Source organism: Myotis daubentonii, chromosome 15, assembly GCF_963259705.1.
Source record: "Myotis daubentonii chromosome 15, mMyoDau2.1, whole genome shotgun sequence".
Classification (NCBI taxonomy): Eukaryota; Metazoa; Chordata; class Mammalia; order Chiroptera; family Vespertilionidae; genus Myotis; species Myotis daubentonii.
This window is the reverse complement of record NC_081854.1, coordinates 6,696,947-6,766,563: the sequence shown is the minus strand read 5'-3', so window position 1 is coordinate 6,766,563 and position 69,617 is coordinate 6,696,947. Positions and strand designations below refer to the sequence as shown.

The window sequence follows — 69,617 nt, the reverse complement described above, 5'->3', positions numbered from 1 at the left end:
GAGAGGGAGAGAGCGATAGAAATATCAATGATGACAGGGAATCATTGATTGGCTCTCCCCTGCATGCACCCCATTGGGGATGGACCCCGCAACCTGGGCATGTGCCCTGGCTGGGAATTGAACTTTGACCTCCTGGTTCATAGGTTGAGGATCAACCACTGATTCCTGCCAGCTGGGTTATTTATTAAGTTTTTTTAGAGAAAGAGGAAGAGAGGGAGAGAGAGAGAGAGAGAGAGAGAGAGAGAGAGAGAGAGAGAGAGAGACATCAATTTCTTGTTCCACTTATTTACGCATTCTTTGGTTGCTTCCTGTCTGTGTCCTGACTGGGGATCGAACCCACAACCTTGGTGTATCAGGAAGACGCTCTCACCTACTGAGCTACCGGCCAGGGCTTACATTTTCTTACGACAAACAAACAAAACTCCCTAAAACACGAGACACAGGGAAACACTGAGAAGTGATAGATGTATTTCTTACCTTGATTATGGTCATGGTTTCAACGGGTATATGCATATGTCCAAACACATCAAATTGCATGCATTACATAGGTGCCATTTTTTTGGTCTATCAACTGTACCTCAATAAATCTATTTTAAAAAATAGAGACACATCTGGGAACCTCATTATCGCTCCTCCAGTGGAAAACAGATCATTACTCTGGACCTCAGTGGGTGGTCCTAAAGCTCAAAGGGGCTTTTGTAGATAAAGTACTTAGAAGAGTAATTAATCGATGCTAAATATTCACACTAACTGGCTTCAAGCAATTAGCTGGACCTGCTCCAGCTGATGACAGAAGTCTCGGCTGACCTTTCCCCTGATTCCAAGGGCTGGTTGAAGAGGACCAGAGCTGGAAGGGCCATTGCTGCCACCTGGAGGCAGAAACCTGAATTTCTGCCTCTGCAGGTTCTCTTGGCTGAGCTGAGGTTTCCCAGGAGGTTCTAATGTGGTTTGCTGGGCATTGGATGGGAGGTGGTCGCAAAGTAGGGTGTCAGGAACCTCTGGGGAGGGAGGGGGGCGGGAAGGGAGGGAGAGAGAAAAGAAGAGAGAGGAGGGGAGAGAGGGAGAGAGAGGGTGAGGGGGAAAGAGAGAGAGGAAAGAGGGAAAGAGAGGGTGAGGGGGAAAGAGAGGGAGAGAGATGGGAAGAGGAAAAGAGAGAAGGGGAAGAGAGGAGGGGCGAAAGGGAGAGAGAAGGGGAGGGAGGAGAGAGAGAAGGGAAGAGAGGGGGAGGGGGAGAGAGAGAAGAAGTGGGGAGAGGGAGAGAGGGGGCGTTTTCCCTGGTGCTACTGGGAAGCTGTAACTAAGCTTACTGCACACAGATACCAGCTCATTTCCTGCGCATTTGTACCAGACACAACATGACCTCTGGGTGACCCCAGGCGGCTCAGAGGAACAGTTGCAGGCTTCTGGGGCATGTGAAAGCTAGAGAAACCGCCACAGAGACCAGCCTGGACCAGAGGAGGTGCTGCCCGAAGCAAAGGCAGGAGGCCAGGTGCAGAGGAAAACCCGCACTGTGTCTTAGAAGGGGCGTTCCCAGCAGCCTTCAGCCCCCCACCCAGCCCCACCCTCATGTGCTGGTGGAGAGAGGCTGGCCAGGGGCCCAGGTGATGAGCGCATCTTGTGTAATGGCATGGCTTGTGGCTTCATCCTCTTTCTCCACTTTGTCTCTCTCTCCCTTGATTTCAGAGAGGAAGGGAGAGGGAGAGAGAAATAGAAACATCGATGATGAGAAAGAATCATTGATCGGCTGCCTCCTGCATGCCCCCCCTATCGGGGATTCAGCCTGCAGCCCGGGCATGTGCCCTGACCGGGATCAAACCCAGGACCCTTCATGCCACAGGCGGACACTCTATCCACTGAGCCAAGCCAATCCTCTTTCTCCGCTTCTTAGCAGGATTCAGATGCCTCGGTCGCTGGTACAGAGAGCAGGTGGCAAAGGACAGGCTACGGGAAGGAGCCAGGAGAGAGACGGGGCAGGTGCTGCCCTCCCAGGCTCTGGTGACCTGTCTGTGGCCCTCTCTGAACTGCAGGCTGAGTCTCTGAGAAATGAGGAAGCGAGCAAGTCTCCCAGGGCAGCCCAGGCGGTTGTGATGGAGAGCGGGCCCGAGGTTCCTCTCCTGTGTGCACCGAGACCTCCTCACCTTATTGTTGGGGCTTCCTCTGGGCTCTGCAGCTCTTCGTTCCTTGAAAGAGGAAACTTCCACATCAGACTAAACCAGGAAGGGGCGTGGCAGGCCCCGCTCCAGAGGGGCTGCTGCCCCTGGCGTCTGGGGTGAGTTGGAAGGGCAGGGGGTGAGGCCGAGCCGCCCACGCCAGGGTCCCAGGCCCAGCACCTGGATTTCAAGCTGGAAGTGATGATACAGGAGGGCTTGTGCGTCCCTGCACCCTGCACCATCTCCTGCCCTCGGGCGGGTGGCTGGAGCAAACCCGCACCTGCCTGTGGCTACTGGTTCCAGAGCTCAGAGGAGCCTGGGGAGGGTGCCCTCAGGGCCGCAGCCCCCCTCAATCAAGTCCCTGGAAATATAACTGTGCTTTGAATATCCCCTTGATGATGGAGATGGACGTACTTCTTTCAACGGGGAAGAAGGAATGATGCAATTACTTACATGCTTGCTTTCTCTGCAAGTACCAGGTGTGGTACCGCCTGTAATAAGGACAAGGATGGCCCTAATCTGTTTGGCTCAGTGGATAGAGCCTCGGCCTGCAGACTGAAGGTTTCCAGGTTCAATTCCTGGTCAGGGCACATGCCCGGGTTGCAGGCTCGATCCCCAGTAGGGGGTGTGCAGGAGGCAGCTGATCAATCATTGTCTGTCATCATTGATGTTTCTATCTCTCTCTCCCTCTCCCTTCCTCTCTGAAATCAATAAAAATACATAACATAAAATAATAAAGACATGTATGGATGGAAGGTGGGGACCCCAGGAACCTGGATGCTATGGACAGAATTGGGTCCCCTCCCCCCACATTCATCTGTTGAAGCCTTAACCCCCAACGGGATTGTTCTTTCAGAAAGAGTGACATTAAAGGAGCCCATGAGGGTGGCCTCCTAAAACTGAGGGCCTGATAAGAAAGGGAGGAGAGGACACAGACACTGGGGGTGGTGGGTGCTTGCCCGGGGTGGGAATGGCTGAGAGCAGGGGGTCAATCGGGGGAAAAGGAGACCTATATAAAACTTTAGACAATTAAAAAAAAACAAACAAACAAGAAAGCTCAGAGCCAAATCTGACGAGAAAACAAAAGAAAAGAAAGCAAAGGAAGAGAAAGTGAGAAAGTGATCTTCCATTTCTCTCCCCACATGAAATAATCTATAATAATAAAAGGCTCATATGCTAATTAAACCGGACAGCCAAAAGACCTTCTGCAAGAAGCCATGGTGGCAGGATTAGGCAGAGGCAGTTAGGGGCGATCAGGCATCAGGCAGGCAGGCAAGCAGTTAGGAGCCAGCAGTCCCGGATTGCGAGAGGGATGTCCGACTGCCAGTTGAGGCCCGATCGGCAGTCTGACATCCCCAGAGGGGTCCTGGATTGTGAGAGGGTGCAGGCCGGGCTGAGGGAACTTCCTTCCCCCACCCCCACCCCCGTATGAATTTTGTGCACTGGGCCTCTAGTAATAATAACAAAACATAGGCCACGTGAGGCCTGGAGGCGGGCTCACACCAGGAACCCAATCTGCAGGCATTTGACACTGGGCCTCCCAGCCTCCAAAGCCGTGAGAAGCACAGCTCCATCCTCTGAGCTGCGGGTCCTAGGATGCTGTCACGGAGCCTGGAGCCTGCGCTGGCCGAGTTCCCAGTCCACCCGAGGAGTCACATCGACAAGCCCGTGCAATCCTGCCCTGGGAGCCAGGCTCGCTCCCTCCTGTCACTGCGGAGCCTCCTGCACAGCGGGTCGTGTTCACGCTGCCCCTGCCTCCTCCGGGGCAGCCCGCCGGGCCTGCATGGTGGGGGGTCCTACCCCCTAAACTCATATACTGCTCTGCACTTAGTCTGTTCCATGTGAACTGCCAGAAGCGCAGCCTTTCCCGGGACCCGGGGAGGGGGTGTCCTCGCTCCAGGTTGGGGGACTAGGAGATGATGCGAATGTCAGAGGCCACGCCCTGAGCCCCGCCAGTCCTCCGTGCCCAGGGGTGGAGCTGTCCCGCGCAGCAAGGCTGGAGACCTGGGGAGCTCACCCGCTGGCATGGCACCTGTGGGCGCCCAGGTCTCCTTGCATGGGGGGTTTGGGGGGGCGGGGGGCGGAGCGAGAGAAAGCTGGGGTCTGAGCTGCTCCTGCTCGGGAGATATAAGTGAGGATGGGGAAGGGGGGCAGAGGAGGGCTACTCCAGGCCAATGGGGACCCCAGTTCAGCCGGGATGAGGTCCAACAACTCTACCTTATTCTTAGGTTCAGCATCAGGGATGCCGGGGACACACAGGGGTGTGTGTGTGTGGTGGTGGGGCGGGGCGCTTGTCTTGGGGGGCCTGGGCCTGGGTGAAGGGCCTGGGGCCTGTCAGGTGTGTGGCTGCGGCACTGGGGTTCTGGGGAGAGAGACACGGGAAGGGGGATGTGAGCAAGCCCAGGGCTGGGCAACAGCAGCTGAGCTTCCCTGGTATAGCTGCTGAGAGCTCCCTGCACTCGCCCCCGCAGTAGCCTGGCCAGGGGTCAGGGTGTGTCTGTCTGTCCACCCCCAGCTCCAGCACAGGGAATGCCGGGAGAATGGATAGGCCGGTCACCACGTGGAGGTCAGAGAGTTGATGACAAAGAGGGAGGGATGGCTTCAGAAGACGTGGGCAGCTGCACTGCCCAGAGCTAGCGCCCCTGGTGCCAGGGATGGCTTCCAGCAGAGGTGACAGGGCAGGAGGAAGGGAAGTGAGAAAGGAGGCCAGACCTGGGGGGCGATGTCATGTGAGCAGGGAGAAAGCAGAGCGCTTCCTACCCACTCCTCTCAGCGACTTCACCCCCTCACTGTCCCTGGGCCCACAGCAGGTCCCACAGCTGGGAATGTTCCTCCTTGTCCCCTCAAGGTCCGGGCCACATTCAGTCCACCCTGTTGTGCCCAAGAGCTACCAGCCAGCAGGGCCTCCAGTCATGGCCCCAGCCTTGTATCACCATCATGGCCTCTACCAGGCAGGTTCTGAGGTCATCTGCCTCCCTCCCAACCCCCGCCATGGGGAGCATCACTGGGCGTGGACAGAGGGCATCTTCCCGGCTTCTCTCCTCCAGCGCCCACACAGGGCACAGGCTCAGTCTGTTTGTTGAGTGAATGAATGGATGAGTGAATGATTGAATGGGTGAATAAATGAATGGGTGAATGAAGGCGTGAGTGAATAGGTAAATGAATGAATGAATGGCTGAATGAATGAGTGAATGAATGGGTAAATGCATGAATGGATGAATGAATGAATGAATGAGTGAGTGAATGAATGGGTGAATGGGTGAATGAAAGAGTGAGTGAATGGCTGAATGAGTGAATGGGTGAATGAATGGGTAAATGCATGACCACTCCCCAGTGCCCACTGAGGCCACCAACAGCACCTCCGCCTGGGCAGGACTCAGACACCCGCCCATGGTCTGTCAATCCTCGGATCTGCAGAGGCCCCCGCTGGCCCCCTCGTGGGTCAGGGTGGGCCTCACCCAGGTCCAGAACACGAAGGATGGACCTGCGCCTGAGAGGTCTCTGGGCTGTGGGGTGTCCTCCCTTTCTGTGCAGAATGAATGAATGAATGCCTGAAATAATGGCTGCCCCTGACACTTTACCTAATACCCTTCTGTGTATTTTACACGCCTGGTGTAGACACCAGAGCTCAGAAAAGCCCCCAACGGGAGGACCTTAGGAGACTCCCGTGTCCCCTCCTCAGATGTCCTCAGCGGTCCTGCTTCAGCTCTGGAGCTGCAGGGAAGACCCGAGATTGGAAAGGACAGCTTTCGGTCTGTCCTTCTCCGGGAAGGTGTCCTGGGTCTCTGTGCAGAGAGGGGAAGCACTTGGGCTCTGAGGTTCCTCTTTTGTGAACAGCCAAGTTCTCATGCCCCTCCCCAGCTTCCGTGGTCACACCATGCTCCTTCCTACCAGTCTTCACTCTTTTTCCACACACAGGAGCCCAGAAACCCTCCAGGTCAGAGATGCTGTGGCTGCTGCCCCTGCTGTGGGCAGGTGAGTGTCTGAGGGGAGAGGGGGGCGTAGGGCGAGGGCTGGGGCTGACACTCCTTTTCCTGCAGGGTCCCTGGCTGAGGATGGAGGATACACACTGACAGTGCAGACTCCCGTGACAGTGCAGGAGGGCCTGTGTGTTTCTGTGTCCTGCACCTTCACTGCCCCGGGGATCTCTGGGACTTCTATCCCTGCATATGGCTCCTGGTTCCCAGACGGAGCTAAGGCAGACACAGATGCTGCTGTGGTCACAAGCAACCAGAGTCGTAACGTGCAGGAGGAGACCCAGGGCCGATTCCACCTCCTCGGGGATCCCCGGACCAACAACTGCTCCCTGGACATCAGAGACGCCAGGAGGACAGATGGCGGATTATATTTTTTTCAGGTGGAGCCACCAAGTAACACAAAGGAGAAATATTCTTATATAAAAGACACGCTCACCGTGCGAGTGACGGGTAAGGAACGGGCTCCAAGAGAGGCCTTGGGAGAAGGTCACGGTGGCCCCAGGCAGGGCTGGGATGGAACCCCATCCTGGGAGGGGGTCGGGGTACAGTGTGTTGGGCTCAGAGGGAGGAGCTGAACCAAAGCCCTAGGCTTCTCTCAGGGCCGCACCTGGGGCCCTCCCTGCTGATTCCCTGTCTCCCCCTCCTCACCAGCCCTCAACCACACACCCCACATGCTCAACCCGGGGCCCCTGGAGAGCGGCCTACCCAGGAACCTGACCTGCTCTGTGCCCTGGGCCTGTGAGCGGGGTACGCCCCCCATCTTCTCCTGGTCGTCAACTGCCCACAGCTCCCTGGGCCCCAGGACCCAACTCTCCTCCGTGCTCACCCTCACCCCACGGCCCCAGGACCATGGCACCAACCTCACCTGTCAGGTGCATTTTCCTGCCGTTGGTGTGACCGTGGAGACAACCATCCAGCTCAGCGTCACCTGTGAGTGCTGGGTCAGAACACCAGGTCCCTGAGGGTGTCCAGAGCAGGAGGGCCAGGCAGCTGTGCTGGGTGCTTTGTCCTGGAGGCCTGGATGTGTAGGGGACCTCAAGGACACAATACCTGCCCCTCTTGCATTTCTGTGTTCTCTGTGGGTGGATGTGCAATGCCTAAACAATCCTCACCCCATCTCAGCTCACTGACGAGCAAACTCCTCTCTTCCTGTCCCAGGTGCCCCGCAGAACCCAACAACAGGTGGTTGCCTAGGAGATGGCACAGGTAAGAAAGAGCCCATTATGGGCTGTAGGGAGCAAGGCCTCTTCCAGATCAGGACAGGGCTAGACCCTGCCTCATCCTGGACTCACCCGATGACCAGACACCCCCTGTGGATGGACCCAGTGGTTCCTCTTCTTCCTCAGCCCCATGGCCGCTGTGAACAGCTGTCCCCATTGGCCCCTTGCTCTCTGAGGACTTCTCCCAGCACCTGTCAGCTGCACCAGGACAACTAGGCACCCTGCACATGGCTGAGCTGCCTCTCAAGGCCCTTTTCCTCCATCTCCTGACGAATCCTCCAGGCTCACGTTTGCATTTTCCTCCAATAGTTTAATTTATGTATTTTTGAACAAGCAATATAGTCACATGGCCAATAATGAAGGAAGCACTGAAGTTGACCCTGGCCAGGTAACTCAGTTGGTTATAGTGCTGCCCCAGTGCACCAAGGTTGTGAATTTGATCCCCCGGTCAGGGCACATACAAGAGTCAACCAATGAATGCATAAATTATTGGAACAGCACACCAATGTTTCTCTCTCTCTCTCTCTCTCTCTCTCTCTCTCTCTCTCTCTCTCCTTCTCTCTTTCCTTTCCTCTCTCCCTCTAAACATCAATTATTAAAAACAAAAGACTTTTCCCTTAGAGGCACTGAAGTCTGCCCTCAGAAGCTCAGTCTTCCCCTGCAAGTGAGCAGTGTCCATACACTGCTGTGAGCATTGGTTGTTCACCTGAAGGACCTAACAGGTTCTTTGCCATCAGAAAGATAGACGTTACCCCCGCCCCCCCACCCGCCATCTCTGTGACTGTGGAATTGTCCATGGTGTGGAGGCATCTGGCTGTGTGCACATCTTCTCTAATGGAGAACAAGGGCGTTAAGGAGTTGTCTGAATAGTAGTGCATTGTATGGATGTCCCACATTGAGTTCTTCTCTTCATCAGTTGATGAATATTAGGGTGTTCCCAGTTTTTGGCGGTTATAAGACTGCTGTGAACTTGATGTACATTTTTTTTTCCAGACATGTTTTCTGTTTTTTACGGCATGTACCTGGGAGTGGAATTGCTGAGTCAAATGGTACTTTCTATGTATAACTTTCTGAGGAAATTCCGAACTGTATTCCACAGTGGCAGCATCAGTTTACACTCCCACCACAAAGTATAAGACTTCCAATTTCTGCACACAATTGCCAACATGACTATTTTCCTTTAAAAAAAATCATAGGCTACTAGTGGGTGTGAAAGGCTACTTCAACATGGCTTTGATTAGCATTTCTGTGATAATTATGACACCGCTTATTTTATCGCGGAATTATTGTTCATTTGTATGTCACCTTTAAAGAACATTTTATATCAAGTCTCTGCCCATTGTTTAATCTGGTTCTTTGACTTTTTGTTGTTTAGTTATAAGAGTTTGGTATATGGGCGGGTTATTAATCCTTATCCAATCTATAGCTATCAAAAGGTTCTCTCTCATTAAATGGGTTGGCTTTTCATTTTCTCCATCGTGTCCATTGATCAACAGAATGTTTCAATTTGATGAATTCCAACTTCCACATTTCCATTTCTGTCCAACTGCTGGGGATCAGGGCAGGGTCTAGGGCAGCTGTGGGCAAACTACGGCCCGTGGGCTGGATCCGGCCCGTTTGAAATGAATAAAACTAAAAAAAAAAAAAGACCATAGCCTTTTATGTAATGATGTTAACTTTGAATTTATATTAGTTCACACAAACACTCCATCCATGCTTTTGTTCCGGCCCTCTGGTCTAGTTTAAGAACCCATTGTGGCCCTCGAGTCAAAAAGTTTGCCCACCCCTGGTCTAGGGTGAGAGCCCAAATGGTCCCGAATCCGGTGATGCAGGAACGCCTGGGGAACGACGTCCAGGGTCCTACTGGGAGCAGAAGGACACGGGATTGCGGCGGAACAGATGACTCCATCCTCTTCCCTCTTTCCTGCAGGATTATCGGGATCCAGGACTGAGGTGGTGCTGGTGGCCATCGGGGAAGCTGCTGTCAAAACGCTGCTCCTCCTCGTCTGTCTCATCCTCTACATGTGAGCTCAGCCCAGAGGGAGGGAAGGTGTGGGGAGGGCAGGGGGCATGGGGCAGAGTTCTGAACCAAGGCCTGGGATCTTGATGGGTAAGGAGCAGGGCTGGCAGGAAGTGAAGGGGTGGTCCGTGAGGACAGACCTCTTGAATCGCCCATCAGCCAGGTCTCCATGGTGGGAGGTACCTGCAGTGCTCAGGACGGTCTGTTAGGCCAGACAAAACCTTTCCCACTTCAGTCGCCTCTCCAGGCCTTGAACAGGGAGCAGGGGGTTGGGTCTGCTGCCCACTGGACCTGATGCGATCAGACGGAAAGATCCGGTGTCTTCCCTCAGAGTCAGGTGCCACAGGAGGAAGGCCCAGAGGCCCCAAAGGAGCACACAGGATGCAAACAGAGTCTCAGGTTAACCCCTCAGGTGAGTGACGCAGGTGTGTCACCACCCAGCACCCACTGACACCTCCCGCCGGTCTGCCCATCAGCATTGCTGAAATGGAGCTGTCACCTTCTGCCCCAAACCCACTTCTCTGCTGGGCTTCCCATCACAGTGATGACATGGTGGCCCCTTCTCTAAGACCATCCCGTTCTCCCCAACCCACTAAGACTTGTCCATCCTTCTTCCCAATCACAGCCTATATTGATGGCCATCTCCTGCTCATCGTGCTGGGATTGTTCCCGTGGCCTCATCTCTTCCCTGGGTCCCTGAACGCACCAGCTACCTGTCTCCAGATTGTGTATCCAGAGACATATGGTCCACTTCCTGCACAGTGTGAACAATGATGCTTCCTCTCCATGACCAGAGATGAGGTGCAACCAGCACAGGCTGGACTTGAGGGCTCAGCGTGGTCTGTCTCCTGCTGGACTCTCCACTGGATGCTATGATCTCCCTGCATCTCACGTCATCTCCACATCTGGCTGGGCCACGGCCTTTGTTGCTCTGAGACTTTGCATGTGCAGTTCCTTTGGATGAAATACCCTTCCCCCCATCCCTACATCTCCAATGGATGATCATACTTCGAACTTAGTTAACAGTCATCCAAGTGAACATGTGTGTGTATGTATGTGTGTTATTCTTGTATGGATTTGAATGAAATCATATTTAGTCATTTATATACAGACACTTTAGAAAATATAATTGGACACCTACTATGTGCCAGCAGTGTTGTAGGTAATGGGGATGCAACCATGAACCTGGCATGAAAAATCTCTGTCATCCAGAAGCTGTCATTCTGGAGACAAGAGGATAAATTAAACGTAAATTTAAAAATTATTACAGCCTGTTGGATGGTGATACGTGTTGGGGGAGGAATCATACAAGGAAAAGATCAGGTGACATGGAGGGACAATTCCAACATCTGAGAGTATGAACTGTGATTCTGAGCCTAGACTTGATGCTGGTGACAGAGCAGACTGTGTGTTGCCCTCAAGGAGATTAGCCAGGAAGATGGGGAGCAGTGTCCCAGCTCTGAGGCAGAAGCAGCCTGGTGTGTGATGGAGACAAGACTCTGGCATAACAGTCCAGGGGCGCCTGGATGGGGAGACCCCTGGAGGGAGGTGCAGACCCCATGGTGTGCAGCCTAGTGAAAGACTGCAGCAAATGCAAGAACCGGGGAGCCATTGAGGAAATCAGAGATATGGTTGTAACCAATTCTCATGGCTGCTCTTTTCAGAATAGACTAGCATGTCCATAGCAGCCAAACAGAGAATGGGAAGGACACAGAAGGCTAGAAGGGATGGTGGCTGAACCAGGGAAGTGAGGTGGAGAGTGAGGTTTACTTTCTGGATATATGTTGAAGTTCAAGTTGACTTGGGGACTGAAAGTCTAGCGAGGGGAGAGGAAAGAGAGAAGGGGAGAGAGGGGGAGGGGGAAGATAGAAGGGGAGAGAGGGAGAGAGAGAGAGAGAGAGAGAGAGAGAGAGAGAGAACACTTTCCCTGGTGCTACCGGGAAGCTGTAAGTAAGCTTACTGCACACCACATCGTACCAGACACAACATGACCTCTGGATGACCCCGGGTGGCTCAGGACGAACAGTTGCAGGCTGCTGGGGCTTGTGAAAAGCTAGACAAACAGCCATAGAGACCAGCCTGGACCAGAGGAAGTGCTGCCCGAATCAAAGGCGGGAGGCCAGGTGCAGAGGAAAACTGCACTGTGCCTTAGAAGGGGCGTTCCCAGCAGCCTTCAAGCCCTCACCCAGCCTCGCCCTCATGTGCTGGTGGAGAGAGGCTGGCCAGGGGCCCAGGCGATGAGTGCATTCTGTGTAATTAGGGGCACGGTTTGTGGCTTCATGGAAACCCATATTTCCATCCTCTTTCTCCACTTTGTCTCTCTCTCCCTTGATTTCAGAGAGGAAGGGAGAGGGAGAGAGAAATAGAAACATCGACGATGAGAAAGAATCATTGATCGGCTGCCTCCTGCACACGGCCCCTATTGGGGATTCAGCCCGCAACCCGGGCATGTGCCCTGACCGGGATCAAACCCAGGACCCTTCATGCCGCAGGCCGACACTCTATCCACTGAGCCAAGCCAATCCTCTTCCTCCACTTCTTAGCAGGATTCAGATGCCTCGGTCGCTGGTACAGAGAGCAGGTGGCAAAGGACAGGCTAAGGGCAGGAGCCAGGAGAGAGACACGGGCAGGTGCTGCCCTCCCAGGCTCTGGTGACCTGTCTGTGGCCCTCTCTGAACCACAGGCTGAGTCTCTGAGAAATGAGGAAGCGAGCAAGTCTCCCAGGGCAGCCCAGGCGGTTGTGATGGAGAGCGGGCCCGAGGTTCCTCTCCTGTGTGCACCGAGACCTGCTCACCTTATTGTTGGGGCTTCCTCTGGGCTCTGCAGCTCTTCATTCTTTGAAAGAGGAAACTTCGACATCAGACTAAACCAGGAAGGGGCGTGGCAGGTCCCGCTCCAGAGGGGCCGCTGTCCCTGGCATCTGGGCTAAGCCGGAAGGGCAGGGGGTGAGGCCCAGTTGCCCACCCCGGGGTCCCAGGCCCAGCACCCAGATTTCAAGCTGGAAGTGATGATACAGGAGGGCTTATGGGTCCCCGCACCCTGCACCAACTCCTGCCCTCGGGCGGGTGGCTGGAGCAAACCCGCACCTGCCTGTGGCTACTGGTTCCAGAGCTCAGAGGAGCCTGGGGTGGGTGCCCTCAGGGCCGCAGCCCCCCTCAATCAAGTCCCTGGAAATATAACCGTGCTTTGAATATCCCCTGGATGATGGAGATGGACGTATTTCTTTCAAATGGGAAGAAGGAACCATGCAATTACTTACATGCTTGCTTTCTCTGCAAGTACCAGGTGTGGTACCGCCTGTAATAAGGACAAGGTTGGCCCTAATCTGTTTGGCTCAGTGGATAGAGCCTCGGCCTGCAGACTGAAGGTTCCCAGGTTCAATTCCTGGTCAGGGCACATGCCCGGGTTGCAGGCTCTATCCCCAGTAGGGGGTGTGCAGGAGGCAGCTGATCAATGATTCTCTGTCATCATTGATGTTTCTATCTCTCTCTCCCTCTCCCTTCCTCTCTGAAATCAATAAAAATACATAACATAAAATAATAAAGACAAGGACGGATGGGATGTGGGGGCCCCAGGAACCTGGATGCTATGGACAGAATTGGGTCCCCTCCCCCCACATTCATCTGTTGAAGCCTTAACCCCCAACGGGATTGTTCTTTCAGAAAGAGTGACATTAAAGGAGCCCATGAGGGTGGCCTCCTAAAACTGAGGGCCTGATAAGGAAAGGAAGAGAGGACACAGACACTGGGGAGGTGGGGGCTTGCCTGGGGTGGGAATGGCTGGGGGTGGGGGTCAATCGGGGGAAAAGGAGACCTATGTAAAACTTTTGACAATTTAAAAAAAAAAACACACAAAAAACAAAAAAACCAAAAAAACCTCAGAGCCAAATCTGACAAGAAAAAAAAAGAAAAGAAAGCAAAGGAAGAGAAAGTGAGAAAGTGATCTTCCATTTCTCTCCCCACATGTAATAATCCATAATAATAAAAGGCTCATATGCTAATTAGACTTGACAGCCAAACGACCTTCTGCATGAAGCCGCGGTGGCAGGATGAGGCAGAGGCAGTTAGGGGCGATCAGGCATCAGGCAGGCAGGCAAGCAGTTAGGAGCCAGCAGTCCCGGAGAGGGATGTCCGACTGCCAGTTTAGGCCCGATCGGCAGTCTGACATCCCCAGAGGGATCCTGGATGGTGAGAGGGTGCAGGCCGGGCTGAGGGAACTTCCTTCCCCCACCCCCACCCCCGTATGAATTTTGTGCCCTGGGCCTCTAGTAATAATAACAAAACATAGGCCACGTGAGGCCTGGAGGCGGGCTCACACCAGGAACCCAATCTGCAGGCATTTGACACTGGGCCTCCCAGCCTCCACAGCCGTGAGAAGCACAGCTCCATCCTCTGAGCTGCGGGTCCTAGGATGCTGTCACGGAGCCTGGAGCCTGCGCTGGCCGAGTTCCCAGTCCACCCGAGGAGTCACATCGACAAGCCCGTGCAATCCTGCCCTGGGAGCCAGGCTCGCTCCCTCCTGTCACTGCGGAGCCTCCTGCACAGCGGGTCGTGTTCACGCTGCCCCTGCCTCCTCCGGGGCAGCCCGCCGGGCCTGCATGGTGGGGCGTCCTACCCCCTAAACTCATATACTGCTCTGCACTTAGTCTGTTCCATGTGAACTGCCAGGAGCGCAGCCTTTCCCGGGACCCGGTTAGGGGGTGTCCTCGCTCCAGGTTGGGGGACTAGGAGATGATGCGAATGTCAGAGGCCACGCCCTGAGCCCCGCCAGTCCTCCGTGCCCAGGGGTGGAGCTGTCCCGCGCAGCAAGGCTGGAGACCTGGGGAGCTCACCCGCTGGCATGGCACCTGTGGGCGCCCAGGTCTCCTTGCATGGGGGGTTTGGGGGGGCGGGGGGCGGAGCGAGAGAAAGCTGGGGTCTGAGCTGCTCCTGCTCGGGAGATATAAGTGAGGATGGGGAAGGGGGCAGAGGAGGGCTACTCCAGGCCAATGGGGACCCCAGTTCAGCCGGGATGAGGTCCAACAACTCTACCTTATTCTAAGGTTCAGCTTCAGGGATGCCGGGGACACACAGGGGTGTGTGTGTGGTGGTGGTGCGGGGCGCTTGTCTTGGGGGGCCTGGGCCTGGGTGAAGGGCCTGGGGCCTGTCAGGTGTGTGGCTGCGGCACTGGGGTTCTGGGGAGAGAGACACGGGAAGGGGGATGTGAGCAAGCCCAGGGCTGGGCAACAGCAGCTGAGCTTCCCTGGTATAGCTGCTGAGAGCTCCCTGCACTCGCCCCCGCAGTAGCCTGGCCAGGGGTCAGGGTGTGTCTGTCTGTCCACCCCCAGCTCCAGCACAGGGAATGCCGGGAGAATGGACAGGCCGGTCACCACGTGGAGGGTCAGAGAGTTGATGACAAAGAGGGAGGGATGGCTTCAGAAGACATGGGCGGCTGCATGGCCCAGAGCTAGCGCCCCTGGTGCCCAAGGATGGCTTCCAGCAGAGGTGACAGGGCAGGAGGAAGGGAAGTGAGAAAGGAGGCCAGACCTGGGGGCCGATGTCATGTGAGCAGGGAGAAAGCAGAGCGCTTCCTACCCACTCCTCTCAGCGACTTCACCCCCTCACTGTCTCTGGGCCCACAGCAGGTCCCATACCTGGGAATGTTCCTCCTTGTCCCCTCAAGGTCCGGGCCACATCCAGTCCACCCTGTTGTGCCCAAGAGCCACCAGCCAGTGGAGCCTCCAGTCATGGCCCCAGTCTTGTATCACCACCACGGCCTCTACCAGGCAGGTCCTGAGGTCATCTGCCTCCCCCCTTCCGCCCCATGGGGAGCATCGCTGGGCGTGGACAGAGGGCATCTTCCCGGCTTCTCTCCTCCAGCGCCCACACAGGGAACAGGCTCAGTCTGTTTGTCGAGTGAATGAATCGATGAGTGAATGAATATATGAGTGAATGAAGAAACAAATGAATGAATAACTGAATGGGTGAATAACTGAATGGGTGAATGAAGGAGTGAGTGTATGGGTAAATGAATTGATGAATGGCTTAATGAATGGGTAAATGCATGAATGGATGAATGAATGAGTGAGTGGGTAAATAAATGAATGGGTGAATGAAAGAGTGAGTGAATGGGTGAATGAATGAATGAATGAATGGGTAAATGCGTGACCACTCCCCAGTGCCCACTGAAGGCACCAACAACAACTCTGCCTGGGCAGGACTCATACACCCACCCGTGGTCTGGCAAGCCTCGGATCTGCAGAGGCCCCTGCTTTCACCCTCATGGGTCAGGGCGGGCCTCACCCAGGTCCAGAACATGCTGGATGGATCTGCTTCTGAGGGTCTCTGGGCTGTGGGGTGTCCTCCCACTCTGTGCAGAATGAATGGATGGGAGAGAATGGGTGAATGAATGAATGAGTGAGTGAATGAATGAGTGAGTGAATGAGTGAGTGAGTGAATGAATGAATTCCTGAAGTAATGGCTGCCCCTGACACTTTACCTAAGACCCAACTGTACATTTACATGCCTGGTGTAGACACCAGAGCTCAGAAAAGCCCCCAACGGGAGGACCTTAGGAGGCTCCCGTGTCCCCTCCTCAGATGTCCTCAGTGGTTCTGGTTCTGCTCTGGAGCTGCAGGAAAGACCTGAGATTGGGCAGGACGCGGGGCTGGCTTTCTGTCTGTCCTGGGCTGTGGGGTGTCTGCCTGCTCTGTGCAGAGAGAGGAAGGGCTTGGACTCTGAGGTTCCTCTTTTCTGAACGGCCAAGTTCTCATGCCCCTCCCCAGCTTCCGTGGTCTCACCACGGTCCCCTCTCCCACTGTCTTCATTCTTTTTTCACCCACAGGAGCCCAGAAACCCTCCATGTCAGAGATGCTGTGGCTGCTGCCCCTGCTGTGGGCAGGTGAGTGTCTGAGGGGAGAGGGGGGCATAGGGCGAGGGCTGGGGCTGACACTCCTTTTCCTGCAGGGTCCCTGGCTCAGCATGCAGGATACACACTGACAGTGCAGACACCCGTGACAGTGCAGGAGGGCCTGTGTGTTTCTGTGTCCTGCACCTTCACTGCCCCGTGGATCTCTGGGACTTCTATCCCTGCATATGGCTCCTGGTTCCCAGACGGAGCTAATGTACACCACGATGCTGCTGTGGTCACAAGCAACCAGAGTCGTAACGTGCAGGAGGAGACCCAGGGCCGATTCCACCTCCTCGGGGATCCCCGGACCAAGAACTGCTCCCTGGACATCAGAGATGCCAGGAGGACAGATGGCGGATTATATTTTTTTCGAGTGGAGAGGGAACGTTCAAAAGGGCTTCAATATTCTTACTTACATAACATGCTCACCGTGCGAGTGACGGGTAAGGAATGGGCTCCAGGAGAGGCCTTGGGAGAAGTTCACGGTGGCCCCGGGCAGGGCTGGGATGCGACCCCATCCTGGGAGGAGGTTGGGGTACAGTGTGCTGGGCTCAGAGGCAGGAGCTGGACCAAAGCTGAGGCTGCTCTCAGGGCTGCACCTGGGACCCTCCCTCCTGATTCCCTGTCTCCCCCTCCTCACCAGCCCTCAACCACACACCCCACATCCTCAACCCGGGGCCCCTGGAGAGCGGCCTCCCCAGGAACCTGACCTGCTCTGTGCCCTGGGCCTGTGAGTGGGGCACGCCCCCCATCTTCTCCTGGACATCAGCTGCCCACAGCTCCCTGGGCCCCAGGACCCGCCTCTCCTCCGTGCTCACCCTCACCCCACGGCCCCAGGACCATGGCACTAACCTCACCTGTCAGGTGCATTTTCCTGCCGTTGGTGTGACCGTGGAGACAACCATCCAGCTCAACGTCACCTGTGAGTGCTGGGTCGGAACAGCGGGTCCCTGAGGGTGTGCAGAGCAGGAGGGCCAGGCTGGTGTGGTTGGTGCTTTTGGCCTGGGGACCTTGCTGTGTAGGGGATTTGCAGGAGAAAGCCCTGTCCCTCTTGCATTTCTGTGGTCTCTGAGGTTGGAGGGGGAATGTCTAAATGATCCTTACTCCATCTCAGTCCACTGAAGAAGGAATTCCTCTCTTCCTGTCCCAGGTGCCCCACAGAACCCTTCATCAGGTGGTTGCCTAGGAGACAGTGCAGGTGGGAAGGAGCCTTCTGTCATGGGGCATTGACTGACGTAGGTCTCTGTCTGGGTGGTTCAGAGGTGGAATTCAGAGTTCAGCAGGGAGGTGTGGGTGCAGTTAAACATGAACACCCCTATCTGACCTCTTCCCCAATACCCTCCAACCACAGGCTGGTCAGAGTGACCACAACCGTCTCCCTGCCCACCCTAACAGATGCTCTTTATCTTGCCCCAGTTACAAATGCCTTGGGTCATTTTTAGAGTAGACTTAGGTTTTAAGAGAAGTTATAAATTCACAGCAATATTGAGCAGGAGACAGAAGGTTAGAGAGATTTCCCCTAAAGCAGTCACACCCTCCCTGACATGCACATCCCCCACCAGAGGGGACATTTGTACAATCGATGAACCTACAGTGACACATCATTGTCGACCAAAACTCATATTTATGGTTTACTCTTGGTGTTGTACACTCGATGGGCTTGGACATTGTATCATGACACGTGTACACCATTATAGTGTCATGCAGAACAGTTTCACTTCTCTGAAGATCTCTATTTTTTGCCTGCCCTCCCCTTGGCCCTCACCTTGACCTGTCTCTAGAGCCCTATCCTCCTCCTGCCCTATTCCCATTGGTGATGGCATCTGGTCCCCACCCCACTGGTCAGTGGCCCTGTTAGGACTCTCTGAGCAGTTCCATCAGACTGTAACAGGTGATGCTCAGAGACACATCCCTGACCCCAGGGTTCCTGGGAGGCATGGCCAAATGAGACCACGAAAGCTGTCTGGGTCTCGCCTGAAGGTCTGAGAACCTCCTGGATTTCACCTTCTTCTGGAGGCACAAAAGACCACCTGAGAGACAGGGCCAATGGAGGCCAGGAGAGAATATTTTGACACCTTCCTAGGAAGGAAGAAGAGAGGTCTTTCAGCAACCCACAGACTCTGTGTGTGTCTCTCCCTGGAGTGCCCATGGGACACTGAGGCGCAAGATCCTACTACAGCCAGGTCTGGAGTCTGTGGCACAGAAACCCTAGATGGAGAAGAACCCAAGTCCTAGAAAAGATGAGGTTTGCTGCACAGGAGTGTGGGGACTGGATAGGAGATGTCACGTAGACCGTGTCCTTCACCCCATGGTCCTAGAGGACGTAGTTGCTCAGCCCTGGATGGGAGGAGAGGGGCACCCATCTCTTCGTGCTTGAGAAGAGGGGATACATGCCTGCTCATCAAGCTTGGAGTTCGCCCATGTCTCTCTTGTCTGCAGGGGAACCGAGGACGAGGGCAGACGTAGTTCAGGCGGCCGTCGGGGGAGCCGGTGTCACTGCACTGCTTGCTGGCTGCATCTGCCTCATCTATTTTGTGTGAGATGGGACAGGTGTGGGCCAGAGGTAGAGAGTAGGAACTTAGAGGGGTTGTGAGGGCCCGGAGCAAAGGTAAGGGGTGCCGTGGTGGTGAGAATCCAGCCTGTAGCCACTGAGCCAGGCTTGCATCGGGGTGAGGGTGGTGGTGGGGGGGGAACCTTGTTCCAAATTCTTGTTATGAAGGCTCCTGGTCTTGCCCCACCCTTGGCCTTCCCTAGTCACTCACTCCAGCCTCAAAGAGTGACCCTGTGTCAAAGACCCTGGCGTCTCCCAACAGAGTGAAGACCCGCAGGAAGAAAGCCAGGACAGCCATGGGCATGGGCAACATCCACACGGCCACGGGGCCAGCTTCCCTGGTGAGTAACATGGGCATGCTGGCATGCAACCCTGCCCCACTTCCTGGGTGGCCCACATTTTTATTCCATTCAGCGTGTCCAGAAATGAGCTCTTCACCTTCCCACTCTTTTGGAAAATGTAGGTTTTCTTATTATTCAGGTATGTCAGGCCAACAGATCAGGAGACAACTTGTCGATTTGTTCCTCACAGTTCCCAAGAGAAGGGGAAAACATTACACCACAGGGCCACACAGGGCAGCACCAGGGTCAGTCAGGGGGCAGAGGAAGTGAAGGGGAAAACGTGGCAGGAACCTTGATGATGGTTTCCATGGGGAAGGTGAGGTGAGGCAGGGGGAGCAGGCTTAGAACTAGCTAGTTTGAATAATTTCAACAGGCTCCGGGCTGTAGGGGCTGTCTTTCATTGTCTGGTCCCTGGTCCTGGTGTGATCAGGACAGGAGGGGACTGGTCGAAAGTGTAAGAGTTCCATAACGGTGATGATTGGAGGCATGGAGTTTGGATTGGACTGGTTGGTTTGCAATATGAAAGTCACACTTACAGGCAAGTCCTTTCCTATCTCTAGCAATTAGCTAGTCCTGGCAGGGACAGTTTCTCTAGGGTTTTCAAAGCCCCAAATATCAAAACATAAAATGCACTTGGTTAATACACCCCCAAAATATACTTCTGCTGGGCTCTCCATATCACCAATGGTATTCTTGTCCCTGAAACCCAACCAGAGACCCGGCCCTGTCCTTCCCAGTCCTTCACCAGCTCTTTCTGCACTAATACACTGCAAAGCATGTCTACTGAAGCCCTCCTACCTCTCCTCCCCAGCACTGCCACATCACACCCAAGTCTGAAATGCACTGGTTCTCCACACTGCCGAGCACCCAGGCAACTTGGTCTGGAATTTGAGGCAGGAAAACCAGTCACTTTCCATGCTTTGTGCCTCCCGCACTCGACTGCTCATCTGCCTCCAACAAAGTAAACTTTTTGCATCTCAGAATCATCGCTTGGCTGTCCCCTCCTCTTCACATGCCTGCCTCAACCTGCCCTGCTCCTGCTCATCCTCCAAGTTCTGACTCTCATTGAACTCTAACTTATGTGGATACTACTGTGAGGTGTTTGAGCTCACAATCAGCCATCACCCATGCATTTATCTTTTCTTTCGGCCAGTATCTCCCACTTGTCAATATATGTATTTTTACAAATCATTACGTTACAAATGTAAAATGTCCCTCCTGAGTGTGCAGACGGCCACCTTCTTGCTCTCTCATGGCCTTTTCTCTGTGCCCATGCATAACTGGCTCTCCCTTCTTTTTATAAAGACTTGAGTCATGTTGTGTTCTACTCTAATGACCCCATTAAAAAAATTAAGTACCTCTTTAAAGGCCCTATCACCAAATATAGTCACATTGGGAGTTAGAGCTTCAACATATGAATTTAAGGGACACAGTTCAGTCCATCAAACAGGGCATCAGTGATGAATGTGGTGTGAAGCAGTTGGGGTCTGGAAACATTTTGAAAGTGGGGTCAACAGGATTTGCCAATGGAATGACAGGGTACACTTGGGTGTGAGCTATTTGCCTTTACCTCATAGGTGTCATAGACGTCACGGAGGACTCCATAGATGTCATAGATGTCCAGTGATGTCGTAGAGGTCCATCTATAGTCATAGATGCCCTTAAATACTTATAGATGTCAAAGATAACTCTATGGATAGTATAGATGTCCAGAAATGTCAAAGATATTCAAAGATGGTCAGAGATGTCCACTGATTGTCATGGATATATCCATGGATGTCATAGATGCCCAACAATGTCATAGGGGTCCACAGATAGCCATAGATGTTCACAAATGTCTATAGATACCAAGGATGACTCTAATGTGGTTGCCCTGAGCAACTTAAAGAATTGAAGTACCAATTCTTGAAATTGCCAACTCTGCAGGAAAGGCATGTTTTTGAGAGGCGGTCAAACTTTGCTTTGGTTACGGTAAGTTTGAGGCACTTCTGAGATGTTTATGTGAAGAGGACAAGTAGATGGCCAGAGTCTGGAGGTCAGGAGAGGGGTCCAGGTGGGAGGCACAGAGATTTGGGGGTCTTCCACATCAAGGTTTGATAGTGGATGAAGCCACAAAGGAAAGAAAGGGGTTGCGGACAGAGCCCTGGGGCCCTCCAGCACTTAAGAGTCAGGGAGACGTGGTGGAAAGAGCAAAAAGTCCACTGAAGAAAAATAATTGACCAGGAGAGTGTAGGGATGGACCCTGGTGGCCAAATGGGGATGGAACTTCAAGGGGGCAAGAGTGCTCACCTTTTTTCAAATGCTAATAAGTCTGGTAAAATAGGGTCTGAGAAATGACTGTTTAAAACAGTGTTTCCCAACCTTTTTTGGCCATGCCCCACCTGAGCATCTCTAAAATCCTTTTGCCCCCCTCATGACATATAATTCTTGTTATTCAAAAAGTGAACTCCTATTCACGTGGAGGAAGCGTAAAAGGCCATTAAATGGTCTAAACAAGCTTCCAAAGAACATGGCACCTGTGAAAGAGAAAAATAAAAGAATGAAAGGACAGTTGAAGTACTGAGGAAGAAATCACTAAGAAATTGCTTTAAAAAATAACATAATATGAAGTGATATAAAGCAAAGTTTCAAAACATATAATAGAAAACTGAAATGCATAAATACATCACAATATATATTTTTATACTGTATATGAGGCCCCTAGACCCGTAAGAAATGCAAAAATTTCAATGTTGATAACTTATTCTCCAATTACCCCCGTTAATAATCAAAATTCCCCCCTGGGGGGCATGTGCCCCACTTTGGGAACCACTGGTTTAAATTTAGTAAGTGGCATCAGAAATGATCTGGATAAAAGCAGATCCTGTGGCCTTACAGAGGCAGATATCTTAATTGGCTTGAGTTCAAGAGAGAATGGAGGAAGAGGAAGTGAAAAGCCTCGTTTGAGAAATGTTGCAGTAACTCTGGAGCCAAGGAATGAGTCTATAGCAGAAAATGGTTGCACTCTTCAGTCCCTTGGAATTTCCAGAGTGATAGAAGAGTTTGTTTTTTTCTAATGAGGCAACATTTTTGTTGTTGTTGTTAATCCTTACCTGAGGATATTTTCTCCATTGATTTTTTAAAAAGAGTGGACGGGAGGGAGGGCAAGGGTGAGGGGAAAAGAGAGAGAGATAAACAGAAACACACGAATTTATTGCCTCCCATAGGTGCCAGACTGGGGCCAGGAAGCAAACCTGCAACCCAGGTACCTGCCCTTGACAGGAATTCAACCCATGACCCTTCAGTGCATGGGCTGGCACTCTAACCACTGAGAACACCAGCCAGGGTGTAATGAGGCAACTCTTGTGGATTCCTGGATGGGGGGTGGTCACCAGAAAGACTGAGCTATAATTAGAAGCTTAGACATTTAAGCTCCATCCTCCATTCTCCAGAGAGAGGAGAGGGGCTGGAAATGGAATTAATTATTGATCATGTCTACATGATGAAACCTCCATAAAAATGCTGAGTGTGGGGCTGAGGGAGATTTCAAGTTGGTGCACTTGGCAAGACATAGAAGCTCCTTGCCCTTCCCTCATACCTGGGCCCATGCATCTCTTCATCAGATGCCCATCTGTATCCTGTATCACATCCTTCCACAACAAGTTGTTCTATGGCTAGTTACCCTGAATCCTGTGAGTCACTCTACAGAATTAATTGAACTTGAGGAGGGAATTGTGGGGACCTCTGATTTACAGCCAGTTGGTCAGAAGCACAGGTGGCAACCTGGACTTGTGATTGGCAACTGAAGTGGCAGTGGGGATGGGGGATCTTGTGGGACTGAGCCTTTAATCTGTGGGATCTGACAATATCTTCAAGTAGATGGTGTCAGAACTGAGTCCAGTTGTAGGATGTCCAGCTGATGTCAAAGAATTGCTTGGTGTAAAAGTAGAGGAGATCCCTGGCTCGGTGGCTCAGTTGGTTAGAGTGTCATCTCATACACCAAAAGGTTGCAGGTTAGATGCCTGGTTGGGGCACATACGGGAGGCAACTGATCGATATTTCTCTCTCACATCGATCTTTCTCTCTCCCTTCCTCTCTTTCTATAATTCAATAAAAACATATCCGTGGGGGAGGATTTTTTTTAAAGGGAATAAAGGAGAGACACACAGAAGGAGAAGTTCTTTTTCATAAACATCTCCCTGCATATCCAGTGTTTGGCACATAGGAGAGCTCTGAGAGACCAGGGGTTGAGTTCATGACCAGTAGATGTGTGCTCTTGAGAAGTACCTAACTTCTCTGAGACTTACTGTCTTTCTTTGTAAAATAATAGTATTTCCCACAAAGGTCTGTGTGAGTGGTCACTAGAATTGGAAAGCAACCAATAAGAGTTATCTTTGTTGGATAAGTGATTAAATGGGACCTTGAGAAATATTCAATAAATGAAAGAATGATCTGACCGATATTTCTCAGTCGTTAGTGTCAGCCCATGCACAGAAGGGTTGTGGATTCAATTTCTGGTCAAGGGCACGTACCTGGGTTATGGGTTCCATGCCTGCCCCATTCAGAGTGCATGCAGGAGGCAACCAACAGATGTGTCTCTCTCATATCGATGTTTCTCCTTCTCTCTCTCTCTCTCTCCCTCCCCCCTCTCTAAAAATCAATGGAAAAAGATATCCTCAGGTGAGGATGAACAAAAAATAAATTTTAAAAATTTATTTAAAAAAAATGGAAGAATGAGCAAAGATCCTATTACAATCAAATTCATTGCAGGAACTCCTCCCGCTGTCCCCACCCTGCTCTGACTCTGTTGTTATTTGTTTTCCACACAGGGTCACCAGAAGACTCCGGAGTTAGACAGCCCAGCGGCTGACTCCACTAGCTCTGCAGGGGCCGCCCCGACCTTGAGGGTGGAGCCAGAGGTGTATTATGCCTCCCTCCGCTTTCAGGGGAAGAACTCTCCTCAGACAAACACCGAACCGGAATACTCAAATGTCAGGACCCAGTGAGAGGCTGAAATGTCCATATCCTCTGGGAGGAAGGGGGACCTACCAGCTGACTTTTGGAGAGCTCACATCCCCACAGGCAGTGGGTTTATAAACTACTGTAGATGCCTTTTCTGGTATGTTGGAACCATCTTGGGCATTGCAATCAGAGAGACCTGGAAGCAAGTTCATGCTCTTTCCATCGATTAAGAAAAATATGACACCACCTGAGCCACCTTACTCCTCTGGAATTTGATTTCCTGATTTGTGATCAGGCGTAAGAAGTTCTACGTCGTAGGGTTGCTATGAGCATTAAATAAAAGTACACATGGAACCTGGCCGGCGGCTCAGTTGGTTAGAGTGTTGTCCTGTTACACCAAGGCTGTGAGCCTCAGTCAGGGCACACACAACAATCAACCAATGGTGCCGGCTGGTGTGGCTCCGTTGTTTGACTGCGTCCTGTGCACCGAAAGGTTGCTGGTTTGATTCCATGCCCAGGTTTCCGGTTCGATTCCCAGTAGGGGCCGTGCAGGAGACAGCTGATAGATGCCCTGCTCTCGCATCCATGTTTCTCTTTCTCTCTCCCTCTCCATTCCCCTGTCTTTCAAAGAAAAAAAATCAATGAAAATATTTTTAAAAGAAGAACCAACCAATGAATGCATAAGTGGAACAACAAATCGATGTCTTTCTCTCTCTCCAGTCAATAAAAAAAATTTAAAAAAATGCATATGGCGCCTGGCTGGTGTGGTTCACTGGTTGAGTATCAACCTATGAACCAGGAGGTCATGGTTCAATTCCTGGTCCAGGCATATGACTGGGTTGTGGGATCAATTCTCTCTCATCATTGATGTTTCTCTCTTTCCCTCTTCCTTCCTCTCTGAAATCAATTTTAAAAGATATTTTTTCTTTTTTAAAAAAAGAATTCTTTATTGTTGAAAGTCTTACATATGTCCCTTTTATTCCCTCATTGACCCCCTCCAACCCACCCCGACCACCACCCCCACCCAATACCTTTAGCACCCTATTGTCTGTGTCCATGGGTCATGCATATACGCATACAAGTTCTTTCATTGATTATCTCCCTATCCACACACTCTCCCTCACCTTCCCTCTGAGATTCCGCACTCTGTCCCATGCTTCCATGTCTCTGGATCCACTCCGTTCATCAATTTATTTTGTTAACGTAGATTCTACCCATGAGTGCGAGCATGTGATACTTGTCTTCCTCTGGCTGACTTATTTCACTTAGCATGACATTCTCCAGGTCCCTCCAGGCTGTCTCGACAGGTAAGATATTCTTCTTTTAAAAAGATGTTTTTTAAAAGTACATATGGGAGCCCTAACCAGTTTGGCTTAGTGGATAGAACGTCGGCCTGCGGACTGAAAGGTCCCAGGTTTGATTCTGGTCGAGGGCATTTGCTGTGGTTGCGGGCACATCCCCAGTAGGGGGTGTGCAGGAGGCAGCTGATCAATGTTTCTGACTCTCTGTCCCTCTTTCTTCCTCTATGTGAGAAATCAATAATATATATAATTTTTAAAAAGTACATATGGGAAACACCCTGCAAAAGTCCTGGTATGCTGTGAGAGGTTGATGCACACTGGCGCTGTCCAAGGGATGGTGTCAGTGGCGTCACTCAGAGGCTGGGTATAATCTGTCCTGTCCTGGACACTGTATGGCAACATGTCAGCCTCACTCTCTACGCAGATTCCTTCTGTGGATCCCTTCCCATCACCTCCCTCCACTCCTGAATCTTCCCTGTGCATCCTGCCTGCCTGCTATGGGCAAAATCACTCACTAACACTTATAGAATTTCCTAGAACTCGGAGTCAAAATACTGCTCTATCTCCTCAGCCCAAAAGAACCATTGACAAGCCTCTCAATTTGACATTCTAGATCACGCATCATGGAAAAAACTTTGGAAGGGGACAGAGAGCAAGTATGTTAGGCTTTGCAAGCTGTGTGGGTTTTGTTGCAACTGGGCATCTCTGTTTGCAGTGCAAACACAGCCATAGGCAATCTGAAAATAAATTAATGTGGCTGTGTCTCAACAACACTTTATTTACAAAAGTAGGCAGCCCCCGTGGCTATAGTTCTCTGACCTCTGCTCTAAGGTATTCTTTTTTTTTAAAAAAAAAATCCTCATCAAGGATATGTTTATTTGATTTTGAGAGAGAGAAAGAGAAGAGCGAGAGAGAGGTGAAAGAGAAACATCAATTGGTCGCCTCCTATATATACCCTTATTGGGGATGGAACCCACAACCTAGGTATGTTCCCTGACCAGGAATCAAACTTGTCACCTTTTACTGTACAGGACAATGCTCCAACCAACTGAGCCACCCAGCCAGGGCTGTTCTAAGTTATTCTTAATCTCATGCAGTCCACTTTTCCATCACCATAGCCTAAGTCATCAACCCCTCAAGCCATTCTTTAAGAACCCTTGTTCTGGTGCATCCCTCCCTGTCTTTGAGCATCCACATCCCTCCTCCAGGAACTCCCCTCACCAAATCACCATGTGGGTAACACCTTCTTATCCTTCAAAATGGGCTCAAAAATATATGTCTGGGTTGAAAAATGAAGTAAAAAGCAGGAGCTCATAATCTTCCTCCTGAAAATAAAACAATATTTGAACTTAAAAATAGTTTAAACAAAAACAGGCCAGAATTTACTTGCAGCATCAGACAAAGTCACAGTGGCAGGGTCCAAGGCAGAGGTGGTTAGGGGCAATCAGCCTGGCAGGAGAGAGCAGTTAGGAGTGATCAGTCCAGCAGAGGAGAGCAGTTAGAGGTGATCAGTCCAGCAGGGGAGCAGTTAGGGGCATCATGCAGGCAGGGAGAGTGGTTAGGGGTGATCAGGCAGGCAGGTGAGTGGTTAGGAGCCAGCAGTCCCAGATTGGAGAGGGTTCAGGCTGGGCTGAGGGATCCCCCCCCCCCACTCCCATGCAGGAATTTCATACATTGGGCCTCTATATAGTACGTTCATAAAGTGACCCATACGGAAACAAATATGGTATAAGAAAACGCCTGAACTCCTCTGCCCTAGACCCAGAAGGAATAGCTGAGTCAGACTTCTGTTCATCATAGTGTCATTATAGCAATACAGATCAACCCGTCCGCTGAAAACATTAAACGTTGATGCTTAAACTTCCAATCCAGAGCGGATGGTATGGACCCATTGTCCCCGGCACCTCCCCTCTACTCACGCTATAAACCCCATAAATGGTGCAAGAGACAACCCATGGAGAGTTCTGAAAAGTGATAAGAAGACAGCAAATTAGTTGAGAGCAATACAGAGGCAGGGCACCTCAGTCGCTGACCTAACAGAGGACAGACACTCAGACCCGTGGTTTCCCACATCCTGACTCAGAATCAAAAGGCAGCCAGGTAGCCTCATTCCTCTCCAAGTCCCTTTGACACTGTCAGGTGAGTCCAGCAAGAAGAATCAATCAGAGCCAGAAATAAGTATCCAGGAAGTGCTTCCCTTCCCCATCACTTCCGATGGTCTGCTTCTCCCCTGGTTCCATCCATCCCCGCCCCTTTTCCCTCCTGGCCTCAAACTGGACAGAAGCCTCTGGAGACCCTGTTTCAGCACCACCGACAGGACAGCTCCTCAACATGACTTCCGGGTGTCTCTGGAGCGCCCTCCCCCCCCCCCCCGGAAGTTAACCATTTACCGGGCCCCAGTGCAGAGTAGGAGGAGCCTGGGGAAGGGTCTGGTGACACCCTGGTCAATGACGTTGGTCAACGTGTCCAGGACCTTCCAGGATGTGTCGCCCCCTCATGCTTGGGCCCTTCGCCCAGTATGGGTGTTAACTAGGAACTGGATGCTGTATTGAGTAGCTAGATGGGAATAGCAAAACCAGACTCGGAGCATCATGGGAGGAAAGAATTCACCACTGCAAGTGGTGACATTTTATGACATTTTATAGCCGTTGCAAGACCTTGGGAGAAATGAGGTTTCTTTTTAATTTTGTACCTGTATCTGTCTCACGACCAGCTGAAGAACTTTGGGTGTACTGTCTGTCTTTCCCCATCTGAGCTGGTTTTAACTTGTTCAGTCAGGGACAGGCTATCCCTATTTTAGGGTTTTCTCACATTTCTGTCTGGAGCCTTCTGGTCTCTCTCTGGGTGGTCTCAACCACCCCAGGGCTCCCACCCCAACTTCTGTGCAGACACTTCCTGCTCTTACTAGCCCAGACTGTCCAGAGCCCCACCATCAAAAAGTGCCAGAAAGTGTGGTTCCCCGTAGGGCTGAAAAGAGGAAGTTCATGTCCTCCCGACATTTTCCTACACCTGCCTCTCCTTCCGGACTTCACCCAGCTCAGGAGCACCTACATGGGAGCTGGCTTCCTCCTCCCCTGTGGCCCCTCATGGGTGACCCCTTATCTGAGTCCCCCAAACAGCAAAACACAGAGAACCAGCTGCTCAGCCCCCAGAGCCAGCATTCTACCGGACGCCAACCTCACTCCTGTTTCTCCTGGCGGGGCTGGGGGCCTCCAAAATAAAGGAGGGATGAGAAAAACTTGAGGACATGGGAAAGGTCTTGGACACCGGATCCAGAAAGACAGGGCCAGACACAGGGATATTCCAACCTTTCTTCCCACCCCCAACCCACTCCGGCACATTAGGGAAGCACTTTGCTGACTTGGCCCTGTCCCTAGAGAGAAAAACAAACTTTTGTTCACCTCTCACTTCTGGTTTCTTGAACTATTATTCCCTCTCGTTGTGAGTGAGCAGATACAGGGAGAAGAAAAACAGATATATGTCATTTCCTTTACCAAAATTAAAGCAAAACTTTATGCAAAATCCCACAACTTGTGCATTTGCTTCTATGGAGATCTGCAAAGCCTGTCATTTCACACATATTCATCACTACTGTGCTGCTACTTTGTGCAAAACACGTCCATGGTGCTTGAGAGAGTTGCACATTCTTGCCTTCAAAGATTCGTCTTCCACATCCCAGCTCATCTGTTCTAACCTCCAGGCACACACTTACCCCCCTCCTCAGAGCTCCCCCAGTCCCATAAATCCCTCACCCAGCTCCCCTCATCATTAAAGTCTTCCATCATCATGACGCATTTGTCACAGATAAGAAAGTTACATTGGTGCATTACTATGAACTAAGCCCTCCTTGGAGATCTTTCTGGATCAATCAGTACATAGGAAACATTCTCTATTCTTACTGATGACTCCATGGTCTTCCAATTGGAAGTATATTATTCTATAAAGTACTTGGCCCCCGTTGGTGGAAAACTATGGCGCTTTCGGTCTTCAGCTAAGTCAAATTATACTGTAACAAATTACTTGTATGAACATCCATCATGTGTGTGAGTGTGTGTGTGTGTGTGTGTGTGCGCGCGCGCGCGCGTGTGTGTGTGTGTGTGTGTGAAATAATTTCCTAGAGAAGAAAGTCCTAGATCAAAGGGTATGTTTGTAATTTCTACTGATATTGGCAAATCCTGCTTCCTGGATGTTGTTCTGTTTATAGCCCTGCAATGTGCTTATTTCTCTGCTAAACATTTTCATCCTTGATGAAATCCTAAATGAACTCACTGCCATTTTAACGTGCCTTGTCATTTTGTGACTAGGTTAAAGATAACCAGGTTGAGTTATCTTTAAGGACACATTTGTATTTCCTTGTGGATTTCTTAATGATTTGAAGACACTCTTTTCATATTCAGGAAATCAGCTGAGTGTTAGTTGAAAAAGTTTATTTCCTGCCTAATGATGGCCTTTTGACTTAGCATATGGTGGTTTGGCCAGGCAGAAACATTTCTCATTACATTGCACACAGTTGTGTACTGAAGCTGGCTCTCTCTGGTTGGCAAGAGCCAATTGTGCCCTTCTTTTCCCAACTCCAGGCTCAGGGACTTCAAATTGGGTGCTTGGAATTGGCCAAGATGGCAACATTTACACCCAGGACATTGGAAAACACTGCAAATCAGGACTCTCTCTGTACCCAATGATCTGGTTCTTAAACATTTACCAGTAAATCACAGGTTGAACTTATCAGAATTTTCCTTCATGCCTTTGACTTTCCCCACTCTAGTACTATGTTTATAATTTATTTTTAAATTACAGTTGATGTACAATATTATATGACTTTCAGAGGTATTGCATAGTGGTTAAACATTTATATAATTTATGAAGTGACCCCCTGATAAGACACGGGGAACACAGCGCTCGGAATCTGTGAAGCAGCGCGTGACTGCATTGAACATCCCGTCCTCTCAGCTGGAAGAACTCCCTTACGCATTTCCTGTCACGCATTATGCTAAGTGGAATAAGCCAGTCACAGAAGGACAAATGCTTCGTGATTCCACTTGTTTGAAGTATCTAAGCTACTCAGGCTCATAGGAGCAGAGGATAGAGTGGGGGCTGCCCTGGCCTGGAGGGAGGGGAAATGGTGAGTGTGTGTTCAGCAGGTAGAAAGTGTCAGTTATGCAAGATGTATAACTACTGGAGGCCGGCTGTACAACGGAGTGCCTGCATTGTGCACTTAAAATTTTTGTTAAGAAAGTAGGTCTCACATTAAAGTTTCTTTTTATTTAGTTATGAATTTTTTTAATGTATTTTTTATTGATTTCAGAGAGGAAGGGAGAGGGAGGGAGACGTAGAAACATCAATGATGAGAGAGAATCATTGATCGGTTGCCTCCTGCATGCACCCCACTGGAGATGGAGCCTGAAACCTGGGCATGATTCCTTTCAGGGAATCAAACCGCGACCTCCTGGTTAATAGGTTGATGCTCAACCACTCAGCTCTGCCAGCTGGGTTATTTATTAAGTTTTTTAGTTTGTTTTTAGAGAGAGAGAGAGAGAGAGAGAGAGAGAGAGAGAGAGAGAGAGAGAGAAACATCAATTTGTTGTTCTACTTATTCACACATTCATTGGTTGCTTCTTGTATGTGTCCTGACTGGGTATTGAACCCACAACCTCGGTGTATCAGGAAGACGCTCTCACCTACTGAGCTACCGGCCAGGGCTTACATTTTCTTACGACAAACAAACAAAGCTCCCCAAAACAAGAGACACAGGGAAACACTGATAGATGTATTTCTTACCTTGATTATGGTCATGGTTTCAACGGGTACATGCATAAGTCCAAACACATCAAATTGCATGCATTACATAGGTGCCATTTTTTTGGTCTATCAACTGTACCTCAATAAATCTATTTAAAAAAATAGAGACACATCAGCGAACCTCATTATCGCTCCTCCAGTGGAAAACAGATCATTACTTTGGACCTCAGTGGGTGGTCCTAAAGCTCAAAGTGGCTTTTGTAGATAAAGTACTTAGAAGAGTAATTAATCGATGCTAAATATTCACACTAACTGGCTTCAAGCAATTAGCTGGACCCGCTCGAGCTGATGACAGAAGTCTCGGCTGACCTTTCCCCTCATTCCAAGGGCTGGTTGAAGAGGACCAGAGCTGGAAGGGCCATTGCTGCCACCTGGAGGCAGAAACCTGAATTTCTGCCTCTGCAGGTTCTCTTGGCTGAGCTGAGGTTTCCCAGGAGGTTCTAATTTGGTTTGCTGGGCATTGGATGGGAGGTGGTTGCAAAGTAGGGTGTCAGGAACCTCTGGGGAGGGGGGAGTGGGGAGAGAGAGGAGGGAGAGACAAAGGGAGAGAGAGGAGGGGAGAGAGGAGGGAGAGAGAAAAGAGAGAGGAGGGGAGAGAGGGAGAGAGAAGGGAGAGGAAAGAGAGAAGGGGAGAAGGGAAAGAGAGAAGGGGAGAGAGTAGGGGAGAGAGTAGGGGAGAGAGGGGGAGAGAGGGGGAGGGGAAAGATAGAAGGGGAGATAGGGAGGGAGGGAGAGAGAGAGAGAGAGAGAGAGAGAGAGAGAGAGAGAGAGAGAGAACACTTTCCCTGGTGCTACCAGGAAGCTGCAAGTAAGCTTACTGCACACCACATCGTACCAGACACAACATGACCTCTGGGTGATCCCGGGTGGCTCAGGATGAACAGTTGCAGGCTGCTGGGGCTTGTGAAAAGCTAGAGAAACAGCCAGAGAGACCAGCCTGGAGCAGAGGAGGTGCTGTCCGAATCAAAGGCGGGAGGCCAGGTGCAGAGAAAAACTGCACTGTGCCTTAGAAGGGGCGTTCCCAGCAGCCTTCAAGCCCTCACCCAGCCTCGCCCTCATGTGCTGGTGGAGAGAGGCTGGCCAGGGGCCCAGGCATGAGTGCATTCTGTGTAATTAGGGGCATGGCTTGTGGCTTCATGGAAACCCATATTTCCATCCTCTTTCTCCACTTTATCTCTCTCTCCCTTGATTTCAGAGAGGAAGGGAGAGGGAGAGAGAAATAGAAACATCGACAATGAGAAAGAATCATTGATCGGCTGCCTCCTGCACACGGCCCCTATTGGGGATTCAGCCCGCAACCCGGGCATGTGCCCTGACCGGGATCAAACCCAGGACCCTTCATGCCGCAGGCTGACACTCTATCCACTGAGCCAAGCCAATCCTCTTTCTCCACTTCTTATCAGGATTCAGATGCCTCGGTCGCTGGTACAGAGAGCAGGTGGCAAAGGACAGGCTAAGGGCAGGAGCCAGGAGAGAGACACGGGCAGGTGCTGCCCTCCCAGGCTCTGGTGGCCTGTCTGTGGCCCTCTCTGAACCGCAGGCTCCGCCTCTGAGAAATGAGGAAGCGAGCAAGTCTCCCAGGGCAGCCCAGGCGGTTGTGATGGAGAGCGGCCCGAGGTTCCTCTTCTGTGTGCACCAAGACCTGCTCACCTTATGGTCGAGGCTTCCTCTGGGCTCTGCAGCTCTTCGTTCCTTGAAAGAGGAAACTTCGACATCAGACTAAACCAGGAAGGGGCGTGGCAGGTCCTGCTCCAGAGAGGCTGCTGCCCCTGGCGTCTGGGGTGAGCTGGAAGGGCAGGGGGTGAGGCCGAGCCGCCCACGCCGGGGTCCCAGGCCCAGCACCCGGATTTCAAGCTGGAAGTGATGATACAGGAGGGCTTATGGGTCCCCGCACCCTGCACCATCTCCTGCCCTCAGGTGGCTGGAGCAAACCCGCACCTGCCTGTGGCTACTGGTTCCAGAGCTCAGAGGAGCCTGGGGTGGGTGCCCTCAGGGCCGCAGCCCCCCTCAATCAAGTCCCTGGAAATATAACCGTGCTTTGAATATCCCCTGGATGATGGACGTATTTCTTTCAACGGGGAAGAAGGAATGATGCAATTACTTACATGCTTGCTTTCTCTGCACGTAGCAGGTGTGTGGTACCGCCTGTAATAAGGACAAGGTTGGCCCTAATCTGTTTGGCTCAGTGGATAGAGCCTTGGCCTGCAGACTAAAGGTCCCAGGTTCAATTACTGGTCAGGGCACATGCCCGGGTTGTAGGCTCGATCCCCAGTAGGGGGTGTGCAGGAGGCAGCTGATCAATCATTCTCTGTCATCATTGATGTTTCTATCTCTCTCTCCCTCTCCCTTCCTCTCTGAAATCAATAAAAAATACATACAATAAAATAATAAAGACAAGGATGGATGGAAGGTGGGGACCCCAGGAACCTGGATGCTATGGACAGAATTGGGTCCCCTCCCCCCACATTCATCTGTTGAAGCCTTAACCCCCAACGGGATTGTTCTTTCAGAAAGAGTGACATTAAAGGAGCCCCTGAGGGTGGCCTCCTAAAACTGAGGGCCTGATAAGAAAGGGAGGAGAGGACACAGACACTGGGGGTGGTGGGGGCTTGCCTGGGGGGGGAATGGTTGGGGGTGGGGGTCAATCAGAGAAAAAGGAGACCTATGTAAAACTTTAGATAATTTAAAAAAAAACAAAAAACAAAAAAAGCTCAGAGCCAAATCTGACAAAAAAAAAAAAGAAAAGAAAAAATGAAAAGGAAGAGAAAGTGATCTTCCATTTCTCTCCCCACATGTAATTCTATATAATAAAGAGGTAATATGCAAATTGACCCTCACACCTTCGCATCACAAGTTGGCCGCTCCATGTCATCACAAGATGGCTGCTCCCCCATAGCGACAGGATGGCCAGCAGGGGAGGGCAGTTGGGGGCGACCAGGCCTACAGGGGAGGGCAGTTGGGGGAAATATGGCAGGCAGAGGAGCTGTTAGGTGTCAATCAGGCTGGCAGGGAAGCAGTTAGGGGGCGATGAGGCTGGCAGGCAGAAGTGGTTAGGGGAAATCAGGCAGGCAGGCAAGTGGTTAGGAGTCAGCAGTCCCAGATTGTGAGAGGGCAGGAGGAAGGGAAGTGAGAAAGGAGGCCAGACCTGGGTGACGATGTCATGTGAAAAGGGAGAAATCAGAAAGCTCCCTAACCCCCCACCCCCTCAGCAATTTCACCCCCTCACTGTCCCTGGGCCCACAGCAGGTCCCACAGCTGGGAATGTCCCTCCTTGTCCCTGGAGGGTCTAGGCCACATCCAATCTGCTCTCTTGTGGCTCTTGAGGCCTCCAGTCATGGCCCCAGCCTTGTTTCACCATCATGGCCCCTCCCAGGCATGTCCTGAGGTCATCTTTCCTTTCCATCCCTATGGGGACCATCTCTGGGCATGGATGGAGGGCGTCTGCTGGTCTTCTCTCCTCCAGCCCCCGCACAGGGCACAGGCTCAGTCTGTTTGTTGAATGAATGAGGGAGTGAATAAATGAGTGAGTGGGTGAATAAATGCCTGAATTAATGGCTGCCTTCTATACTTTACTAAGATCCTTACATATATTTGACATGCCACACCCTCACATAAACATCCCACACCCCTTCCTGCCGACCTCTGGGGATAGATCTGGTGTCTTGACCTTGGCATGGCTGACCTTTGGGCTTGCTGTTGGGAGGCCGTCCTGTGCAAAGCAGGATGTGCAGAAACGTCTCTGGACTCTACCCACTGGCTTCCGTTGCACCCTCCTTCCTAGCCGTGACCATGACATGTGTCCCGATGTTGCCAAATGTTCCTGGCAGGCCCTGGTTCAGAACCACAAGTAGACGCAACACTGTGACTTTCAGGCCAGGAAGTGCCCACTCCCCAGTGCACACTGAGGGCACCAATAGCACCTCTGCCTGGGCAGGACTCAGACACCCACTCATGGTCTGTCAATCCTCAGATCTGCAGAGGCCCCTGCTATCCTCCTGGTGGGTCAGGGCGGGCCTCACCCAGGTCCAGAACATGCTGGATGGACCTGTACCTGAGAGTCTCTGGGCTGTGGGGTGTCCTCCCTTTCTGTGCAGAATGAATGAATGAGGGAGTGAATGAATGAATTCCTGAAATAATGGCTGCCCCTAACACTTTACCTAAGATCCTTCCGTATATTTTACATGCCTGGTGTAGACACCAGAGCTCAGAAAAGCCCCTAATGGGAGGACCATAGGAGACTCCCATGTCCCTTCCTCAGATGTCCTCAGAGGTCCTGGTTCAGCTCTGGAGCTGCAGGGAAGACCTGAGATTGGACAGGACTCAGGGTGAGCTTCCTGTTTGTTCTTCTCTGAGAGGGTGTCCTGGGTCTCTGGGCTGTGGGGTGCCTGCCTGCTCTGTGCAGAGAGGGGAAGCTCTTGGGCTCTGAGGTTTCTCTTTTGTGAACGGCCAAGTTCTCATGCCCCTCCCCAGCTTCCATGGTCACACCATGCTCCTTCCTCCCACTCACTGTCTTCATTCTTTTTCCACCCACAGGAGCCCAGAAACCCTCCATGTCAGAGATGCTGTGGCTGCTGTCCCTGCTATGGGCAGGTGAGCACCTGAGGGGAGAGGGAGAGTGGGTTGGGGGCAGCGGCTGACCCTCCTTTTCTTGCAGGGTCCCTGGCTCAGGATGAAAGACTCAGGCTGACAGTGCAGACACCCGTGACAGTGCAGGAGGGCCTGTGTGTTTCTGTGTCCTGCACCTTCACTGCCCTGTGGACCTCTGGGACTTCTATCCCTGCATATGGCTCCTGGTTCCCAGAAGGAGCTAATGTACACCACGATGCTGCTGTGGTCACAAGCAACCCAGCTCGTAACGTGCAGGAGGAGACCCAGGGCCGATTCCACCTCCTCGGGGATCCCCGGACCAACAACTGCTCCCTGGACATCAGAGACGCCAGGAGGACAGATGAGGGATTATATTTTTTTCGAGTGGAGAGGGCAGGTTACCAAGAGTTTAAATATTCTTACATACAGGACATGCTCTCCGTGCAAGTGACGGGTAAGGAATGGGCTCCAGGATAGGCCTTGGGAGAAGTTCACGGTGGCCCCGGGCAGGGCTGGGATGGGACCCCATCCTGGGAGGGGGTTGGGGTACAGTGTGCTGGGCTCAGGGGGAGGAGCTGAACCAAAGCCTGAGGCTTCTCTCAGGGCTGCAGCTGGGGCCCTCCTTCCTGATTCCCTGTCTCCCCCTCCTCACCAGCCCTCAACCACACACCCCACATCCTCAACCCAGGGCCCCTGGAGAGCGGCCACTCCAGGAACCTGACCTGCTCTGTGCCCTGGGCCTGTGAGCGGGCCACGCCCCCCATCTTCTCCTGGACAACAGCTGCCCACACTGCCCTGGGCCCCAGGACCCGACTCTCCTCCATGCTCACCCTCACCCCACAGCCCCAGGACCACGGCACTGACCTCACCTGTCAGGTGCATTTTCCTGCCGTTGGTGTGACCGTGGAGACAACCATCCAGCTCAGCGTCACCTGTGAGTGCTGGGTCAGAACACCAGGTCCCTGAGGGTGTGCAGAGCGGGAGGGCCAGGCAGGTGTGCTGGGTGCTTTGTCCTGGAGGCCTGGATGTGTAGGGGACCTCAAGGACACAATACCTGTCCCTCTTGCATTTCTGTGTTCTCTGTGGGTGGAAGTGCAATGCCTAAACAATCCTCACCCCATCTCAGCTCACTGACGAGCAAACTCCTCTCTTCCTGTCCCAGGTGTCCCGGAGAACCCAACACCAGGTGGTTGCCTAGGAGATGGCAAAGGTAAGAAGGGAGCCATCATGGGCTGTAGGGAGCAAGGCCTCTTCCAGATCAGGACAGGGCTGGACCCTGGGTCATCCTGAACTCGCCCGGTGACCAGACACCCCCTGTGGATGGACCCAGTGGTCCCTCTTCTTCCTCAGCCCCCATGGCCGCTGTGAGCAGCTGTCCCCATTGGCCCCTTGCTCTCCGAGGACTTCTCCCAGCCCCTGTCAGCTGCACCAGGACAACTAGGCACCCTGCACATGGCTGAGCTGCCTCTCAAGGCCCTTTTCCTCCATCTCCTGACGAATCCTCCAGGCTCACGTTTGCATTTTCCTCCAATAGTTTAATTTATGTATTTTTGAACAAGCAATATAGTCACATGGCCAATAATGAAGGAAGCACTGAAGTTGACCCTGGCCAGGTAACTCAGTTGGTTATAGTGCTGCCCCAGTGCACCAAGGTTGTGAATTTGATCCCCCGGTCAGGGCACATACAAGAGTCAACCAATGAATGCATAAATTATTGGAACAGCACACCAATGTTTCTCTCTCTCTCTCTCTCTCTCTCTCTCTCTCTCTCTCTCCTTCTCTCTTTCCTTTCCTCTCTCCCTCTAAACATCAATTATTAAAAACAAAAGACTTTTCCCTTAGAGGCACTGAAGTCTGCCCTCAGAAGCTCAGTCTTCCCCTGCAAGTGAGCAGTGTCCATACACTGCTGTGAGCATTGGTTGTTCACCTGAAGGACCTAACAGGTTCTTTGCCATCAGAAAGATAGACGTTACCCCCGCTCCCCCCCCCCCCCCGCCATCTCTGTGACTGTGGAATTGTCCATGGTGTGGAGGGATCTGGCTGTGTGCACATCTTCTCTAATGGAGAACAAGGGCGTTAAGGAGTTGTCTGAATAATAGTCCATTGTATGGATGTACCACATTGAGTTCTTCTGTTGATCAGTTGATAAACATTAGGGTGTTCCCAGTTTTTGGCGGTTATAATACTGCTGTGAACTTGATGTACGTTTTTTGTTCAGACATGTTTTCTGTTTTTTAGGTCATGTACCTGGGAGTGGAATTGCTGAGTCAAATGGTACTTTCTATGTATAAATTTCCAAAGAAATTCTGGACTGTATTCCACAGTGGCAGCATCAATTTACATTCCCACCACAAAGTATAAGGCTTCCAATTTCTCCACACAATTGCCAACATTGGTATTTTCCTTTTAAAAAAAATCATAGGCGGCCCTGGTGAGGCTGAAACGGCCCTGGTGAGGTCGGGACGGCCCCGGTGAGGTTGAAACAGCCCCGGTGAGATTGAAACGGCCCCGGTGAGGTTGAAACGGCCCCGGTGAGGCTGAGACAGCCCCAGTGAGGTTGGGACTGCTCCAGTGAGGTTGGGACAGATAATGGGGACCAGTATAGACTGATGAACAGGGGAGGATGCAGAGGCAGAGCAACATTGAACAGACTGTCAAACTACAGTGGGAAGCCTGGGGAGGGTTTGAGGGGGGGATTAAGAGATCAACCAAAGGACTTATATGCATGCATATAAGATTAACCAATGGACACAAGACACGGGGGGGGGTAGGGAAAATGTCAAGGGGGGGGGAAGGAGAAATATGTAATACTGTTTGTAATACTTTAAGAAATAAAAATTATAAAAAAAAATCAAAAAAAATCATAGGCTACTAGTGGGTGTGAAAGGCTACTTCAACATGGCTTTGATTTGCATTTCTGTGATAATTACGACACCGCTTATTTTATCACGGAATTATTGTTCATTTGTATGTCAACTTTAAAGAACATTTTAGTTCAAGTCTTCTGCCAGTTGTTTAATCAGGTTCTTTGACTTTTTGTTGTTGAGTTTTAAGAGTTTGGTATATGGGCAGGTTATTAATGCTTATCCAATCTATAGCTAGCAAATGTTCTCTCCCATTAAGTGGGTTGGCTTTTCATTTTCCCCATTATGTTCATTGATGAACAGAATGTTTCAATTTGATGAATTCCAACTTACACATTTCCATTTCTGTCCAACTGCTGGGGATCAGGGCAGGGTCTAGGGTGAGAGCCCAAATGGTCCCGAATCCAGAGATGCAGGAACGCCTGGGGAACGACATCCAGGGTCCCACTGGGAGCAGAAGGACACGGGATTGCAGCTGAGCAGGTGACTCCATCCTCGTCCCTCTTTCCTGCAGGATTATCAGGACCCAGGACTGAGGTGGTGCTGGTGGCCATCGGGGAAGCCGCTGTCAAGATCCTGTTCCTCCTCCTCTGCCTCATCGTCCTCATGTGAGCTCCGCTCAGGGGGGAAGGGAGGCCTGGAGAGGGCAGGGGGCAGGAGTCTGAGTGCTGAACTGAGACCTTGGATCCCGATGGGTCAGGGGCAGGGCTGGAAGGAGGTGAAGGTGTGGTGAATGAGGACTCCATACAGACAGACCTGTTGAGTGTCCCATAAGCCAGGTCTCCAGGTGGGAGGTACCTACAGTGATCAGGAGGGTCTGTCAGGCCAGACACACCCTTTCCCACTTCAGTCGCCTCTCCAGGCCTTGAACAGGGAGCAGGGGGTTGGGTCTGCTGCCCACTGGACCTGATGCGATCAGACGGAAAGATCCGGTGTCTTCCCTCAGAGCCAGGTACCACAGGAGGAAGGCTCGAGGCCCCAAAGGAGCACAGAGGATGCAAACAGTCTCAGGTTAACCCCTCAGGTGAGTGACGCAGGTGTGTCACCACCCAGCACCCGCTGACACCTCCCGCCGGTCTGCCCATCAGCATTGCTGAAATGGAGCTGTCACCTTCCGCCCCAAACCCACTTCTCTGCTGGGCTTCCCATCACAGTGATGACATGGTGGCCCCTTCTCTAAGACCATCCCGTTCTCCCCAACCCACTAAGACTTGTCCATCCTTCTTCCCAATCACAGCCTACGTTGATGGCCGTCTCCTGCTCATCGTGCTGGGATTGTTCCCGTGGCCTCCTCTCTTCCCTGGGTCCCTGAACCCACCAGCTACCTGTCTCCAGATTGTGTATCCAGAGACATATGGCCCACTTCCTGCACAGTGTGAACAATGACGCTTCCTCTCCATGGCCAGAGATGAGGTGCAACCACCACAGGCTGGACTTGAGGGCTCAGCGTGGTCTGTCTCCTGCTGGACTCTCCACTGGATTCTATGATCTCCCTGCATCTCACATCATCTCCACATCTGGCTGGGCCAGGGCCTTTGTGACTCTTAGACTTTGCATGTGCAGTTCCTTTGGCTGAAATATCCTTCCCTCCCCATTCCTACATCTCCAACGGATGATCATACTTCGAACTTAGTTAATAGTCATTCAATTGAACATGTGTGTGTGATTATTGTATAAATTTTAATGAAATCATATTTAGTCATTTATATACAGACACTTTAGAAAGTATAACTGAACACCTACTATGTGCCAGGATTGTTGTAGGTAATGGGGATGCAACCATGAGCCTGGCATCAAAAATCTCTGTCATCCAGAAGCTGTCATTCTGGAGACAAGAGGATAAATTAAAAATAAATTTAAAAATTATTACAGCCTGTTGGATGGTGATATGTGTTGGGGGAGGAATCATACAAGGAAAAGATCAGGTGACATGGAAGGACAATCCAACATCTGAGAGTATGAACTGTGATTCTGAGCCTAGACTTGATGCTGGTGACAGAGCAGACTGTGTGTTTCCCTAAAGGAGAATAGCTGGGAAGATGGGGAGCAGTGTCCCAGCTCTGAGGCAGAAGCAGCCTGGTGTGTGATAGAGACAAAACTCAGGCGTGACAGTCCAGGGGCGCCTGGAAGGGTAGCCCCCTGGAGGGAGGTGCAGACCCAGTGGTGTACAGCCTAGTGAAAGCTTGCAGCAAATGCAGGAACCGGGAAGCCATTGAGGAAATCAGAGATATGGTTGAACATTCTTCATAACTGATTCTCTTGGCGGCTCTTTTCAGAATAGACTAGTGTCCACAGCAGCCAAACAGAGAATGGGGAGGACACACAAGGCAAGAGGGGATGGTGGCTGAACCAAGGAGGTGAGGTGGAGAGTGAGGTTTAATTTCTGGATATATCTTGAAGTTCAAGTTGACTTGGGGACTGAAAGTCTAGAGTAAGGATGGTGCCCAAGTGTTTCCCCTGAGCATCAGAAAGGATGGGTTGTGTTTGATGGACAGAGAGGAGAGTTTTGAAGGTGATGTTCATTCAGAGAAGACACAACTTCAGGAGAGAATTGGAGAAGAGGATATGGGAATAGTGGGTCCAGACAACCCTTTGAGAAAATTGGCTGCAAAGAGGACAGAGGGATGAGTCTGGTGAAGGAGTCAAATTCTCTTGACTCCTCCTCTGGGTCCTCCCAGAGGTACTCCATGAATTCCCGCCTGTATTGGTTTCCTGGGGCCACTGTGACAAATTCCCACACACTCTGTGTCTTTCAAAAATGGAAATTTAATCTCTTAGTTCTTGAGACCAGAAATACATGCAGGGAGTAAAAATATCTTCTCCCTTTGCCCTTCTAAATTATTGATGGAGACCTCAGAAACAAAGAAAGATTGGGTGTAACATGTCCTACACCCCATCGTGTGTAATGGGTTCTATTGTGTAGAAATCCAGTTGTTGTTTGGGTGTACTTGGTCCAGAGGCTGGAGGAGAGAACCCATCTCTTGCTTCTCTGGGTGATGGGGTGCTGGCTGTCCTTGGTTTGTGGCTGCATCACTGAGACGCATCTCCTGGTCACATGGCCTCACCCTGCTCTGTGTGTAGAAAGTAACCTGCTACGTCTATCTTGGGGACACTTGTGACTGCATTCAGGGATCAGCCCTAATAATCTAGGATGTTCTTCATGTGAATATCCTTACCTTAATCCCATCAGCAAATCCCCCTTTTCCTTACATGGGAACATATTGGGGTACCAGGGATTAAGACCTGGGTGTCTCTGGGTGGCCACCATTCTGCCCTCTGCACTGCCCATGTGACCTTTTGCAATCCTTGAATGTCTCCAGACCTTGTTTGCTCTGCTCTTCCATGTCCCGATACATTAGTGGGTCACCTCATGAGTGACCCATATTTTAGGGAGCAGCAGCTTGCTGTTCTGTGAAAGCTACTTCAGAGAAAGCTAAAGGAGCCTGGCTGCTGTGGGTCAGTGGTCGAGTGTCGACCCAGGAACCAAAAGGTCTCTGGTTTGATTCCAGGTCAGGACACATGCCAGGTTTGTGGGCTCCATCCCCATTAGGGGGCATGCGGGAGGCAGCCCAACGATGATGTTTCTTTCTCATGATTGTTTCTATCTCTCTCTCCCTCTCATTTCCTCTCTGAAATCAATCAAATAAAATAAAAACAGAAAATAACGAGACTTGGAGCAAATATGGAGAAAATGAAACTTCTACACTCCAAGGCTTTGCATATGCTTTTAAACACAGTATGGCAGTTCCTCAAAACATTAAAAATAGAATTACCATAAGAACCAGTCATTTCATTTCTGGATATTTATGCAAAGGATTGAAAGCAGGAACTTTAATGGATATTTATGCATCTCTGTTCATAGTAGCATTATTCACCATTAGGTGAAAATAGCCGAGGGACCCATCGACCAAGAAACAGACAAACTCAATGTGGTGTACACATACATGGGAATGTTATTCATCCTCAAAAAGGGAAGTGAATTCTGACTCATACTACAATGTGGGTTGAAGATACTCTGCTAAGTGTAGCAAGTCAATCACAAAAGGACAAATGCTATGTGATACCACTTCCATGAAGTAAGTACTTAGACTAGCAAATTCAGAGACATAGAATGTAGAATGGTGGTTGCCAGCATCTGGGGGGATGAAAAGCTGTAATTTTCATGGGCACAGCAAGTCAGTTTGGGGAAAATGACAAAAGATCTAGAGATGGATGGTGGTGATGGTCCCACAACAATGTGAATGTCCTTAATGCCACTGACCCAGACAATTAGAAATGTTTTTGTTAAGTTTGTCTTACCACAGTTTTAAGGGGGGAAAAAAAGTCACAGAATTAATCTGCCATTTCACTTAATAGGAAAAATAATGGCAGCTACCCACATGAAAACAAGCTTAACATCACTTGTTATTAGAAAATTACAGGTTAAAACCAGGATGAGATACAATGGAATACCACTTAGTAAGAATACATTACAAAGTACACATACATAGACCTTGGATCAATTTCAAAAATATTATGTTGCGTGAAAGAATATACATACAAATCAGTTCTTTATAGGAATTCTCCTATAGGCAGAATTAATTCTCCATGATTGAAGGTGAATTGGGGGCTGGAGGTGGCAGTGATGAACTATAAAGACGTGGGGGAAAGTCTCGGTGGTAGTGGGAATGCTCTATATTTTGATTGTGGATCAATCCCTGTAGGGGTCCAGCCCCAGCAGGTCCAGGGGTCCCCAAAGGTGTGGACAGAGTTGGCGAAGAAAGAATGACATGGAGACAGCATTCAGTTGATCAGCAGCCTAGCCAGGTTCTCTAGTCAGGATCTCCAGCCAAGTTCTGTCCAGGTTCTTTAGCCATGTTCTCTTGCTAGGTTCTCCAGCCAGGTTCTGTGTCTATTATCTTGTTACATCTATATTTATACCAGTTGATTTTAATCCTATCCATTCTATTTCAAAGGTTAGGGCGTTTCTTATCTCCATTCCAGGGAGTAAAGATTATGTAGCTTAAGCGTGATTGTTCATAGTTAAAGTGATTAACTACCCGCCTGGCACTTAGTTAAGGGGTTTTACTGATAAAAAATCCCCACCTGGGGAAAGAACCTTTCCCGGAGAGGTGACCTTGGTTAAAACACATAGTGCTAAGAAGGGGAGAAAACATATTAATTAAGAACAGTATGCCATATATGCCAGGTCCCTTGAAACAAGCTGTGCAGATGTTTCTTCCCTGCAGCGGCTGTGTCAAGCAGCAAGGATGGACCGGCTTCCGGCAAATCCCATTTGTTCAAATTCATAGAAATGCAAAAACAAGTGGCTACATTTTATTTTATGTAAATTATGAAGTTATTAAAAGAAATACAATTATAGCTCACAGAATCCTCCCTTCCATGAAAATGGTATAACTTTCTTTATGATACACAGCATTTGTAATGGGTTTTCTATTATATTCTTACATGTTTTCTTAACAGCCTAGAACAAAATATCATTTTACTTACGGAGATTCAATATCTTTTTCTTATTTTTTATGTAAATTTGAGAGAGAAAAGGTAAGTGTAAGAGAGAGAGAGAGAGAGAGAAGAGAGAAACATCAATTTGTTATTCCACTTTTTATGCATTTATTGATTGCTTCTTGGAGACTCACGTCTCATCCTCAGATGTCCTCAGAGGTCCTGGTCCAGCTCTGGTGCTGAAGGGAAGCTCCTGAGATGGAACAGGACACAGAGTCAAGGCTTGTGTCCCGACCTGGGATCAAACCCACAACTTTGGTGTATCGGGAAGACCTCTAAACAACCGAGCTACCCCGGCCAGGACAAAACTCAATTTCTTATCCACCAAACGAGGGCACAAAAGTCTCTCTGTATTAGTAAGACTGAAGGCCCATCCTTCTAAATACTACTGTGTTGGAAAGATTTTACAAATATCTGGTGGCAAATGCTTTTATGTCACCAGGATCAAGAGTTTGCCAGATGCATATCTACAGACTCAGATGGAAAACCACATGAGCTGAACCTAAATTTTAATTGTAGCTGCATATTCCATTCATGTTTCCTAGAAATATTATATTCTTGGAGCCACATTTTATTGTGAAAAGCATATTTTTGATCAACCTTACACGTTTTTATTTTACGTAGACATCAGAACCCTCAAATTCTAAGTACAGTTTTATAGCACTAATAAGGTAGCCATATTTTAAGGCAAAACAGAAATAGCCTAGCAAAAGTGGACATCATTGTACCAGGGAGCTAGAATAACACTGTTTCTGAAATTAAGACTAGATATATCCCTGAGAATCCCAGCAGCCAATGCAAAAAGGAAATTGTGAACTCTAGCTGACACAAGGAAGTATATTATCTTACTCCTAAAGACCAGGAGAAACATACTCCATATGAAAATAACTTTGCATAATATAAGAGAAATATTTGAGCTCATTGTTCATCCACAACTTTGCAGCGCATTTCCATGACAGGAAACTCTCATCTGCATGATGAAGAACTGAGACAGTCTCTCCCGTTCACATACTCTGAGTGACGGGAATCATAGAGAAGAGTTTCCTGCCCTGGCATCAGGGAACGTGTGGTCTCCCTTTGTGTTACATGAAGATGAGACACGGTTTTCACTTTGGAGATGCCATCATTGCAACACCACGAATCAGAATAAGATGTAAAATAGGAACCCGCACTAGTGTTTTTAGGAAATGCCCAACCTGCCACCAGGACACATGGTAGACTGGTGAGTGACTGCAGCTCTAAAGCCAGTCCGACAGCACTGTGTTTGGGAGGAAGTGATGTCACTGGGTGGGGATCACCTCAGGTACGTAGACCAGGTCCATGGATCTGTTCTTGACTTGTCTTCAGCCAACCAACACTTACATGCTCACTGAGTGTTTGGTGAGTGAATGAATGAATGAATGAATGAGTGAATGCTGCCTTCACTTCACTTGGGGCCCCCTTCTGTCCTTCTGCCCCAAACTCTCACATGGGCATTACAGAATCCTACACCTTGTAGGACCGACCACAGTTTCTAGATGAGGCTGGCACCTCCCGTCAATGCAGCAGTGAACCAGCTCTCTGATGTAGACACCAGAGCTCAGAAAAGGCCCCAACGGGAGGACCTTAGGAGGCTCCCGTGTCCCCTCCTCAGGTGTCCTCAGCGGTCCTGGTTCTGCTCTGGAGCTGCAAGGAAGACACGAGATTGGACAGGACTTGGGCCTGGCATTCTGTCTGTCCTGGGCTGTGGGGTGTCTGCCTGCTCTGTGCAGAGAGGGGAAGGGCTTGGACTCTGAGGTTCCTCTTTCATGAATGGCTGAGATTTCATGCTCCTCCCCAGCTTCCGTGGTCTCACCACGGTTTCCTCTCCCACTGCCTTCATTCTTTTTTCACCCACAGGAGCCCAGAAACCCTCCATGTCAGAGATGCTGTGGCTGCTGCCCCTGCTGTGGGCAGGTGAGTGTCTGAAGGGAGAAGGGGGTGTAGGGCGAGGGCTGGGGCTGACCCTCCTTTTCCTGCAGGGTCCCTGGCTCAGCATGCAGGATACACACTGACAGTGCAGACACCCGTGACAGTGCAGGAGGGCCTGTGTGTTTCTGTGTCCTGCACCTTCACTGCCCTGTGGACCTCTGGGACTTCTATCCCTGCATATGGCTCCTGGTTCCCAGACAGAGCTAATGTACACCACGATGCTGCTGTGGTCACAAGCAACCAGAGTCGTAACGTGCAGGAGGAGACCCAGGGCCGATTCCACCTCCTCGGGGATCCCCGGACCAACAACTGCTCCCTGGACATCAGAGACGCCAGGAGGACAGATGAGGGATTATATTTTTTTCGAGTGGAGAGGGCAGGTTACCAAGAGTTTAAATATTCTTACATACAGGACATGCTCTCCGTGCAAGTGACGGGTAAGGAACGGGCTCCAGGAGAGGCCTTGGGGGAAGTTCACGGTGGCCCCGGGCAGGGCTGGGATGGGACCCCATCCTGGGAGGGGGTCGGGGTATAGTGTGTTGGGCTCAGAGGGAGGAGCTGAACCAAAACCCGAGGCTTCTCTCAGGGCTGCAGCTGGGGCCCTCCCTCCTGATTCCCTGTCTCCCCCTCCTCACCAGCCCTCAACCACACACCCCACATCCTCAACCCGGGGCCCCTGGAGAGCGGCCACTCCAGGAACCTGACCTGCTCTGTGCCCTGGGCCTGTGAGCGGGGTACACCCCCCATCTTCTCCTGGACATCAGCTGCCCACACTGCCCTGGGCCCCAGGACCCACCTATCCTCCGTGCTCACCCTCACCCCACGGCCCCAGGACCATGGCACGAACCTCACCTGTCAGGTGCATTTTCCTGCCGCTGGTGTGACCGTGGAGACAACCATCCAGCTCAACGTCTCCTGTGAGTGCTGGGTCAGAACAGCAGGTCCCTGAGGGTGTGCAGAGCAGGAGGGCCAGGCTGGTGTGCTGGGTGTTTGTCCTGGGGACCTGGCTGTGTAGGGGACCTCGAGAACACAAGCCCTGCCCCTCTTGCATTTCTGTGGTCTCTGAGGGTGGAGGGGGAATGCCTGAATGATCCTTACTCCATCTCAGCCCACTGAAGAAGGAATTCCTCTCTTCCTGTCCTAGGTGTCACAGAGAACCCAACACCAGGTGGTTGCCTAGGAGACAGTGCAGGTGGGAAGGAGCCTTCTTTCATGGGGCATTGACTGACGTGGGTCTCTGTCTGGGTGATTCAGAGCTGGACTTCTGAATTCAGCAGGGAGGTGTTGGGGCGGTTAAACATGAGCACCCCTATCTGACCTCTTGCCCAATACCCTCCAACTGCTGTCTGGCCAGAGTGACCACAACCTTCTCCCTGCCCATCCTAACAGACGCTCTTTATCTTCCCCCAGTTACAAATGCCTTGCAGTATTTTAGAGTTGACTTTAGTTTGAAGAGCAGTTATTAATTCACAGCAATATTGAGGAGACAGAAGGTAGAGAGATTTCCCCTAAACCCGTCACACTCTCCCTAACACACAAATCCCCCACCAGAGGGGACATTTGTACAATCGATGAACCGACAGTGACACATCATTGTCAACTAAAACCCATAATTATGGTTTACTCTTGGTGTTGTACGCTCAATGGGCTTGGACATCGTATCATGACATGTGTACACCATTATAGTGTCATGCAGAGCAGTTTCACTTCTCTGAAGATCTCTATTTTTTGCCTGCCCACCCCTTGGCCCTCACCTTGACCTGTCTCTGGAGCCCCATCCTCCTCCTGCCCTATTCCCATTGGTGATGGCATCTGGTCCCCACCCCGACTGGTCAGTGATCCTATTAGGACTCCCTGAGCAGTTCCATCAGACTGTAATAGGTGATGCTCAGAGACACATCCCTGACCCCAGGGCTCCTGGGAGGCATGGCCAAGTGAGACCAGGAGAGCTGTCTGGATCTTGCCTGAAGGTGTGAGAACCTGGATCTCACCTTCTTCTGGAGGCACAAAAGACCACCTTTGACCCTGAATGACAGGGCCAGTGGAGGTCAGGAGAGAAGACTCTGACACCTTCCCAGGAAGGAAGGAAGAAGAGACAGGTCTTTCGGCAACCCACAGCGCTCTGTGTGTGTCCCTCTCTGGAGTGCCCATGGGACACTGAGGCTCAAGGTCCTGCTGCAGCCAGGTCTGGGGTCTGTGGCACAGAAACCCTAGATGGAGAAGATCCCAGGTCTTAGAAAAGATGAGGTTTGCTGCACAGGAGTGTGGGCACTGGATAGAAGATGTCACATAGACTGTGTCCTTCACCCCATGGTTCTGGAGGACCTAGTTGCTCAGCCCTGGATGGGAGGAGAGGGGCACCCATATGTTCATGCTTGAGAAGAGGGGATACATGCCTGCTCATCAAGGTTGGAGTTCACCCATGTCTCTCTTGTCTGCAGGGGAACCGAGGACGAGGGCAGATATGGTTCGGGCGGCTGTCGGGGGAGCCGGTGTCACTGCACTGCTGGCTGGCTGTCTCTGCCTCATTTATTTTGTGTGAGATGGGACAGGTGTGGGCCAGAGGTGGAGAATAGGGACATGGAGTGGTTGTGCGGGCCCAGAGCAAGGGTAAGGGGTGCCGTGGTGGTGAGAATCCAGCCCGTAGCCACTGAGCCAGGCTTGCATCGGGGTGAGGGTGGTGGTGGGGGGGGGGACCTTGTTCCAAAGTCTTGTTATGAAGGCTCCTGGTCTTGCCCCACCCTTGGCCTTCCCTAGTCACTCACTCCAGCCTCAAAGAGTGACCCTGTGTCAAAGACCTTGGCATCTCCCAACAGAGTGAAGACCCGCAGGAAGAACGCCAGGACAGCCATGGGCATGGGCAACATCCACACTGCCACGGGGCCAGCTTCCCTGGTGAGTAACATGGGCATGCTGGCATGCAACCCTGCCCCACTTCCTGGGTGGCCCACATTTTTATTCCATTCAGTGTGTCCAGAAATGAGCTCTTCACCTTCCCACTCTTTTGGAAAATGTAGGTTTTCTTATTATTCAGGTATGTCAGGCCAACAGATCGGGAGACAACTTGTTGATTTGTTCCTCAAGTTCCCAAGAGGAGGGGAAAACATCACACCACAGGGCCACACAGGGCAGCACCAGGGTCAGTCAGGGGGCAGAGGAAGTGAAGGGGAAAACGTGGCAGGAACCTTGATGATGGTTTCCATGGGGAAGGTGAGGTGAGGCAGGGGGAGCAGGCTTAGAACTAGCTAGTTTGAATAATTTCAACAGGCTCTGGGCTGTAGGGGCGGTCTCTTGTGTTCTGGTCCCTGGTCCTGGTGTGATCAGGGCAGGAGGGGACTGGTCGAAAGTGTAAGAGTTCCATAAAGGTGATGGTTGGAGGCATGGAGTTTGGATTGGACTGGCTGGTTTACAATATGAAAGTTACACTTAAAGGCAAGTCCTTTACTATCTCTAGCAATTATCTAGTCCTGGCAGGGACAGTTTCTCTAGGGTTATCAAAGCCCCAGATGTCAAAACATGAAATGCACATGGTTAATACACCGCCAAAATATACTTCTGCTGGGCTCTCCGTATCACCAATGCTATTCTTGTCCCTGACACGCAACCAGAGATCTGTCCCTGTCCCGCCCAGTCCTCCACCAGCTCTTTCTGCACTAATACACTGCAAAGCATGTCTGCAGCAGCCCTCCTACCTCTCCTCCCCAGCACTGCCCCACCATACCCGTCTGAAATGCACTGGTTCTCCACACTGCCAAGCACCCAGACAACTTGCTCTGGCATTTGAGGCAGGAAAACCAGTCACCTTCCATGCTTTGTGCCTCCCACACTCGCCTGTTCATTCACCTCCAGCAAAGTAAGCTTTTTGCTTCTCAGAATCATTGCTCGGCTGTTCCCACCTCTTCACATGCCTGCCTCAACCCGCCCTGTTCCTGCTCATCCTACAAGTTCTCTCACTGAACTCTAACTTATTTGGATACCACTGTGAGGTTTTTGAGCACATGATCAGCCATCACCCATGCATTTATCTTCCCCTTCGGCCAGTATCTCCCACTTGTCAATATCTGTATTTTTACAAATTATTATGTTACAAATGTAAAATGTCCCTCCCTTCTTGCTCTCTCTTGTCCTTTTATCTGTGCCCATGCATAACTGGCTCTCCCTTCTTTTTATAAAGACTTAAGTCATGTTGGGTCCTACTCTAATGACCCCATTAAAAAAATTTAGTACCTCTTTAAAGGCCCCATCACCAAATATAGTCACATTGGGAGTTAGAGCTTCAACATATGAATTTGAGGGACACAGTTCAGTCCATCAAACAGGCTTAGTCAGGGCATCAGTGATGAATCTGGTGTGAAGCAGTTGGGGTCTGGATACATTTTGAAAGTGGGGTCAACAGGATTTGCCAATGGAATGACAGGGTACACTTGGGTGTGAGCTCACTGTCTTTACCTCATAGGTGTCATAGACGTCAAGGAGGACTCCATAGATGTCATAGATGTCCAGTGATGTCATAGAGGTCTATAGTCATAGATGCTCTTAAATGCTTATGATGTTAAAGATAACTCTATGGATAGTATAGATGTCCAGAAATGTCAGATTTTCAAAGGTGGTCAGAGATGTCCATTGATTGTCATGGATATATTCATGGATGTCACAGATGTCCAATGATGTCATAGGGCTCCCTAGATTGTCATAGATGTCCACAATGTCGATAGATACCAAGAATGACTCTAATGTGGTTTCCCTGAGCGACTTAAAGAATTGAAGTACCAATCCTTGAAATTGCCAACTCTGCAGGAAAGGTATGTTTTTGAGAGGGGATCAAACTTTGTTTTTGGATAAGTTTGAGGCACTTCTGAGATGTTTATGTGAAGAGGACAAGTAGATGGCCAGAGTCTGGAGTTCAGGAGAGGGGTCCAGGTGGGAGGCACGGAGATTTGGGGGTCTTCCACATCAAGGTCTGATAGTGGATGAAGCCACAAGAATTGAAGGGGTCTGCGGACAGAGCCCTGGGCCCTCCAGTACATAGAGTCAGGGAGACGTGGTGGAAAGAGCAAAACGACCACTGAAGAAAAATAATTGACCAGGAGAGTGTAGGGATGGGTCCTGATGGCCAAATGGGGATGGAACTTCAAAGGGGCGAGAGTGCTCACCTTTTTTCACATGCTAATAAGTCTGGTAAAATAGGATCTGAGAAATGACCGTTTAAATCAGTGGTTCCCAACCTTTTTTTGGCCATGCCCCACCTAAGCATCTCTAAAATCCTTTTGACCCCTCCCCATGACATACAGTTCTTATTATTCAAATAGTGAGCTCCTATTCGCGTGGAGGAATCCTGAAAGGCCATTAACTTGTTCTAAACAAGATTCCAAAGAACATGGCATCCGTGAAAGAGAAAAATAAAAAAATGAAAGGACAGTTGAAGTACTGAGGAAGAAATCACTAAGAAATTGTTTAAAAAAATAACAGTAATATGAAGTGATATTAAAAAATAGCAAAGTTTCAAAACATATAATATAGAACTGAAATGCATAAATACATCACAATATATATTTATATACTGTACATGAGGCCCCTAGACCCATAAGAAATGCAAAAATGTCACTGTTCATAACTTATTCTCCAATTACTCCCCTTAAAAATCAAATTTCCCCCCTGTGGGGCATGTGCCCCACGTTGGGAACCACTGGTTTAAATTTAGTAAGTGGCATCAGAACTGATCTGGACAAAGGCAGATCTGGTGGCCTTACAGAGGCAGATATCTTAATTGGGTTGAGTTCAAGAGAAAATGGAGGAAGAGGAAGTGAAGAGCCTCGTTTGAGAAATGTTGCAGTAACTCTGGAGCCAAGGAATGAGTCTATAGCAGAAAATGGCTGTACTCCTCAGTCCCTTGGAATTTCCAAAGTGATAGAAGAGTCATTTTTTTTTTCTAATGAGGCAACATTTTTGTTGTTGTTGTTAATCCTTACCTGAGGATATTTTCTCCATTGATTTTTTTAGAAAGAATGGAAAGGAGGGAGGGTGGGGGTGCAGGAAAGAGAGAGGGGGAGAGAAAGAGAGAGAGAGAGAGAGAGAGAAACAGAAACATTGCTGTAAGAGAGACACATTGATTGATTGCCTCCCATAGGTGCCGGACTGGGGCCAGGAATCAAACCTGCAACCCAGGTACCTGCCCTTGACCAGGAATTCAAACCATGACCCTTCAGTGCATGGGCTAGCACTCTAACCACTGAGAACACCAGCCAGGGTGTAATGAGGCAACTCTTGTGGATTCCTGGATGGGGGCTGGTCACAAGAAACACTGAGCTATAATTAGAAGCTTAGACGTTTAAGCTCCATCCTCCATTCTCCAGAGAGAGGAGAGGGGCTGGAAATGAAATCAATTATTGATCATGTCTACATGATGAAACCTCCATAAAAATGCTGAGTATGGAGCTGAGGGAGATTTCAAGTTGGTGCACTTGGCAAGACATAGAAGCTCCTTGCCCTTCCCTCATACCTGGGCCCATGCATCTCTTCATCAGATGCTCATCTGTATCCTTTATCACATCCTTCCATAACAAGCTGCTCTATGGCTAGTTTCCCTGAATTCTGTGAGTCACACTAGAGAATTAGTTGAACTTGAGGAGGGAATCGTGGAGACCTCTGATTTATACCCAGTTGGACAGAAGCACAGGTGGCAACCTGGACTTGTGATTGGCATCTGAAGTGGCAGTGAGGATGGGGGATCTTGTGGGACTGAGCCTTTAACCTGTCGGATTTGACAATAACTTCAAGCAGATGGTGTCAGAACTGAGTCCAGTTGTAGGATGTCCAGCTGGTGTCAGAGAATTGCTTGGTGTAAGAATAAAGGAGATCCCTGACTGGGTGGCTCAGTTGGTTAGAGCGTCATCTCATATACCAAAAGGTTGCAGGTTAGATGCCTGGTTGGGGCACATACAGGAGGCAACTGATCCATGTTTCTCTCTCACATCGATGTTTCTCTCTCCCTTCCTCTCTTTCTATAAATCAATAAAAACATATCCTTGGGGGAGGATTTTTTTTAAAAAGGGGAATAAAGGAGAGACACACAGGAGTAGAAGTTCTTTTTCATAAACATCCAGTGTTTGGCACATAGGAGAGCTCTGAGAGACCAGGGGTTGAGTTCATGACCAGTAGATGTGTGCTCTTGAGAAGTACCTAACTTCTCTGAGACTTACTGTCTTTCTTTGTAAAATAATAATATTTTCCACAAAGGTCTGTGAGAGTGGTCACTAGAATTGGAAAGCAACCAATAACAGCTATCTTTGTTGGATAAGTAATTAAATGGGACCTTGAGAAATATTCAATAAAAGAATGAAAGAATGATCTGACCGATATTTCTCAGTGGTTAGAGTGTCAGTCCATGCACAGAAGGGTTGTGGATTCAATTTCTGGTCAAGGGCACGTACCTGGGTTATAGGTTCCAGCCCCGCCCCATTCGGGGTGCATGCAGGAGGCACCCAATAGATGTGTCCCTCTCACATCAATGTTTCTCTTTCTCTCTCTCTCTCTCCTCCCCCCTCTCTAAAAATCAATGGAAAAAGATATCCTCAGGTGAGGATTAACAAAAAATAAAATTTAAAAGTTTATTTTAAAGAGATGGGAGAATGAACAAAGATCCTATTACAATCAAATTCGTTGCAGGAACTCCTCCCGCTACCTCCACCCTGCTCTGACCTTGATGTTCTTTGCTCTCCACACAGGGTCACCAGAAGACGCCGGAATTAGAGAGCCCACCGGCTGACTCCACTAGCTCTGCAGGGGCCGCCCCGACCTTGAGGGTGGAGCCAGAGGTGTATTATGCCTCCATCCGCTTTCAGGGGAAGAACTCTCCTCAGACAAACACCGAACCGGAATACTCAAATGTCAGGACCCAGTGAGAGGCCGAAATGTCCATATCCCTCTGGGAGGAAGGGGGACCTACCAGCTGACTTTTGGAGAGCTCACATCCCCACAGGCAGTGGGTTTATAAACTACTGTAGATGCTTTTCCTGGTATGTTGGAACCATCTTGGGCATTGCAATCAGAGAGACCTGGAAGCAAGTTCATGCTCTTTCCATCGATTAAGAAAAATATGACATCACCTGAGCCACCTTACTCCTCTGGAATTTGATTTCCTGATTTGTGATCAGGCGTAAGAAGTTCTACATCGCAGGGTTGCTATGAGCATTAAATAAAAGTACGCATGGAACCTGGCCGGCAGCTGAGTTGGTTAGAGTGTTGTCCTGTTATGCCAAGGCTGTGAGCCTCAGTCAGGGCACACACAACAATCAACCAATGGCGCCGGCTGGTGTGGCTCCGTTGGTTGAGTGCGTCCCGTGCACCGAAAGGTTGCTGGTTTGATTCCATGCCCAGGTTTCCGGTTCGATTCCCAGTAGGGGCCGTGCAGGAGACAGCTGATCAATGCCCTGCTCTCGCATCCATGTTTCTCTTTCTCTCTCCCTCTCCATTCCTCTGTCTTTCAAAAAAAATCAATGAAAATATTTTTTAAAAAAGAACCAACCAATGAATGCATAAGTGGAACAACAAATCGACCCCCCCCCTCACTCTCTCTCTCTCAAATCAATCAATAAAAACAAAATTTTTAAAAATACATATGGTGCCTGGCTGGTGTGGTTCAGTGGTTGAGTGTTGACCTATGAACCAGGAGGTCATGGTTCAATTCCTCGTCAGGGCATATGACTGGGTTGTGGGCTCAATTCTCTCTCATCATTGATGTTTCTCTCTTTCCCTCTTCCTTCCTCTCTGAAATCAATTTAAAAAGATATTTTTTCTTTTTTAAAAAAAGAATTCTTTATTGTTCAAAGTCTTACATATGTCCCCTTTATTCCCCCATTGACCCCCTCCAACCCACCCCCGCTCACCACCCCCACCCAAGACCTTTAGCACCCTATTGTCTGTGTCCATGGGTCATGCATATATGCATACAATTTCTTTGGTTGATTACCTCCCACCCACCCACCCTCCCCTGCCTTCCCTCTGAGATCCACCTGCACTCTGTTCCATGCTTCCGTGTCTCTGGATCCACTCCGTTCATCAGTTTATTTTGTTAACGTAGATTCCACCTATGCAATCATGTGATACTTGTCTTTCTGACTGACTTATTTCACTTAGCATGGCATTCTCTAGGTCCCTCCAGGCTGTCTCAATGGGTAAGAGATTCTTCTTTAAAAAAAGATGTTTTTTTTTTTAAAGTACATATGGGAAACACCCAGCAAAAGTCCTGGTATGCTGTGAGAGTTTGAGACACGCTGGCTCTGTCCCAGGGATGGTGTCAGTGACGTCACTCAGAGGCTGGGTATAATCTGTCCTGTCCCGGACACTGTATTGCAACATGTCAGCCTCACTCTCAACACAGATTCCTTCTGTGGATCCCTTCCCATCATCTCGCTCCATCCTGTCCATCCTGCCTGCCTGCTATGGGCAAAATCACTTACTAACACTTATAGAATTTCCTAAAACTCGGAGTCAAAACACTGCTCTCTCTCCTCAGCCCAAAAGAACCATTGACAAGCCTCTCAATTTGATATTCTAGATCACGCATCAGGGAAAAAACTTTGGAAGGGGACAGAGAGCAAGTATGTTAGGCTTTGCAAGCTGTGTGGGTTTTGTTGCAACTGGGCATCTCTGTTTGCAGTGCAAACACAGCCATAGGCAATCTGAAAATAAATTAATGTGGCTGTGTCTCAACAACATTTTATTTACAAAAGTAGGCACCCCCCTGGCTATAGTTTTCTGACCTCTGCTCTAAGTTATTCTTTTTTTAAAATTTTTCATCGAGGATATGTTTATTTGATTTTGAGAGCGAGAAAGAGAGAGTGAGAGAGAGGTGAAAGAGAAACATCAATTGGTCGTCTCCTATATATACTCTTATTGGGGATGGAACCCACAACCTAGGGATGTGCCCTGACCAGGAATCAAACTTTTCACCTTTTAGCATATGGGGCAATGCTCCAACCAACTGAGCCACCCAGCCAGGGCTGTTCTAAGTTATTCTTAATCTCATGCAGTCCACTTTTCCATCACCATAGCCTAAGTCATCAACTCCTCAAGCCATTGTCTAAGAACCCTTGTTCTGGTGCGTTCCTCACTGTCTTTGAGCATTCACATCCCTCCTTCAAAATGGGCTCAAAATTATCCTTCAAAATGGGCTCAAAAATATGTGTCTAGGTTGAAAAGATGAAGGGAAAAGCATCCTCAACTGAAATAGTTAAGATAGTAGATTTTATGGGTTTGTTGTTTTTTTTAACCACAATGAAGAAAAGTAATATATAGTAGTTACCGAGGGCTTCAGATTGGGGGAACATGTAGGCAGTTAATGTTGAACGGGTACAGAACTTCCAACGTGATGTCTTCTTTAACTGCTTTGCTGCCACTGCCCTGTGGAAGATTCTGGAACTCCTTCTTCTGGGACCCCACGGACTCCATTCATCTCTCCACCAAGCTTTAATCCCAGGTACTAGAGACCACCTAAACTGTCTTAATGAAGGCAGTAGAGGACAGTGGTTGAAATTTTAAAGTGAACAATCCAGTGGCATTTAGTACAGCCCTAGTCAATGTGGCTCAGTTGGTTGGAGCATCATCCTGTACACCAAAAAGTTGCAGGTTCAATTCCTGGCATGGCACATATCTAGGTTGCATTTTGATCCCCTGTCAGGGCAAGTATAGGAGGCAACTGGTCAATGTCTCTCTCTCTCTCTCTCTCTCTCTCTCTCTCTCTCTCTCTCTCTCTCTTTAAAATCAATAAGCATGGCATCAAGTGAGGATTTGTTTTTTAATTTAAGCCTCCACCTAAAGGTGGAAACAACCAAAATGTCCATCAATACATGAATGAATAAACAAAATGTAGACCATCCACACATGGAATATTATTCAGCCATAACAAAAGGTGGTACACAGATACATGCTTCAACATGGATGAACCTCAAAGACATGCTACATGAAAGACACCATACACAAAAGTTCACATGTTGTATGATTCTATTAACACAAAACACCCAAAATAGATAAACCCATAGGAACAGAATGTAGATTCAGGGCTGCTAGGGGCTTCTGGGTAGATGCAATGGCGAGTGACTGTTGAATGGGAACGGGGTTTTTGGCGGGTGATGGAAAATGTTTTGCGAGGAGGCTGAGGTGGTGGTTACACAACATTGTGCCACTGAATTGTTCACTTTAAAATGGTTCATTTTGTTATGCAATTTTCCCTCAATTAAAAACAAGCATTTAAGCTCTTAAAGTCATCCCACCAGGATTCAAACACCTGCTTCACCACCGAGCCTCTTGCTCCTTCCACCGGCTCATCTGTTAAATGGGGGCAAGAACCGTCCTTAGCTCATGTGCTTGTTCTGAGGATTCCATGATTTAATTCGCACAGGCATGGGCAGGGCCGGAGGCATGGTGAGCCTGCAGTAACGGTCAGCCATGGGCAGCTGGTCAAGTACACTCAGATAAACGCTGCCAAGGGGATCGTTTGACTCCCTAGATGACCTCTCGGTTTCCATATGTAAATAAGTGGTGAGAGGTTTTCACTTGCAGCCTGACCAAGTGGGCGTTCTTGTTACGGGAAAGGCTGCTGATGAGCAAGTTAGCAAATAAGTATCAGGTCTATTTTAGGTCAGTAGTATTTACGGCCAGGGTTTTGTTTCACTTCCCCTCCCACATTGCCTATTCTCATGAGTCACCAAGCCCAGGATCTGTCCCCTCTTCTCCATCCCCTGGCTGGGTCCTAACCTGATCCTTCACTTCAGGACCATTGAAACAGCCTCATGCCTACCCCCCCACCCACCCCCCAGCCTCTGGGCTTCGTTTCACCCCATCCAGCCCATCACCAGCACCAGCACCAGCAGCAAAGAGAGCCTTCTAATACTCAGCTCCAACTCTGCCCGTCTCCCAGATAAACATCCTTCCACACCTGCCGCGTTCGAGGTCTCAACTCCAGTGGGAGTTGTTCAAGAATCTTCACAACCTCACCGTCATCTACCTTGCTCCTTTCTCTCAGCCACCAACCGTCACACACTTCAGCCACATCCTTGACACAACCTGAAAACCTCCTGCTCCTTCTTTTTGTAAAAAAAAAAAATAAAAAAATTATTTATTGTCTGATTGTCTGATTGATATGGCTCAGTGGCTGAGCATCCACCCATGAACCAAGAGGTCACTGGTCTGATTCCCAATCAGGGCACGTGCCCAGGGTTTGGGGCACGATCACCGGGAGGGGGCGTGCAGGAGGCAGCCGATCAATGTTTCTCTCTCATTGATGTTTCTATCTCTCTATCCTTCTCCGTTCCTTTCTCTCTGAAGTCAATTTTTTTTATATATATTTTATTGATTTTTTACAGAGAGGAAGGGAGAGAGATAGAAAGTTAGAAACATCGATGAGAGAGAAACATCGATCAGCTGCCTTCTGCACATCTCCTACTGGGGATGTGCCCGCAACCCAGGTACATGCCCTTGACCGGAATCGAACCTGGGACCTTTCAGTCCACAGGCTGACACTCTATCCACTGAGCCAAACCGGTTTCAGCTCTAAAGTCAATTTTTAAAAATTTATTTATGGATTTCTAGGAAGAGAGAGAAAAACACATTGATTTGTTTTTCCACTTTTTAAAAAAATATATTTTATTGATTTTTTACAGAGAGGAAGGGAGAGAGATAGAGAGAAATATCAATGAGAGAGAAACATCGGTCAGCTGCCTCCTGCACACCCCCTACTGGGGATGTGCCCGCAACCAAGGTACATGTCCTTGACCGGAATCGAACCTAGGACCCTTCAGTCCGCAGGCCGATGCTCTAGCTACTGTGCCAAACCAGTTAGGACTGTTGTTCCACTTATTGACGCATTCATTGGTTGCTCCTTGTATGTGCCCTGACCAGGGCCTGTCCCAGGTGTATCAGGATGGTGCTCTAACCACCTGAGGTACCCTGGCTAGGGATCCTTCCCCTTCTTGCCTCTCCATGCTTCATTCACATGGTTCCATCTCCTAGTCATAGTGTCCCCTTTCTCCATCTTTGCAGCATATGCTTATCTTTTGAAATGCAGCTCAAATATCACCTCCTCAGGCAAGCTGCATTCCCTGCCTTACCAACACTTCCACTCCTGGCCATTCCCACAGGTTGGATTAGGACCATGGTTTTAGTCAACCTCAGTGCCATTGATATTTGGGCATTTGTAGCTGGGTGATTTTTTTGTTGTGTGGGGGTTGGGCTTCCCTGTGCATTGTAAGATGTTAAGGAGCATCCCTGGCCTCCACACATGAGATGCCAGGAGCTTCCCCTGCCCTGTTTTGACAACCAAAAGTATCTCCAAACATTGCCAAATGTCCGCGGGTGGCAAAAAGCCTCCAGTTTGAGAACCACTGAGTTAGAGCCTTCCTCCTCTGCCTTCACAGAGATATGTCAACAGAATGACAAACTTTCTCTAGTTTTTCTTTTCAAGGTCACCACAGAAACCTTCGCTCCTGGCTAGTTTCGAAACAAAAGTGCATTTCAGCTCCTTTTTAAATGCATTCATGAAGGGAGCATTGAGAAACCCCTACATCTTCCCCTCATTTTTTTGTTCTCCAAAATTTTACTGCATGTGATTATATGCCAGAAACATTCAAGTGCATGATGTAGGGCTTGGGGAAGGCACAGAAATATGTAAATTGTTAAAACACAATATGGACCTGGCTGGTATTGCTCAGAGGTTGAACGTAGGCCTATGGACCCAAGAGGTCCCAGATTCAATTCCCAGTCAGGGCATATGCCCGGTATTGGTGTAAGCATAGATAATCAGTCATTGGAATGCAAACAGTAATTAAATATAGATCCACACAGATAGAGACTTGATTTATGAATAAGGTGATCCTGCAATTGAGGGAGAAAATAATTGTCTTTTTAATAAGACATTATATAGCTATTCATAAAGAATTAAACTGGACCCACACTTCAAATTACACCCACACATTCACTTGGTTTGTATCATAGACTTAAACATGAATGGTACAACAATAAAGCTTCCAGAAAACAAAGAGGATATTTTACCACCTTAGGGGAGTCTAAGAATTCTAAACGAAACACAAGTATCACTACCATAAAAAAAATTTAAGTCTGAGCTAGACAATTCCTCCAAATCAGACCAATAAAAAAATTAAATGATAAATTGAATTTCACTTAAATAAAGAACTTCTCTTAATCATAAACACCATTAAGAGAGTGAAAGACAGGCAAAAAATTTAAAGAAGATATTTGTTTTAAAAAATATGACAAAGAAATCCAGGATATATAAATAACTTCTTCAAAAGTTTTTTTTTTTAAAGCCAGCCATCAACTATATTTTATTTTAACAGGAAGAGAGTCTACATGGGCACTTCACCAAAAAATAGTATTTCCAAATGATTAACAACAATATGAAAATTTGCATCAGGGAAATGCAAATTAAAACCACAGTAAAATACCACTATACAAACACCAGAAAGGCTAAAATTAACAATTGGCTGCCCAGCAGGCATGACTCAGTGGTTGAGTTTTGACCTATGAGCCAGGAGATTCGATTCCCAGTCAGGGCACATGCCTGGTTGTGGGCTGGATCCCCAGTAGGGGGCCTGCAGGAGGCAGCCCATCAGTGATTGTCTCTTATCATTAATGTTTCTATCTCTCTCTCCCTCTCCCTTCCTCTTTGAAAATCAATCATATATATATATATTAATTGGCTAATTGCATGTTAGCAAGGATGTGAACCACCTGGTACTCTCCTACATTCCTGAGCATTATCCTATATAATAAAAGCCTAATATGCAAATAGACCAGCAGAATGATCAGTTGCTGTGATGGTCACTGACCACCAGGGGGCAGACACTCAATGCAGGAACTGCCCCCAGCCCACAGGTCCCAGGCCAGCCAAGGTGGGTGCCAGTGGGCATCCCCCAATTGCCCCACCGGTCGCCCCGCAGATCAGCCCTGACCGCTGGCCAGGCCTAGGGACCCTACCCGTGCACAAATTTCATGCACTGGGCCTCTAGTTGAGTTATAAGAATTCAATGCTATAAGAGTTCACCATTGCCGAAACCGGTTTGGCTCAGTGGATAGAGCGTCGGCCTGCGGACTGAAAGGTCCCAGGTTCGATTCCGGTCAAGGGCATGTACCTTGGTTGCGGGCACATCCCCAGTGGGAGATGTGCAGGAGGCAGCTGATCGATGTTTCTAACTCTCTATCTCTCTCCCTTCCTCTCTGTAAAAAAATCAATAAGAAAATATATTTAAGAGTTCACCATTTAGGTGGAGGTGTACACTGGTTCATCCACTTTGAAAAATTCTTTGGCAATACCAGACAATGCTAAACATACACCTAACATGAAACTCTGAGCCCTTGCCTCCTCAGGCCGGTTCATGATTAAATAAATACTTATTGATGAATATGAATCCACGCTCAGTGTTCCAGGTGGGGAGGAAACAGCAGTGAAAAACACACAAAACACCTCTGTCCACTATGAGCTTACATTCTAGTGGGGTAGTCAGGCCATAAGCAAAAAATATAACTTAGCAACAAGTGTTTTTGAACAATGCTTAATGGGCAAGAATGTGTTTCATGAGTACAGTGTAAAAAAAATAAAGCAGAGTTAATGAAGAGCCATGAAGCGATCATAGTGGGAGAGGAACATGGCTTTCATTAACAGGGTCAAGAAAGGCCTCTCAGAGAAGCAAACTGACGCCCAAATTCCCGTGGCACGGCCCACAAATACGGATTTGCACTAGCCCTCCCCATCTCCCACCTCACACCGCCCCCCCCCCACCACACACACACACACACACACACACACTCACACAAAGGGGGGGGGGGGACATTCACTATCAGCTCCTGATTGGCTCTGGTCTCCGTCATCAGCTCTAACAGGCATGCACTCCTGAATGCAAATCTTCATCTGCCTCGTTGATTGGCTGCAAGGTGGACGCTCCCCACGCAAGGCATGCCGGGAGGACCCCCTGATGCCAGTTGTTGGGGAAGCCTGCGTAATGGCCCTCGGAAGTCTCTCTCTGGGTCCTCCAGCATGCCTTGCGCGAGTAGCGGCCACCGGCAGCCAATCAGCGGCTGCGCGTGCTAATAACTCCCAAGCCACAGACGTGCGTCCATGAATGCAAATCTTCACCTGCCTCATTGATTGGCTGCAGGGTAATAGAGCACGCAGCCGCTGATTGGCTGCAGTGGAATAGCACCTGCAGCCGCTGATTGGCTGCCGGGTGGACGCTCCCCGCCCAAGGCATGCTGGGAGGACCCAGAGAGAGACTTCCGATCGCCATTACGCAGGCTTCCGTGACAACTGGCTTCATGAGGCCGTGCCCGGCCTGTTGGCTTTTTCTGACCATCGTTGAATGTGGGACGTGCGTTGGGACTGACCAAACCGAACTCCCCTGAAAGCGGGACTTGTCTGTCAGTCGGGCAGGCCGTCCGTCAGCGTGAGTGTGGGCAGCCAGGCAGCTCTCCAGCCTCAGAGGCCCCCCTCGAGCCTCCCGGTTGGACCAAGAGCAGTTCTGGGTCAGTCCGGCGGGGAGGCTCCCGGAGAGCCAGCTAGTCAGTCGCCCAGGAGCCTGTCTCTGTATCGCCAGCCGGCCGCCCAGCCGGCCACCGGGCCCAGCTGAGGGGCCGCCAAGCATCGGTCGGTTAGTGATCAGGTTAGTGCTTTTTTGCGTCAACAGTTCGTCCCCTTGCGAACCAGTTCCAGCGGTTCTCAACCTGTGGGTCGCGACCCCTTTGGCGGTCGAACGACCCTTTCACAGGGGTCGCCTAAGACCCTCCTGCATATCAGATATTTACATGACGATTCATCACAGTAGCAACATGACAGTTGTGAAGTAGCAACGAAAATAGTTTTATGGTTGGGTCGCCACATGAGGAACTGTATTTAAAGGGCCAGAAGGTTGAGAACCACGGATAGCCTGCCCTGTTCATCGGTTACTTAGACTTGCTTTATTTATTTTTAAATATGTTTTTGTTGATTTCAGAGAGTTAGGGAGAGAGAGAGAGAGATAGAAACATCAATGATGAGAGAAAAATCATTGACCCACAGTGAGAGAAGTGACTTACCTAGAATCTCCCAGATGTGGGAGACAAAGATGAGGCCTTCTGACTTCTGGTTCACTTCCAGGAAGAATCTAGAACCCTATCCTGAGTATACTGTGTGTCTTAACAGGTCATAGCTAAAAACGCCTTTAACTCACATTGCTGTGTGGTTTATAGCTCTTTCCCTACATATTTTACCAATCCTGTGAGAGCTAACTGATTTATTCCCATATTTTATTCATGAGGATTTGGATTCGGAGAAGAGAATGGACTTGACCATGCTGGCACAGCAGTTTTTAAGGAAAAAATTGTGTCATGGAAAGGACACTGCCTTTGGAGTTGGGGGTTGAGTCTGAAATCTGTCAACCTAATGGCTGCAAATGTTTGGGTCAGTCATGTACTTCGGGGTCTGTGCTCTCTTCTGTGAAATCATAATAATGAAGTCTATCTCACAGGGTTATTGAGAGGTTTCAGTGACATAAAATTTCCAAGTCTCTAGAGTTGTAAATGACAACGATATTTTCTCATTAGATGTTAACTGCAAAGTGGTTACCAGTTGTAGCAGCTGCTATTATAATTGATTCATAATAGCTAAAGAGTAGAAACAATCCAACTGTCTGTCAGTTGATGAATGGATCAGCAAAATATGGTCTATCTACCCATACATGAAATATGTTTCAACCATAACAATAGAAGCACTGATACAACGTGAATGAACCTTGAAAACATTATGCTAAGTGAAAGAAGCCAGACACAAAAGACCACATACTGTATCATTTTATTTGTATTAAAAAAAAAAACCCAGAATAGGCAAATACATAGATACATAAAAATAGATTAATGGTTGCCTAACACAAGGGGGTGGGGATGAAGGTTAGGGGAGAGTAAGAGTGCATGTTCGCCCCAGCTGGTTTGGCTCAGTGGACTGTGCATTGGCCTGTGGACTGAAGGGTCCCGAATTCGATTCTGGTCAAGGGCTTATACCTTGGTTGCAGGCTTGACCCCAAGCCCTGGTTGGGGCACATCAGGGAGGGAACCAATTGATCTCTTTCTCACACACACATTGATGTTTCTCTCTCTGTGTCTCTTCCCCTCCCTCTCACTCTCTAAAAATCAGCGGAAAATATCCTGGGGTGAGGATTAACAAAAACAAACAAAAAAAGAGTGAATGTTCATGGATACCAGGTTTTTAAGGGATGGGGAATACATTCATTACGACTTCTGTGTGAAACATGGATCATGTGGAGGGCAAGAGTGGAAGCACAGAGACCATTCGGGAGGCTGCTTCAGGCAGCTGGATGAAGGTGGTGATGGCTTGGCTCAGAGTGGAGATTTATGATTACTTGTATTTGGAGTTAAATTGGTGAATTAGAGAGAGGTGAGGGAAAGAGAAGAATCAAAGATGACTTAAGTTTAGGCAGTTATTGTGTCTGTCTCCCCCACCACACTTTGAGCCCTGTGAGAAAATCACTGTGACGCAGTCACTGACTCTTCAGCACCCCACATAGTACGTATCCAATGAATATCACCGATGAAAGAAAAGTTTTGAACTAAGAGTTGTTTTACCTACAATTTTATAATCGATTTTAAAAATTGAGATGCAATTGACATACCATAACACTCACCCTTTTTAAGTGCAGAACATGTTTTCTCTTAAGCATGATGCACTCCTCAAGCTTTACAATTGCTGTGCCCTCTGCCTGCCATTTCCCTCCCCCAGTTTGCCATGGTTTTACTCCCTCCAGGTTTTGCTGAAATGTCACTCCCTCAAAGAGGCCTTTTCTGACCCACCCTACCTACACTGTTACCCCATCCCATAACATCCCATAGCGTTCCTATTATCCTGTGTCATTTTTCTCCATAGTGCTTACAGCTACCAAATTGTCTTCATTGTCAATCTGTTTATTGTCTACCTTCCATATTAGAATGAGGACAAGGAAGAATCATTCTTGTTTACTGCCACCTGTCATATAGGAGGAGCTCAAAAATGTTGTTTGACTGAAGGAATGAAAGAAAGAGCACCATCACAAAGGAATGTGCTTTTTTAAAAAAAAAAAATTGAATTTATTGGGGTGACATTGGTTTGCAAACCATCCAGGTTTCAAGTATACAACTCAATAAAACATCATCTGCACACTGCATCGTGCACCCATCACCCCAAGTAAAGACTCCTTCCGTCTCTATCCCCCCCCCTTTGCCCACCTCAACCTACTCCCCACCCCCCTTTCCTTCTGGCTACCATCAACTGTTGTCTGTGTCTATGTGTTAATCCCTTCACTTTCTTTCATCCAGTCCCCCAACTCCCCTTGTCTCCAACAGCTGTCAGTCTGTCCCATGTATCCATGCCTCTGTTTCTATTTTGTTCGTCAGTTTATGTTGTTCATTAGATTCCACATATGAGTGAGAGAGCATGTGGTCTTTGTCTTTCTCTGACTGGCTCATTTCACTTAGCATAATGCTCTCCAGGTCCATCCATGCTGTCACAAAAGGTAAAAGTTCTTTATGTTTATGCCCTAGTAGTGTTCCAGGTATAAACATACCACAGGGTTGGCGCAGCCACTGTGGAAAACAGTGTGGAGTTACCTCAAAACGTTAAAAATAAAACTGCCTTTTGACCCAGCGATCCCACTTCAGGGAATATAGCCTACGAAACCCACAACACTAATTCAAAAGATATGCAACCCTATGTTCATTGCAGCATTATTTACAATAGCCAAGATCTGGAAACAGCCCAAAGTGCCCATCAGTGGATGAGTGGGTAAAAAAGAAATGTGCCTCTTGAGAGAGACTCATTAGAGGGAACAAACCACTCTCTGAAGTGGAGAGCCTCTCTGCAGAGTGGCGGGAGCTGAGATCAGAGAGGAAGAGGGAAAGGCCACATTGTGCGGAACTTTGGCTTTTACTCTGACGCTATGAGAGCACAGAGAGTTTTGAGCAGAGAAGGGGGGGCATTTTTAGGGTTGATGGAATCCCTGTGACTGCTATGTGGGGAATAGACTGCAGGGGACTCTGGTCATGCAGCAAGGCCAGGAGAAGGTTCTTTATTGCAGCAGTTGGGCCAGGGTGGCGGCAGTGGAGGTGATTAGAAGTGGGGAGGTTTTGAGAGCAGCGCCAACAGGATTTCCCGACAGACCGGCCGGCTGTGGGACATGGGAGGAAAAAGACTAGTCAAAAAGAGGACTCCAACGTTTTGGCCCTTCATTTCTTCCTGGACATCATTTTATTTTATTTGCTTTAGAGGTATGTTTCTGAAATTTTAGGTGATTGATTTTTTTTCTGAGATGAGTGTGTTTAAACTTTTAATACCAACTTCTACTTTTACTGGATTGCCTATTGGCCAGAGGATTGGGTAGATTATAAAATTTCCACTGTCTTGAAATCTGGGTTGGAGAAAGAACTTGAGTTTTAAATCCATCATCACCTATTCTTGCTCAGTGACCCCAGGAAAATCACTTATTTCTCTGCGCTTCAGCTTCCTCCTCTATGAAAAGAAAATTACAAGACTTAATACCACAGGGTTTGAGGAAACAGACAAAGACCTCCCAAATGAGAACAAACAGGCCATTCATTCAGAGCTTGCTATGGCAAGAGGGTCAGCCCCCATCACTTGCATTTGACAAAGACTCAAAGGCAGGCAGGGCAGTGGGGAATCCTTACAGTGAAGAGGGGAAAAAGGAGAAGGAATTTCAGATAGTGCTTGACTGGAGCCTGTACTCATGGGGAAGCGGGAGGTTAGCTAATTACATGCGGGGCACTTCATGTGATGGATGGGGGAACATATTTGACTTTGGTTGGTTCTGAGCTGGAAGCAGGTAAAAAATAGGGAACCTGATACTCATTGACCAAGTTCTGGCTGTTATGAGCCAATTGCTCTCTGGTTTGGCTTCTTGGACTGGTTGCTGCAAAGTTGGATCAGAGTCATGTAAGTCATATAGCTGAGGCTTGAAGGTCATACTTGGCCTGACCGTTGTCTTTCTGTATATTCTATCTCTCAGGTTCTTGGGAGGAGTGTGAAATGGACAGGCATATAGTAAACCACAAATGAATATTAATTTAATTTAAAATATTTTTATTACGACCTAATTATGTAATCCTTTGTTTTATTTTACTAATCCATCTTTATGAAAATAATTTGTTCACTCATAACACATAAAGGCAAACTAATGTGTCAAACAGTACCAAGTGTATAGAACAAAAACTGAAAATCCTCCTTCATCTTTTCCATAATCTCTGCTCTCTACTTAGGTAAGTACTGGTGTCAGTTTATTATGATTTTTCCGTATCTTTGTTATATTCATTTTGTTTGTGCATATTTATGAATGTATTATATATGAATATATAAATATGTATGAGTACATATACTTATGTATAATACATATATATGAAGCTTTCACATAAATGACCACTGATTATATTTTCATTAAATATTATGAAATATTTCAGACATACGGAAAGGTGTAAAAACGGTGCAACAGGAGCATGTACCTGCCACCCCAAATACATCTCCCACTCAAACCTAGAGTGAACTGCTACCTTGATTTTACCATTTATCATTCTGTGTAGTAAGGACTTTAACCTAAGCCTGAAGAGAGGTCTGGCCTTTGCCCTTGGCTCCTGGGAGGTCATTCTAAATCCTTAGAATGTCATGCCTGATAGGAGTATCTGTTTGCCTGTGGGCTTGCATCCCACTGAATAGTCTAAAAATGTGATTAAGGCCAGGGGCTGGCCACACCAGATGGTTTCACAATGTGATTTAAAGTGGTGTCTTTGGATCGCCTGCCATCAGCTCAACTTCAAAAGGAGCTGGAGACTAGGATCAGCCATGGGGGCCGTCAGCCACGCCCACAAGACGAATGGCTAATAAAAACTCTGGACATGAGGCTTGGGTGAGCTTCTCTGGTTGTCCTTCTCTGTGCACATCGTCACACATCATTTCCTGGATATTTGAGTGATACTCTCCATGACTCCATAGGGAGAGGACAGCTGGAAATTCTCAGGTTGGAGCTTTCCTGGACTCTGCCCTCTGTGTTTTTTTTTAAATCCTCACCCGAGGATAGTTTTCTATTGATTTTTAGACAAGGAAAGACAGAGAGAAATATCGATGCAATATCTATTGGTTGTCTCCAGGACCTGGGATAGGGAGGAGCCTGCAACTAAGGTACATGCCCTTGACTGGAATTGAAACCAGGAGCCTTCAGTCCACAGGTCAACGCTGTATCCACTGAGCCAAACCAGCTAGGGCTCCCTTAACAGATTTTAATCCATATCCTTTGGTTGTAATAAACAGCGACCATGAGTATAACAGCTTTCGGTGAATTCTGTGGGTACTTTTAGTGAATTATTGAACCTAAGCATAGCCTTGGAGGCTTTAAAGCTTGAAGTCAGTATCAGAAATGAGGGTGGTTGTAGAGACCCCCTGGAATCTGCAGCTGGGGTCTGAAGTGAAGGCATCTTGTTGGGCTGTTCCCTAACTTCGTAGTTGGCATCAGAAGTGAGATTCTGGAGAACAAACCTGGCTCACTGAAACATGGTTTGGGAAGAGGAAGGATGTGAGGTCAGGGGATATTGAACCTTTGATTCCTGAATGGTCCCAGGTCACCCACAGGTATGAGAATACAACTGTTCTGCAATCAGTAACAGGAGGTGAAAGTTACCAAAATTTCTATAAAATTATGGATCCAATCCCCAAGAAGCATGAGGAAATGCAGAATAACAAGAAAGGAGCTAAATACACAATCCCTTGGTTAATTTTATACATGATACCTAAAAGGAAAGGAAAGAAAAGGATTGGGGTGGATCCTGAAACTGGGCCAGTCCCAGGTTCTGTCCAGTTTGAGCTACAGCTGCTGGCCTACTATAGGAAAATGTTATGTTGAAACAACAGATAGCAAAGGAAATTAGAGCAATTCACAAGAGAATGAAAAAAGATGAAGGGGTGTCAACAATAAAAATAAAGTTTAAAAAAAAGAACTTCCTTACTAAGTTTTAAAAAGTCAACAGGAAGGAAATTTGTATAAATAGTTATTAAGAAATGGAATGGCCCTAACCAGTTTGGCTCAGTGGATAGAGCGTCGGCCTGTGGACTGAAGGGTCCCAGGTTCAATTCCGGTCAAAGGCATGTACCTTGGTTGCGGGCATATCCCCAGTAGGGGGTGTGCAGGAGGCAGCTGATCGATGTTTCTTTCTCATCAATGTTTCTAACTCTCTATCCCTCTCTCCTCCTCTCTGTAAAAAATCAATAAAATATATTTAAAAAAATAAAAAGAAATGGGATGAATGAAGTGAACATTGATGGAGTCAAAACAAAGGTCTCAATGCAGCACTCTCAGAGTTTGGGTAGGCCAGCAGAAACGCCAGCATCAAGGCCCCTAGTCCAGTCTGCGCTATTTACCCTCATTTGGAGGGAATGTAAAAAGCCAAACTTAAGAAGTGATGTGACAATGTGACAAAAATCAATTTTTCCCTCTC

General features: G+C 49.1%; 4 protein-coding genes and 1 long non-coding RNA gene across 6 annotated transcripts; all 5 read left to right on the top strand.

Annotated features, from left to right (window-relative positions):
* The first annotated feature begins 6,058 nt into the window (after positions 1-6,058).
* Positions 6,059-9,375, top strand: LOC132217269 (myeloid cell surface antigen CD33-like). Its single transcript, XM_059667358.1, has 5 exons — positions 6,059-6,125; positions 6,191-6,577; positions 6,779-7,057; positions 7,286-7,333; positions 9,278-9,375. Exons 1-5 carry the CDS (start codon positions 6,095-6,097, stop codon positions 9,373-9,375), a joined length of 843 nt encoding a protein of 280 aa, XP_059523341.1. The 5' UTR covers positions 6,059-6,094.
* Positions 9,376-16,130: 6,755 nt separating this feature from the next.
* LOC132216568 (myeloid cell surface antigen CD33-like) lies at positions 16,131-24,797 on the top strand. 2 transcript variants are annotated; one of them, XM_059665845.1, is made up of 7 exons: positions 16,131-16,246; positions 16,312-16,698; positions 16,899-17,177; positions 17,406-17,453; positions 18,695-18,791; positions 19,069-19,147; positions 23,956-24,797. In XM_059665845.1, exons 1-7 carry the CDS (start codon positions 16,207-16,209, stop codon positions 24,130-24,132), a joined length of 1,107 nt encoding a protein of 368 aa, XP_059521828.1. In that variant the 5' UTR covers positions 16,131-16,206; the 3' UTR covers positions 24,133-24,797. The 2 variants fall into 2 exon arrangements, with proteins under 2 accessions (XP_059521828.1, XP_059521829.1); XM_059665846.1 differs by lacking the exon at positions 17,406-17,453.
* Positions 24,798-35,677: 10,880 nt separating this feature from the next.
* LOC132217268 (myeloid cell surface antigen CD33-like) lies at positions 35,678-37,065 on the top strand. Its single transcript, XM_059667357.1, has 4 exons — positions 35,678-35,778; positions 35,843-36,229; positions 36,431-36,709; positions 36,938-37,065. The coding sequence occupies exons 1-4, from the start codon at positions 35,739-35,741 to the stop codon at positions 37,063-37,065; spliced, it is 834 nt and encodes a 277-aa protein (XP_059523340.1). The 5' UTR covers positions 35,678-35,738.
* An 831-nt stretch (positions 37,066-37,896) lies between these two features.
* LOC132216582 (uncharacterized) lies at positions 37,897-39,655 on the top strand. The gene is made up of 3 exons (XR_009448770.1): positions 37,897-38,049; positions 39,154-39,247; positions 39,586-39,655. It is a non-coding gene; the product is annotated as an uncharacterized LOC132216582 (long non-coding RNA).
* Positions 39,656-46,002: 6,347 nt separating this feature from the next.
* Positions 46,003-54,308, top strand: LOC132216569 (myeloid cell surface antigen CD33-like). Its single transcript, XM_059665847.1, has 7 exons — positions 46,003-46,076; positions 46,142-46,528; positions 46,730-47,008; positions 47,236-47,283; positions 48,533-48,629; positions 48,908-48,986; positions 53,816-54,308. Exons 1-7 carry the CDS (start codon positions 46,037-46,039, stop codon positions 53,990-53,992), a joined length of 1,107 nt encoding a protein of 368 aa, XP_059521830.1. The 5' UTR covers positions 46,003-46,036; the 3' UTR covers positions 53,993-54,308.
* Positions 54,309-69,617: the final 15,309 nt, after the last annotated feature.

Excerpts from the sequence above, each read along its gene's own strand:
- LOC132216569 (XM_059665847.1), top strand. The coding sequence starts at position 46,037 with ATGTCAGAGATGCTGTGGCTGCTGCCCCTGCTGTGGGCAG. Across the intron at positions 46,529-46,729 it reads GCTCTCCGTGCAAGTGACGG|CCCTCAACCACACACCCCAC; the intron begins GTAAGGAACGGG and ends CCTCCTCACCAG. Across the intron at positions 48,630-48,907 it reads CTCTGCCTCATTTATTTTGT|AGTGAAGACCCGCAGGAAGA; the intron begins GTGAGATGGGAC and ends ATCTCCCAACAG.
- LOC132216568 (XM_059665845.1), top strand. The coding sequence starts at position 16,207 with ATGTCAGAGATGCTGTGGCTGCTGCCCCTGCTGTGGGCAG. Across the intron at positions 16,247-16,311 it reads GCTGCCCCTGCTGTGGGCAG|GGTCCCTGGCTCAGCATGCA; the intron begins GTGAGTGTCTGA and ends CTTTTCCTGCAG. Across the intron at positions 17,454-18,694 it reads TTGCCTAGGAGACAGTGCAG|GGGAACCGAGGACGAGGGCA; the intron begins GTGGGAAGGAGC and ends TCTTGTCTGCAG.
- LOC132217269 (XM_059667358.1), top strand. The coding sequence starts at position 6,095 with ATGCTGTGGCTGCTGCCCCTGCTGTGGGCAG. Across the intron at positions 7,058-7,285 it reads CATCCAGCTCAGCGTCACCT|GTGCCCCGCAGAACCCAACA; the intron begins GTGAGTGCTGGG and ends TTCCTGTCCCAG. Across the intron at positions 7,334-9,277 it reads TTGCCTAGGAGATGGCACAG|GATTATCGGGATCCAGGACT; the intron begins GTAAGAAAGAGC and ends TCTTTCCTGCAG.
- LOC132217268 (XM_059667357.1), top strand. The coding sequence starts at position 35,739 with ATGTCAGAGATGCTGTGGCTGCTGTCCCTGCTATGGGCAG. Across the intron at positions 35,779-35,842 it reads GCTGTCCCTGCTATGGGCAG|GGTCCCTGGCTCAGGATGAA; the intron begins GTGAGCACCTGA and ends CTTTTCTTGCAG. Across the intron at positions 36,230-36,430 it reads GCTCTCCGTGCAAGTGACGG|CCCTCAACCACACACCCCAC; the intron begins GTAAGGAATGGG and ends CCTCCTCACCAG.